Consider the following 72,089-nt stretch of genomic DNA (forward strand, 5'->3'; position numbering starts at 1 on the left):
AGATAACATTTCATTATTTTGATGACATCATCATACTTCAAAGAGTTCATGGAAAATGGAATTAAAAGATAAGTTATTTTGGTGCAGAAAGTTTTGATATATGTGCATAATTTTTTCATAGGAAAGTTCATGGAAAATTCACATTTTGAAAAACTACAAGGCCACTTCCAAAAGTGTGTGGAAAAATGAGATTAACAGGGGCTGGCGCTGTTGTGTAGCGGGTTAACGCCCTGGCCTGAAGCACTAGCATCCCATATGGGCGCCGGTTTGAGACTTGGCTGCTCCTGGCTCCTGGCTTCGGATTGGTGCAGCTCCAGCTGTTGCAGCCAATTGGGGAGTGAACGAGCAGATGGAAGACCTCTCTCTCTCTCTCTCTCTGCTTCTCCTCTCTCTGTGTAACTCTGACTTTCAAATAAATAAATAAATCTTTAAAAAAAAGAAAAATGATATTAACAGAAATACATTTATATTGGTACAAAAAATTTTGAAATCCCTGTAAAGTCTTTTAACAGTATAGTTTCCATGAACTTTTAAAAATATTTATTTACTTGCTTACTCAAAAGGCAGAGTGACAGGCAGAAAGTGGGAGAGAAAAAAAGAGAGGTCTTTCCATCTGCTGATTCACTTTCCAAATGGCCACAGCAGCCAGGTCTGCACCAGGTGGAAGCCAGGAGCCTAGAACTCCAGTCAGGTCTTCTACATGGAGAGAAGGGCCCAAGTACTTGGGCCATCTTCTGCTGCCTTCATAAGTACATTAGTATGAAGCTGGGTTGTCATCAGAGCAGCTACAACTCGAACCAGGGCACTCCAATATAGGGTACCTATGTTTCAAACAGTGGGCTAACACATTTGTCACAACACCAGCTCCTCCATGAACTTTTTGAAAATACCTTTTATGCATGGATTTCAAAAAATGTTGTGCCAAAATAAAGTTATTTATTTACTTATTATTTATTTTAGAGCCAGACAGATGGAGACAGAGGGAGACCTTTGGCACACTTGCCAAATGTTGATGACTCCAAGAGCTGGGAACTCCATCAAGGTCACCCACATGGGTGGCAGGAACCCAATCATTTGAGTCATCACTATTGCCTCCAAAGGTGAGCATTAGTAGGAAGCCGGAGTCAGGAACAAGAGCAGGGCATTGGAACCCAGGAACTTCATTAAGGCAGGCAAGCAGCTATCTTAAACACTAGGTCAAACGCCTGCCCCAAACTTAACTTTTAAAAAAATTTATTTATTTATTTAAAAGTCAGAAATACATAGAGAGAAGGAAAGACATGGAGAGAGAGAGAGAGAGGGAGAGAGAGAGAGAGAGCGAGCGAGCTTATGAACTGGGGCAGGCCAAAGCAAAGAACCAGCAGCTTCTTCTTGGTCTTCCATGTGGGTGCAGGGGCCCAAGCACTTGGGCCATCTCCCGCTGCTTTTTCCAGGCCATTATAAGGGAGCTGGATTGGAAATGGAGTAACTGGGACTCGAACAGGTGCTCATGTCAGGTGTTTGCGTTGCAGAGGGTGGCTTTGCCCTCTATGTCACAATGCGGGCCCTTCAAAGTTATTTTTCTTTTGTTTGTTCCTTTTGCTTGTTCTTTTCTTGTTATTTTTTTCATGAACTGTTGGAAGCTCTTCTTACTTATTCAATCTCTCACCTCAGTACATAGATTATTGATATGTGTCCCCTGACTCTCTCATCTAGTGTCCCTTTAGATTTTCCTTAGCCTCTCATTTTTGGCATTTCAGTATATGCTGTCTTGTTTCTCCTTTAAGATCAAGGTGGTGCCTTATAATTTAATTCTGTCCTGAATAGCAAATACCTTAAAATTAGATTTCACTCTTTTACTTTTGTGAGTTAATCCCTGTTACTTGAAAGGTTTATGTGCGCTCACAGTAGGAAAGCCTTTTAAAGTTTATGATGATTCAAACGCTTACCTAAGAATATAACAATTTGGTATTTTTTTTGTACCTCAGCTCAAAAATATGAATAGAATGTGCTATGATACACTTACTGTAGAGTTATAAATATTACCATTTTCCTCCCACTTCACGTAAGTATGCCATTTAGCTTGCTCAGAATCATAAAAGGGATGTGAAGATAGCTCAGAGTGAACATGTGAGAGAGGACATGCACAAACATTTATAAATTAAGCTTTTTATTATTCTGACATTACATGAGTAACACCATCAAAATCTCTGTTGCACCCTAAAATTGAGTTAGCAGTTGTTAACTAGTACTGTGCCAGTACTTTGTATTATGACTACTTTTTATTATGTTAAGCACAGTCTTCTAGTTAAAGTATTCAAGAGCATTATCACTAGTACATTTTACAACAGTCATATATATTAAAAGGGTAACTGTCACTTGATTCATTATTTTAATGGCATGAGATGCATTTACAGCAGCCACTTCTTACAACACCACACTCTGCGTATGAATCCGGGGCAGCTTCTTCCTGAATTCCAGATTATGATATGTGCTCTGGCAGAGACTGTCAGTGTGGAATCCCCAAGCACACTTCACCTGACAAGAAAGGTCTGGTATAGATACACCGGTACTTCAGAAAGTTTGTGGAAAATGGAAAAAAAGATACTTATTATGGTGCAAAAAATTTTGAAATCCATGCATAGTTTTTCCATAATATGTACTTTCCATGAGCTTTTTAGAAAACTACTTGTATTCATGGAGATTGATTTTTTTTTTGCACTACAATAAACTCACCATGGATTCCATTTATCATGAACTTAATTTTTTTTTTTTAATTTGAAAGACAAAGAATGAGAATGAGAGTGAGAGAGATCTTATCTGCTAGTTCATTAACCTAATGTCTACAAAACTCAGGGCCTGGCCAGCCAAAGCCAGGGCCAAGAATTCAATCAGGGTTTCCCCCTTGGGTTTGATCACTTACTGCCTCCCAGACACAAATTATCAAGGACCTGGAATCGAGAGATGGAGCTGGGAGTCTAACCCCAGCAATCCAGGGATGCAGGTATTCCAAGTGATAGCTGACTTGCTTGCATTAAATGCTTGCCTTTGCACAAACTTTTGGAAATATTTTTATATATCACAAAATCTCTTGCTTGGTCTTGATTAAAAGGAAATACGCACAAGAAGTACTACACAGAGAGAAAGCAGTTTGCTAATCTCTTATATGTTTAGATGCCACATTTGTAAAATATTTCTTTTTTCCAATGATAAAAAATACCAAATAGGGGCTGGTGCTGTGGTGCAGCAGGTCAAGCTGCCACCTGGAGTGCCGGCATACCATATGGGCACTTGTCCTAGCTGCTCCACTTCCAATCCAGTTCCCTGCTAATGACCTGAGAAAGCATCGAACCACTTGAACCACTGCCTGCATATGGGAGACCAGGAGGAAGCTCCTGGTTGTTGGCTTCTGATCTGCCCACCTCCAGCCATTGTGGCCATTTGAGGAGAGAACCAGCAGGACCTCTTATGTCTTAGCTGCAAGGCTAAACCCCACTGTCTTCATTATTGTTGAAACGTAAGTCTTTGGTGCCTGCAGTGCTTCCTCAGGTAAAGCAATCTGATCCGCCTCGGCACTGCACTCTTCTCTGGAGTAGAAGTCGATCGGATGTGCCCAGCCCTGTGGCTGCTGCTAGGAGGTGAGGCTGCTCTCACAGCTGTTGTGGAGGACTGCCCAGAAAAGAGACAGCTGGTCTCCAAGCCAGACCGTGCTATTTGAGCATCAAAAGGAATACCTACTTTTATACAGGTTATTATGTATTCTTAATGACATTAAAATGAAGAAAATTATAAGTACAATATGGGAAAAGCATATGTAATTTTGAAATCATACTTATGGAAAATGCTATATATTTCTCAATGAACACCCTTTGTGTTTTGAATGAAGTTTGGGCAAAAATAGAGAGTAAAATATTAAATATTAAGTAACAATCTCTCTCTTTTTTAGATTTTATTTGTTTATTTGAAAGAGTTACAGAAAAGAGAGAGGGAGGGAGAGAGAAGGAGCTTCCATCCAGCGGCTGGGCTAGGCTGAAGCCAGGAACTTCTTTCAGGTCTCCCACAAGGGTAGCAGGGGTCCAAGCAAGCGCTTGAGCCATCTTCCACTGCTTTTCCCAGGCCATCAATAGGGACCTGGATAGGAAGTGGTGCCCACAAGGGATGCCGGCATTACAGGTGGCAGCTTTACCCGCTATGACACAATGCTGGCCCCAAGTAACAATCTTGCAGACTAGATGTAAGTGTCAACAAAATTCCATGAATATAAGAAGAAAAATCTCTAAAAGAAATTATTTTAAAAGCTGTGTAAGAAGTCATAATTACACAGAAAAAAACGATTAGAAAAAATTAACACAAGTTCTGGCAATAATGGCCATGAAGTTTATGTGTAGTTTTTTTTTCATAAAATGTATATTCCATGTACTTATTGAAGTTTCAAAAATCTTTTTGCATCTTCCTGCCTCAGAATCAACCCTTGGGACATTCAGATCTGGCTAAAAGGTCCATGAGAGTCTCACAGGCATGGAAAGCCATGACACAATGGCAAAAAACAATCTAAATGAAAGACCCTGGTGAACAAGACCCCAGCAGAAGGAACAGGCCATCAAGGAGAGAGGCACCTTTCTCTGAAGGGAGGAAGGAACCTCCACTGTGACACGGCCTTCACTAAACAAGTTCAGAGTTGGTGAACTCAAGGGACTTCCATAGCCTAGGCAGCTCATAGCAAGAGTCTCGGGTGATTGCTGACGTCACAAATAAGTGTGCTAATTGTTAAATCAACAACGGGAGTCACTGGGTACATGCTCCCCACGTAGGATCTCTGTCCTTAATGTGTTTTACTATGAAACTTAAAAACACTACTAGTCGAACAATACCCTATACCTTGTGCGGTTGTGTGAATGCAGCCTGTTGAAATCCTTGCTTAGTACATACTAAGTTGATCTTCAGTATATGAAGGTAATTGAAAATGAAACTTGATAAAGGGCGGGATGGGAGAAGGAGAGGGGAGGGCCACGGGAGGGAGGGAGGTTGGGGGGGGGAGCCACAACAATACAAAAGTTGCACTTTGTAAATTCACATTTATGAAATAAAAAAAAATAAAGATATTTGAAAAAAAATCTTGATGAAGAATGGGATGGGAGAGGGAGTAGGAGATGGGATGGTTGCGGGTGGGAGGGATGTTATGGTGGAATAGCTGCTAAAATCCAAAAGTTGTACTTTGGAAATTTATATTTATTAAATAAAAAAATTTCATCTAAAAAATCTTTTTGCATCAAAATATACTTATCTTTTAATTCCAATTTCTATCAATCTTTTGAAGTATCCGTGTATTGCTGTAAGAAGGAGTCTGATTCCATAAATTCTACAAAATGATTTAATTTTTCTTAGAAGTTCTCCTAGGTTTTTATGCTACCATTCTGTCCCACAAATTCATAATTGAATCAAGACTCTAAATTTCCAACAGGAATTCCTGAATCAATACTGAAAGCTAACGTGAAACAAGACTTCTACTCATCTTTTCCGAGAAAATAGCCTTTTTATCCAAGAAGGTACAAATACGTAGGTATGGAAATAGAGATGATTTAAACAAAATTTATGCTCATATTATCAACAATTTTGGGAAAATGTAGTGATAGATTTTTTTGAATACTTATGCCTTTTAAAATTCTGTCTTCTTTTAAAAATGTTTGATTTTAAAAATGGAAATTGGCAGCTGCTGTCTCCACCTGTGTAACTCCCCCAAGCATTGCAGTTAAAGACTTCTGTAAAACTTGCTCTTGCCCCTCGTTTCCTGGGCCTGATGGAACTGCTAAGCCTAGATAAACTATTGCACCAGTTCAGTTTTTCAAGGTTTGTGATGGACAAGGTCTCTTCGTAGAGTAATGCTGGGCAAGGACTCAAGAGTGAAGAGGCCTTGGTTTTTCCTGATTGCTCCTTCCCTGGGCCCCCTATTTGACACTTTGCATATGAGATCATTGGCCATCCATGATTGGCAAGCAGTTCCAACACTTTTCAATATTCTTGACAAAGCAGTTAAGCAGACCTATGGCTAAAAACTCAATAATTAACAGAACACGGTTTGATCACAGATGCTCGCTTTATTTTGATAAGAACTGGTGGATTTAATCTCGGAGAATTCCCTAACTTGGAAACACTGCGTTCTTGGGGGTTCTGGTTGACTTCAAAGATTTGACCTGCCGAAGCGCTCAAACCGACGCCTCCTGTGGATGCCTAGAGTGGCGGGCAGTTGGGCGCCTGTGGTTTGCGGTGGAGAGCTGCGGCTTCTCCAGCTTTAAGCGCCGCCCTGCCCTGGGGAGAACACTGCCCTCGGAACCCGGGGTCCCGGCTGAAGAAAGTAAACTCCGCACCTTTCCGCCTGCTCCCAGATTGAAAATTGGCGCAGCTTTCTCCCATCCAGACCTGGAAGCTGCCTGTTCTGTTCACCCCGCCGGTCCGGTGAAGCCGTGAACTGAGAGAGACTCACAGAGCTGGGCGAGCGAGAGCCTCAGCCCCACGAGAACCGGTGGTGCGACGCGGGGGACACGGAGACGGGGGATACGAGTGCGGGGTCCCGCGCCCCGGGCGGTGTTCGGAGGGAGCCCCGACGACCAGGCTGAGCCAGAGGCTCTGTCCGAGGGTCCCCTGTGCCGGGACACGCCCTTTCCCCCCGGGGACTACCCGTGGTCCCCGGGCGCCCCGCCTCCGTCCCCGCCCCGCGCCCCCGGGGCGCACATGCTCCGGCACGCACCGAGCTAAGTCCTAGTGCGTCCCCAGCCAGACGTGCTCCGGACGCAGGCGGGCAGGGAGGACTCCCTTCAGCCAGGTGGCGGAGATCTCGTTCCCGCCACCACTCTCCTGGGTGGCAGACTGTGCGGTCCCAGCCTCGGGATCCTCCCGGAACCTCCGGCGCTCTCGCTCCTCCACACGCGGACATGCGGCCGGCTAAGCCAGGCGCCCCGCTACCCGCGCTCCTCCTTCTGACTCTGGCTTTGTCCCCACACGGGACGCAGGGAAGGCCCCAGGGGCGCCGGGGAGCGCGTGTGGCGGGCGAGGAGCCAAAGACGTTGCTTTTTGTTCCCGCGGCCGGGGCCGGCCCCGCTCCCAGCGCCTCCCGGAGCGCAGGTAAGAGGGACGTCCTCTGCCCAGCACTTGGGTCTTACTGGGTTACTCTTGAAACCGGGCAGGGCGCTTGTTTTGGGAAGCCTGAATTAAGCACGCAGAGAACAAACTCTCTCTGCAGATATCCAGCTCCTAGACGAAGAGATAATGGGCTTATTCGATTTACCGTGGTTGACACTTAAGTAACGAAATCCAGCTGGAAAAAGAATCAACTTGAAATGCCTCCTTGCTAGGTGTGAGAGAGGCCTGTTTTGTAAATAATTGGCCGAGCAGCTGAAAGACCTGGGCTTCCATCACCGGCCAAGGGGGTAGTGGGCAGGTTATTGTGCACCTGTGAGCGCCTCATTTCTTGGCCTGGTGGGGTTTTGAGAATTAGCCAAGACTACTGCCCCCAGACATCTGAACGTGCCCAGATAGGCTCCTCTCCTCCATGCCTTCAAGCTGGCCCCAGGGAGTGGTTGGCTGGCCACCTACTGCTCTGACTTAGGTCAGTGTACAAGGGTCCCAAATGCTGCTGGCTGCTCCCAAATCAACTCTGCTCCTTAGATGCTTGAGGAGGAGGGGGTGACAAGGAGGGAGAGAAAGTGGACACTATAGACACGATGGAGGGTCCTGAGACACCCAAAGGGGAAGAAGTGGTGTGCATGAGGAGGAAAGGGGGGCAGAGGGGATGATTGCGCTGTTGGATGGAGGGGAGGGGCAGGAAGGCAGGCTGTAGGGAAACAAAAATTGCAGCTCCAACATGATTGTGTTTAGACCCTGCAAAAATAGAGCAAGGTGGAGCTGCTGGCCCTGGCTGGGAGCAGAAGGACCCCTCTTTCAGCACCTCAGCTTGCCTGGCAGCTTCCACCTGGCCAATGTGCCACTGTTCCTAAGGCCCCTTTGGCCACTTGTTTCCCTTTTAACAAAGCAAAGAAGGATTTCTTCCTACCGTTTTCTCTTCCATCATAGTTATGAATATACAAACAATATTTCCTCCAGAAATGTCCATCAAGTCCCTGTTACATGCCGTCATGTAGAGGGCTGAGGCTCCCCAGAGGAGCAGGTGACAGGTGTCTGCTGTGCCCCAGCACATTCTAGGTGTGAAAGTGGGTGGGGAAGGCTGGTGTGCACAGAGAATGAATGAGTGGGATGTTGAGGGGGGAGTGAGAAGGCCTGGAAAGCTGGTGTGTGGAGGACCTGGGCAGAGCCTGTCACTCTGCCAGTGGAGAGCCCTTGGGACTAGAACAGGTGTGAGTCCAAATATTTATTTCAGAGACCAAGATGTCACTTAATCCAGACCATTTGTTTTGTTAAGTCAAGTAGATATTTTCTCCTTGGTTGAAAGAGAAGTTGAGTTAGTTAAGAGAGAAAATGGAGAATTTTATTAAAAGTGGCAACCATGAAAGTTTACAGAAAACAATGGAGCCTGGCAGAAACTGACCTGTGGGTCACCTTCAAAGCCCACTTCTTTTTTCCTTTAAGATTTAATTTATTGTGAAATAGCGGGTAAAGCCCCTGTCTGCAGTGCTAGCTTCCCATATGGCTGCTGGTTTGAGACCTGGCTGCTCCACTTCTGATCCAGTTTTCTGCTGTGGCCTGGGAAAGCAGTAGAAGATGATCCAAGATCTTGGGCCCCTGTACCTGTGTGGGAGACCCAGAATAAGCTCCTGGCTTCTGGCTTCAGATCAGCTCAGCTCCGGCCACTATGGACTTTATAAAATTTATTTATTTACTTGAAGATAGCATCAAGGGGAGAGAGAGAGAGTGTTGCTGGTTCATTCCCCTAAATGACTGCAACAACAGGTACTGGGCTAACCTGGAGCCAGGAGCTCCATCAGGGTTTCCCATGGGGGTGGCAGAGCATAATCACTTGGGCCATTACCACTGCCTTCCCAAATGTATTAGGGAGCTGTATTGGAAGTGGAGCAGCCTGGACTCCTGCTGGCACTCACTCCACTATTGGAATGCCATCACTGCAAATGGTGGCTTAACCTGCTGTGCCACAACACTGGCTCTATCCATTGCTTTCTGTAACTGCTCATGATGGCCTTCTCTTTGGATCACTGTACTTTATTGATGAGGGGAGAAAAAGGATGGCTTATTACAACCCTATCTCTGTGTATGGAACACTTGGATGTGAATCAGATACAAGCAGGATGGGAGAAAAGGACAAAGGACCCCTCTGGACACACTCAGAGTGTGGCAGCACTCATAGCTCTTTCATTAGGGGGCATCTTCTAGCTCCTGGAGGCTGAGGAATCTCATCCCTAACAGATGCTGCTGCAGTTCTGTCCCCATTACTCTGTAGTGTCATCAACTAGGCCTAACGTAGGTGCCCAGGACTTTGAAATTCTTGCTGCATTTTCTTTTCAGTAGGTTCCACCTCTTCCCTGGACACACATGTGAGGCTGAAGGTTCCAAGGATCAGGGGCAGTGCATGTGCAAGCAAAGGTGGCCATGAAGATTCCTTGAGGGTTGTAGAGAGCTGGGGAGTGGGTGGAGACGTTTGTGAGTCACTATCCTTGGCTCTCCTCCTTCTCTGCAGCCTGAGTGTTGTTCAGATGTGCATCCCTCCATGCCTTTAGTCCCTCTACCACACTCCTGAGGTTACCATGATGGCTTCCGAATGCAAAGCTACCCAATGCTGTTGAGCACTATTCTTCAGGGGCTCCATTCCTCCATAAATCCTGCCTCAAAAGTCTCTTGAACCTGGCTCTTGCTTTTGGCCATTGTTGCCACAAGCCAAATTCAAGCCCTCACAAGAGTGTCAACGCTGATCTTCACTAACACTTTGCTTGTGCCCCTGCCAGGCTGCCTGACTGGAGTCAGAACTGTCTCCAGTTTTTGTGATATGTACGCCTGCCCTCTTGGACCTGTTCTCTCCTGATGTCCCTGGTAGTCACACCAGCAGAGAGGAGCAGACACACAGTTCTGCCTCAGACTTTGCCCATAGAAGGGGGCATCAGAGTTCTTACACACTGAAGTAGAGCCAAAGTTAAAAGAAGGGTGGGTGGGGAATTGGTGGTGGTGGGAGTAGATAAGGGGTTTGGCGAAACTTGAGACAGAAGAAATTGGTGTGAATTGTGACGAAGGGGAAGGGGACTGCTGTCTTCTTGTGCATTATGTTCCTTGTGCCACCTTCGCCTTTTCAAGAAGTCTCATCAACAGCTGCATGATTTCTGTAGACTCCCTAGAGGCAGGTTGGTGGCATTGTTTTATGTAGAACCTGGCTGACATGGAGCTTAGGAAGGGAATGTGAAGTGGTTTTGGTGAGGTGGTTCGGAACAACTGCAAGTGAACATTCTAACTGAGTCGTGTGGTGCCGGGCACTATCTAGTCACGAATCTGGTGTTGTTGTTTTTTTTTTTTTTTTCCATGACAGACACACTGTGACTGGGCAGAAAGCCATTCCTGTAGGTGAGCTCTGGCTGCTGACAGTACTTCTGGTCATGGTCACTAGCCTAGCTATTCTGCTGAACACACTTCTGGTCACAACACCTACCATACATACCTGGGGAAAAATCACATATAAACTTGTTCTTACTTATTTTTAAAAAAGATGTATTTATTTGAAAGGCAGAGTTGGGGGGGGGGAGGAGAGAGAGAGAGAGAGAGAGAGAGAGAGAGAGAGAGAGAGAGAAATTTTCCATTAACTGGTTCATTCCCAAAATGGCCACAACAGCTGGAGCTGGGCCAGGCTGAAACCAGGGGCTTCGTCTGGGTCTCCCAGGTGGATGTGGATGCCCAAGCAGTTAGGCCATCTTGTGCTGTCTTCCAAGTGCATTAGTAGGGAACTGGATCAGAAGTGAAGCAGCCAGGACTTGAACCGATGCCCATATGAGATTGCATTGCAGGTGGTGGCTTAACCAGCTATTCCACAACACCCACTCACACACATAACCTTTTTACCTTTATCTCTTTCCATGCTAACAGCTTTCAAGGAAGCAAATAGCTTTACTTAATTTTGCAAATAAAACATTTTAAAATATTAAAATGAAAGGTGATAGATATGTTCATTTATCTGACTGTAGCAATCATTTTCCTATGTATTACATTTCAAAATGTCATGTTGCATACCTTAAACCTGTATAGAAATCAATTTTAAAAAATTGCCCATTTATATTCCCCTCTGCTATGGTAAAGTAGAAAAAGTTATTTTGTTGTTGTTATTTACATGAAAGAAATTGTTACAGGGTGTGACAGTCTATGTGGGCAGATAGAACACACTTAAGATAGAGGGAATTTGGAGTATACAAACAAAATTCCATTATTATAAAAGTCTCAGCAGAATGCAAGTATATCTGGGGTTCCTTAAGACTATCAGAACTGTGGGAAGATCTGTAAAGATAGTTTAGGGTTCTATTTCTGAACATGGAAATAACTGTGAAGATATCAAAAAGGAAGAGGACTGTGATATTGTAAGATACCGGCTTAGTCATCTTCCCTTTCCCTGGCATACAGCTCCTAAAACCCTTGTGAATCTTGGAAGTGATGGCATCTTTTGTAAGCTAAAGAGTTGACTGATTCAGGATGGGGCTGGTGCCTAAAGTGCCATGGCAGGATTACAGGGGTGAGGATGGGGCAGCAGGCAGAAGGTTAAGTTAGTCATCAATGACCAACCATTTAATCAATCTTGCTTTTGTGATGAAGCCCCCTAAAGACCTGAAAGGAGAAATGAAGACTTCTTGGAAGATCAAGAGAAGCCACGACAGATAGGCACAAACTCTCTGTGGGAGCCCAGTGATGAAGCTGCTGAGCAGGGATTTCTATGCAAGAAGTTGACAGAAATCACCCAGGGTGACTTCTGCCTGCCTGGAATGGCATAAACCTAGGAAGCCACTCTCTAATCCTGGGCTGGCTAAGAAAGCTAGGATTTTTAAAATTACTTTTTAATGTTAGACTTTCCCCTTTGTCCTTCAGCTTTATTGCTGGAAATGAAGTGTTTAAGAGCAGATTTCCATTTCTTGTTGCTGTGTAGGAAAGGATAGAAAGTTGTGGCCAGGAGCTGTTTCCCTCCTGCATCTTCAACAAAGCACGGCAGCAGTGGGAGATCAGTGTGCCCCCTTATCCATGGTTTCACATCCCACAAGTGCCAAAAATACCAAATAGAAAGTTCCAGAAAGAAGCAATTCATAAGCTTTTCAGTGGATGCTGGTCTGAGCAGTGTGATGAGATTTTGTTACTCTTGTCCTTTTGCTGAGCACATCCACTCGGTGTGCACAACCAGCCTATCAGTCACATATCTATCTTGGTTATCAAATTGCCTGTCACAGGATTGCAGTGCTTGTGTTCAAATAACCCTTGTTTTACTTGATGAGTGTCCTAAAGGACCAGAGTAGCGATGCTGGCCATTTGGAAATGCCAAAATGAAGCTGTAAAATTTTTCCTTTAGTTAAAAAAGATTTTTTTTTGGGGGGAGATCACATCAATTTTTATTAGAGTATGTTGTTATAATGGTTCTATTTTATAATTATTGACAGTCCCTTAATGTTTCTAATTTATAAATTAAACTTTATCAAAGATGTGTCTATCTAGGAAAAAAAAGTATAGTATTTGGTACTATTTGTGGTTTCAGGCATCCATTGGGGGTTTGGAACTTGATAAGGAAGGCTACTTAGTGTGTTCTGGAGTTTTGACATTGTTTATAACTCTAATTCTATATCTGTCAACACAAATTGAGGGAGGAGCCCTGAAGACCTAAGCACCTCTTACCAGGCCCTGCCTCTTTCACTGGGCTCTGCCTTCTAAAGCTACCACCTCCTCAACACTTCCCTACTGGAGGCCAAACCCAGGAACCTTTGGGGGACAAACTGTAAACCATAGCATTTATATTTATAGCATTCAGCTTTTGCGTCCCTTAATACCTACCAAAGCAGTGTTTTTTTGAAAGATTTATTTATTTATTTGAAAGGCAGAATTACAAACAGAGATGTAACAGAGAAATGTAAAGGCAGATCTTTTGCCTGGTTCACTCTCCAAATGGCTACAGTGGCTGGGACTGGACTGGTCTGAACTAGGAGTCTGGAAATCTATCTTGGTATCCCATGTGGTTGGCGGGGGTCCAAGCAATTGGGCTATCTTCCGCTTTCCCAGGTGCATTAGCAGAAGCTGGAATGGAAATGGAGCAGCTGGGACTTCAACCAGCACCCAGTGGAATGCTGATATCACAAGCTGCGGCTCAACCTGCTGCTCCACAATGCCAATCCTAAAGATATGATTTTTTTTTTTTATTTGACAGGTAGAGATATAGACAGAGAGAGAGACAGAGAGAAAGGTCTTTCTTCCATTGGTTCACTCCCCAAATGGCCGCTATGGCTGGCGCTGTGCCGATCCGAAGCCAGGAGCTAGGTGCTTCTTGCTGGTCTCCCATGCGGGTGCAGGAACCCAAGCACTTGGGCCATCCTCCACTGCCATCCCAGGCCACAGCAGAGAGCTGTCCTGGAAGAGGGGCAACCGGGACAGAATCCGGCGCACATATGGGATGCTGGCGCCACAGGCGGAGGATTAACCAAGTGAGCCATGGCGCCTGCCCAAAAATATGATTCTTAAAATGAGAATCCTGGTGACTATTTGCCCCAGAACCAATGGGAAGGCAAATTTCAAGTGTAGTTTTTGGACTTTCCTCTGAGCCTAGTAAATCTCTGAGTACAGCTTTTGAGTCTGCCTTTCATTAAGCAATTTGAGAATTTTCATGTACATTGAATTTTTGCAGCCAACAGAGTTTTTAACTGGGGAGTGTAAAGAAGAGAAAGGTAGTGTATTAGAATCTTCTGGAAAACTTCCTCCAGATAGACACAGTTTCTGACTGCCCTCCCAACCCAACCACATTTCCGATTCTGCTCTCTCTTTATCCCTGTGCACCCACAGCTCTGTAGCCACATATTCCAATGTGTCTGGAAAGATAATCTGTGAAGAAAAGCTTTCTTGGTCTACTAGCTTCAGGAACGTGGCCAGTAAGCCCCTTCTTAGAGAATCCTCAAACAAGCACTATGAAGTCCTGCTGAAAAGGAAATTATGTAAATCGGTATCATCCATATCCCTTTGTTTCATTTAGCATTTATTTGCATCTCAAAGGACCAGATTTTGAAAGAGTCCACATTGAAAACATGATTTCAGCCACTGCATGCAGGCCAGCCCTTCCTCAGTACCTGGGGACTTTGGGAAGACAAGGCTGAGCTGGAGTGAAGTAATAAAGAAGAGAGGGATAGGTGAATGGGAGGAGGCGGGGAGGTGGGCCAGGGAAACAAACAGCAACAGGGTCACCAAGACAGGATGACATGCCAGCTGCCAGTTGCAATAGCAGTGTATACAACAACGGAAAAGAAAATATCTAGAGAAATGCCCGAGAAAGAATGGAAGTTACTCATCTAAAATGCAATTGCTCTTCTTAGAGTGTGTGCTTATTGAGAAAATTTTTTACTTTGGTAAATATTTTAATTATTTTAATTTTATTTGAAAGGTAGAAAGAGATCTTTCATCCACTAGTTCAACTCCCCTAAATGCCCACAGCAGCTGGGGCTGTGCCAGGCCAGAGCCAAGAACCTGGAACTCAATCTGGATCTCCCAGTGGGTGGCAGGGATCCATGTACTTGTCATCACTACTGTCTCTCAGGGTGTGCCTTAACAGGAAGTTTTACTGGACACAGAGGTGGGCGTCAAACCCAGGCACTCCAATATGGGATGCGGGCATCCCAAGTAGTATCTTAACCTTAGCACAAAGCACATGCCCCTTGGTAGAGAATATTATGTCTAACTTTGCTTACAACCCCAGAATCCATAATTACTATTCAGTTTATTCAAGCTGCCTATCTATTCAAATTATGGTCTCTCTGGACGTAAGACAAATGATGTGAGCCAACTATTTAAATGTCTTATTTTTATTATGCAGTAATTTGTTTTAGGAAAATAAAAATACTAAGTTTTAAGCCACAAAAGGTAATTATTTCCAAGTGATAGTTTTGTAAAAAGTTTATTGATTACATCAACTTGACCCATGACATGGGTCCCCTGTAGAGACAGCACTGGTTCTAGACTAGCTGACTGTAGCCCTGGACAGAGTATATCTCTGAGCTCCAGGAATCTGTGCCATGAAGAAGAGCACATCTCAAGGGTTCTTGTGAAGAGGGTACAACTGAGGAGGCATGTGAAGTACCTGCCAGGGCTCCTGTCCAGAAGGCAGCAGGTGTGTGGCTTCTTGCTCTCTTGAAGAGAGTCTGAGTTTCTGAGCAATGGTGATCTGAAAAGATGACTGTCATCATGGCTGCTTTGAAGCTTGGCTGTATTTATTTATAGGAAATTTTCTGTTGTCAAAAGATGTGGGGTTGCTAAGAAAGGGAAAACACAACTGACATCTCAGATTTGGAATATCCATTTGTGTAAGTCTTTCCTGCAATTGTCCCCTGGTTTCCTCCACAAATGTAAAAACAGCAGCTTGTTTAAATAGGGCAAGATAATATAGTTCAAATTTTAAGTGAAAAGAATAACAATTATTTTATTAAAGAATTATTCACACTACTGCATTGATTGATGAAGTGTTAAAATAGCTACTCCTTAAAAATTTCTTCATAGAGTGAAAATAAAGATAGGTTTATGGATTAGTGGTTAAGCCCCCCTGTGTCCTACACTGGGGTACCTGGCTTCTATTCCTGGCTTTGGCTCCTGACTCCAGCTTCCTGCCAGTGCAGATCTTGGGAGGCAGTGGTGGTGGCTTAAGGAAATGGGTTCCTGCCACCCACATAAGAGACCTAGATTGAGTTCCCACTACCAACTTGGCCTCATGCCCAGCCCTGGTCGTTGCAGGCATTTAGGGAATAAAGCAGGGTTTGGCAGCTTTGTCTTGTCTTGGAAACAACATATGAGGGTACTCCAAAAGTTCATAGAATATGAAATTAAAAGGCATTTCTTTTTCTTTCTTTTTAAAGATTTATTTATTTATTTGAAAGTCAGAGTTACAGAGAGAAGGAGAGGGAGGCAGAGACAGAAAGAGAGAGAGATTGTCCATCTGCTCATATATTCCCTAGCTGGCCACAATGCCTGGGGCTGGGCTAGGTTGCAGCCAGGAGCCTCTCCTGGATCTCCAATGTGGTTGGCAGGGACACAAGTACTTGGGCCATCTTCTGCTGCATTTTCTAGGCCATTAGCAGGAAGCTGGATTGGAAGTAAAGTAGCCAGGACTCAAACCAGTACCCATATGGGATGATGGTGTTGCAGGCAGTGGCTTTATGTGCTATGCCACAATATAGCTATGCCCCTAAGATTTTTAAATCAAGAACAGGCATTTAGCATAGTGGTTAAGATGCCACTTGAGATGCCCACATCCCATATCAGAGTGCATAGGTTCAGGTCCTGCCTCTGTTCTTGGTTTCAGCATCCTACAAAAGTGCACCCTGGGTGGTAGCAGGTGATGGCTCAAGTACTTGAGTCTCTGCCACCCATGTGAGAGATGTGGATTGAGTTCTGGTCTCCTGGATTTGGCCTGTCCCAGCCCTGGTTGTTGTAAGCATTTGGAGAATGAACCAGTGAATAGGAGATTTCTGTCTGTGTCCTCCCTCTTCTCTCTCTCTACCGCTTTCACCCTCCCCATTTCTGTCTTTTAAGCAAATTAAATAAATAAATTATTTTTGAAAATTTTGAAATCCATGCATAAAAGGGATCTTCAAAAAGTTCAAGGAAAAGGAGCAGATGTTGCGGCATAGCAGGTTAAGCCACCACTTGCGATGCCAGCCTCCCATATGGGTACCAGTTCATGTCCCAGTTACTCCACTTTCAATCCAGCTCTCTGCTAATGTGCCTGGGAAGGTAGTGGAAGATGGCCCAAGTCCTTGGGACCCTGCCAGCCATGTGGGAGACCCAGGTGATGCTTCTGGCTCCTGATTCTGGCCTGGTACAGCCATGGTACCAGCAGATGGAAGATTCTCTCTCATCCTCTCTCTGTAACTGTACCTTTCAAATGAACATATAAATGTTTAACAAACAAAAGCTCAAGGAAAATACGTATTATGAAAAAATGCATGGATTTTTTTTTTGTATCAAAATAAGCTTATTCTTTCACTCTATTTTTTAAGAACTTTTTGAGGTCTGTTCGTGGTTGGAGCTAGTTTTTAGTTGTTATAGATTACAAGGAGAGAGATCAGATTTCTTGGAATATTTCCCTGCATTGTTTCCAGAGGCTGTCTAACTCGCGATTGGGTGGCCATCCCCCTAGCGTCTACCACTACTCACATTTTTTTTAACTTTTATTTAATGAATAAAATTTCCAAAGTACAGCTTATGGATTACAATGGCTTCCCCCCACCCCCATAACTTCCCTCCCACCCGCAACCCTCCCCTTTCCTACTCCCTCTCCCCTTCCATTCACATCAAGATTCATTTTCAATTCTCTTTATATACAGAAGATCAGTTTAGTATATATTAAGTAAAGATTTCAACAGTTTGCCCCCACATAGCAACACAAAGTGAAAAAATACTGTTGGAGTACTAGTTATGGCATTAAATAAGAGTGTACAGCACATTAAAGACAGAGATCCTATATGATATTTTTTAAAAATTAATTTTCTATGCAATTTCCAATTTAACACCAGGTTTTGTTTTGTTTTTTTCATTTTCAATTATCTTTATATACAGAAGATCGATTCAGTATATACTAAGTAAAGATTTCATCAGTTTGCACCCACACAGAAACACAAAGTGTAAAAATACTGTTTCAGTACTAGTTATAGCATCACTTCACATTAGACAACACATTAAGGACAGATCCCACATGAGATGTAAGTACACAGTGACTCCTGTTGTTGACTTAACAATTTGACACTCTTGTTTATGGCGTCAGTAATCTCCCTAAGCTCTAGTCATGAGTTGCCGAGGCTATGGAAGCCTTTAGGGTTCGCCGACTTCGATCTTATTCCGATAGGGTCATAGTCAAAGTGGAAGTTCTCTCCTCTCTTCAAAGAAAGGTACCTCCTTCTTTGATGGCCCCATTCTTTCCACTGGGATCTCACAGAGATCTTTCAGTTAGGTATTTTTTTTTTCCAGGGTGTCTTGGCTTTCCATGCCTACAATACTCTCATGGGCTCTTCAGCCATATCCGAATGCCTAAAGGGCTGATTCTGAGGCCAGAGTGCTATTTAGGAGATCTGCCATTCTATGAGTCTGCTGTGTATCCCACTTCCCATGTTGGATCTTTCTCTCCCTTTTTGATTCTATCATTTAGTATTAGCAGACACTAGTCTTGTTTGTGTGATCCCTTTGACTCTTAGACCTATCAGAGTCATCAATTGTGAACTGAAATTGATCACTTGGACTAGTGAGATGGCATTGGTACATGCCACCTTGATGGGATTGTATTGGAATCCCCTGGCACGTTTCTAACTCCACCATTTGGGGCAAGTCTGATTGCACCACTCACATTTTAAAAGGTGGCTGGTGAGGAAAGCCAAGACACTGTGGAAAAAAAAATAACTTACATGAAAGATCTCTGTGAGTGAGATCCGAGTGGAAAGAATGGGCCATCAAAGAAGGAGGTACCTTTCTCTGAAGAGAGGAGAGAACCTCCACTTTGACTATGACCTTGTCTAAATAAGATCAGAGTTGGTGAACTCAAGAGGCTTCCATAGCCTTGGCAGCTCATTGACAAGAGCCTCGGGAGATTACTGACATCATAAATAAGAGTGTCAATTGTTAAATCAACAACAGGAGTCACTGTGCACTTACTCCCCATGTAGGATCTCTGTCCTTAATATGTTGTATTATGTGAATTAACGGTATAACTGGTACTCAAACAGTACTTTATACTTTGTGTCTCTGTGTGGGTGCAAACTGCTGAAAACTTTACTTAGTATATACTAACTTGATCATCTGTATATAAAGATAATTGAAAATGAATGTTGTTGAAGAATGGGATGCAAGAGGGAATGGGAAATGGGATGGTTGCGGTTGGGAAGGTGGTTATGGGGGCAAAAAGCCACTGTAATCCAAAAGTTGTACTTTGGAAATTTATTTAATAAAAGTTAAAAAAAATGTGACTGGTGTTGTTTCAATCAGGTGTGGGGAGACATGGAAGTAACTGTCATGAAGGAAAAAGGTTATTATGTTTATAGGCCCCGGAAAGAGGAGGTATGGGGCATTATGCAAGCCCACAAGCGGATTCTCTGGGGCCAGTTGTGAGCAAGAGCTTTCATTGTAATGTAGTTTCCCAGGAAAGCCAAGGCAAAGCTAGGTAAGCAGGCTTGGGATTCACTGGTTTGGATTACTTCAGTAGGCTCTGGGACAAATGGGCTGCCCCTAGTTGTCTGGTCCCTGGCCCTGGTTATTAGGATGTGGGAATTGGCCCTGAGTGTGAGACCTTGATAGAGGGTGTGATTTGTGTATGGATTCAGGTTGGTTGGTTTGCATATAAAATGTTGACTCCTTTTTTATCTCTAGGAGTCCCTCCAGGGTCAGCAAGGCCCAAAGTGTCAAAGCAACTATTGAAATTAAAAAAAAAAAAGATTAATACAACCTTCAGGACAAAATCTAACCTCTTTTGCTGATTTTGCTGCCTGTATACCTGTGCTTCCTTCCCTGTCCTCTCTATAGCACTGAACTCATGACTTTAGCTGATTCTTGGAGGCCAGTGGTCAACCTTTATCTTTCTCAGCCTCTTGGTTGCTTTTGCTGCTATTGACCTCTCCCCATCCTGTTTATCTTTGTAAAGATGTATTTATTTGAGAGAGATAGGCCTACCGTCTGTTGATCCACTCCCCAAATGGCTATAGTAACCAGGTCTGAACCAGACAAAAGCTAGAACCCAGGAACTCCATGTGGCTCTCCCACATGAGTGGCAGGAGCTCAAATACTTGACCATCATCCACTGCTTCTCAGATGCATCATCAGGGAGTGAAATTGGAAGAGAGCAGCCAGGACTCTAACCCACGCTCCAGTAAGGGATGCCAGTGTCTCAAGCGGTGACTTAACCCAATGCACCACAATGCCAGACCCTCTCCCCATCCTCTGTAAGTGATTCCTGTGTACTCACAGCTCTTCTCACTTGTTCTCCTTATTCTGTGACCATTCTGAGCTTCTATCTGTCCCTGAACACCTCCTTACTTGTAAGTACACCCCAGGGTTCCATGCTTAGGGATGAGTGTTCCCCAGGACCATCCTGTGTAAGCTTTTCTAGTTTCAATATTGCCTCTCTGATGGATTCCAGAGCATTCTTGCCTTCTCTTTTCTTTTCCTTGTCCTTTAAATTCACATACCAACTGCCTGCTGGATATCTCCACACAGGAATCCCAGGCTTTGATCTTTTCCCCTAACAAGAACCTACACTTCAGCCTTCAAACCTGGCCTCTGTCCTTTATTTCTCGTCAGAGGAAAGGTGAGGTTTTGCTTCTTGGAGACTGTGTTTCCAGGGTGGTGTGAATTGGCTACTGGATCAAAAGCTAGTTCTCTGGATTAACGATTTCCCCATGGCTCAGTTTGTTGATGGCATTCTAGCTGCCTGATCCAACAAGAACCTCATGAGGGCTGGAGCCTGTTTTCTGCTAGTGCTAATCCACTGTCATTTGGTTGTCATTCTCAATAACTGATTGCACATAAAAATGTTATCACAGTGTAAAATGCCGTACAACTATTTGTTTTTGAAATGTTTTAGCATTTTTGTAAGATTCTAATTTGTCTTTTTAAGAGTTTATGGGAATGAGAATTTTAAATCTGGGAGGTGGGATTAACCAGATTAAACCAGAAACTATATAAATTATTTTATGAGATCATTCTTTGAAATGAAATGGCTAAAGTTTAAATTAAACATACATTGGCCTGTGGTTTAAAACCAGATGGAAATCTCCTTTGCAATACAGTTTTGTATTTTTTAAAGTTCTCTGGACTCGTTTAATATTTTGTTCTTTGGTAAACATACAACATAATGTTAGAACTTGTCATAATATTTTGTAACACAGGACGTGGGAAGGACTTTAGAGATTATGTAGTTTGTCTACTGTAATTAATAAAAGAAGAAACCCATGGCATCTTTGGAAGTATCTGGCTTGATACAGGATTTTACTTTGGTTGAGAAAGCCAAGTATGAATGTTAGGTCTTTGGTGGTGGAAGGGGAGGTGTGTGGAGGGGCACAGTGAACAGTTGGGTATGGAGGATGACTCAATGTGACTATGTTTAAATTCAGATCACTTAAAATCATTTTGATGTGACCTTTGCAATGTCACCAGTGAAATATTACAGATTCTGTGCATTTTTTTTAAGATTTATTTATTTGAGAAGCAGAATCAGAGAGAGAGAGAGAGAGAGACAGAGAGAGAGAGAGATTCCATCCGCTGGTTCACTCCCCACATGGCCAGGACTGGGCCAGGCCAGAGCCAGGAGCTTCTTCTGGGTCTTCCACATAGGTGCAGGGGCCCAAGCACCTGGATCTTCTTCCACTACTTTCCCAGGCACATTAGCAGGGAGCTGGATCTGAAGTGGAGTAGCCAAAACATGAACTGGTGCCCATATGGGATCCCGGCGCTAGAGGTGGAGGCTTAACCTACCATGCTACAGCACCAGCCCTGATACTGTACATTTCACAAATGTATTCTATCAAGCCCCAGATTATAATTTTAGGATTAATTTAAATTTAAATTTGGGGTATATCAAAAAGTAGGTCACACACAGCACTCACATTTCCTTGTTTTGTTAGTAGAGGGCTTAGAAGCAGAGCACACTAGGCTTCCAGGACTTGGTTTCCAAACGCATTTTCCAATAAAGGAGACCAGGACTCCTTAGAGGAATCTTTGGGACTAGGACTAAAACAAGAAAGAATACATGATGAGCCCATGGGGCATTTGCGCTCCAGAAAGTAGAAAATACAAAACAACAGCAGCAGTCACCCCAAAAGTGATAGGGGTATGTCAGAGAGACAGTGGAGCCAATTAAATGGCCAAAGCTAGAGCTATATAAACAACTAGTCATTTTAGATTATAACTCAAATTATCAAATAAATATCCATGAGTCTACACTGGTAAAAATAGATGATTGAACAAATAGATGACCTGTGGAGAAGAGACAGACATCACATGTAGAAGAATTCTAAATAACCCATGTAGACACTTCTGCCTCGAGGAGAGGAAGCACAGCTTCCTACTCCTTAATCCTGGGCCAAGCATACCTACCCTTAAAGAGGGTAGTGCAGGTGGGGGAGAGCCCCACACAGTGGAGAAACCCATGTGACACTGCATCAGCAAGGTGTTGGTCAAGGTCAACAAGCATAAATCATGTTGATGGAATGGACCCCTGATATGATGGGATAAAAAAGGCATGTTTCATCTGTGGATTTTCTTCCCCAAATCCCTGAGATGGATAAATCCTGAAAGAGAGGCATTCCATAAAACACCTGACCTGCACTCCGCAAAGCTGTTTTATTTTTTAAGTATTTATTTATTTATTTAAAAGGCAGAGTTACAGAGAGGCAGAGGCAGAGAGGACAGAGAGAGAGAGAGAAAGTTTTACATCTGCTGGTTCACTCCCCAAATAGCCACAATGGTTAGAACTGGGATGATCTGAAGCCAGGATCCAGGAGCAGGAGCCCAAGGGCTTGGGCCATCCTCCATGGCTTTCCCAGGCCATAGCAGAGAGATGAATTGGAATTGGAGCAGCCAGGACAGGAACCAGTTTCCCTATGGGATGTGGTGCTGCAGGCAGCAGATTTACTTGCTCTGCCACAGCACTGGCCTCTCAAAGCTGTTAAAGTCTTCAAAAACTAGCAGAGTTTGAGAAACCGTCATGGCCAAGATGAGCCTAAGGAGACTTGATGACTAAATGTAATGTGGAATCCTTGGACAGAAAATCGTCATTAGGCAAGAGCTAAGGCAATCGGGATGAACTGTGGACCGGAGGGAGTAGTAATGAACCAATGTTGGCTCCTTAACTGCAAGAAGTGTGCTACACTAATGTAAGATGTTAAGGTGCTCTACAACCAGTTTTGGGTGTGGAGTACTTGGGAATGCTCCAAATCACATAATTTTTCTTTTTTTAAAAAAGATTTGTTTGTTTGAAAGGCAGAGTGACAGGGAGACAGAGAGATATGTTCTATTCTCTGGTTTACTTCCCAAATGACCTCAACAGCTAGGGCTGGGCCAGGCCAAAGCCAGGAACCAGGAACTCCAGCCAGGTCTCCCATATGGATGGTAGGGGCCCAATACTTGGGACAACTTCCACTGCCTTCCCAGATGCATTAGCAGGAAGCTGGATCAGAAGCAGGGCAGCCAGGATTTGAACTGACACTCTGATATAGGATGGCAGACTCAGGATTTGTGCTGACACTCTGATATGGAATTCCAGAAACTCAAGAACAACTTAGTGCATTGTGCCACAATGTTGGCTTCCACACATGATTTTATTGGCCAATATTAAATTTAGTATTATTTATTAAGTAATAAAAAGTTCATTTAAAAATCATATCACTTTTGAAAGCAGTTGAAATCCTCCAAAATATCTCTTTTCAATATTAAGATGTGAATTCTTATGTTTTTTTTTAAACATTAATTTATTTATTTGAAATTCAGAGTTACAGAGGAGGAGAGGCAGAGGAAGAGATAGAGAGCGTCTATCCACTGGTTCAGTCTCCAAGTGGCTGCAATGGCGGGAACCAGGCTGAAGTTAGGAGCTTCATCTGGGTCTCCCATGTAAGTACAGGGACCCAGACTTGGGTCATCCCCTGCTGCTTTCCCAGGGGCATTAGCAAGGAGCTGGACCAGAGTGAAGCAGCTGGGCTTGAACCTGTGCCCATATAGGATGCTGGTGCCGTAGGCCACGGCTTTACCCGCTACACCTCAGTGCTGGGCCTGAATCCTTATGTTTTGAAGTTATTTGTGAAAGAGAAAAGAATAAATTAAATGATAATCTTTTGTTTTTCAGAAGTCATTTAGGAAATTAGAAAAATCTAAATAATGTTACTATATCAGTTTTAACTCATTTAAATAACTTGGAGTGACTGATGTTTTAAAAATGTTTCTTATTTTAAGAAGTTTTTAGAGTTTTAGGTGGGATTTTCTTTGTAGCATGGTCTTTACAACTTATATTGGCAAAATTGACCAACTGATTTCTTTTACAAGGAACTGTTACAGAACCTCACATTACCTAATTTTAAAAGTTATCCACGGGACCCGCATTGTGGTGTAGTGGGTAGAGCCACCACCTGTGTTGCTGGCATTGAATACGGGCACTGGTTCATGTCTCTGCTGTTCTGCTTCCTATCCAGCTCTCTGCTAATGTCCTGGGAAAAGCAGCAGAGGATGGCCCAGGTACTTGGGCCCCAGACATCCACATGGGAGACCCGGAAGAAGTTCCTGGCTCCTGGCCCAGCCCCAGTCCCAGCTGTTGTTGCCATCTGGGAAGGAGGGAGGTGAACGAGCAGATGGAAGATCTCTCTGTCTCTCTGACTTTCAAATAAATAAATAATTAAATCTTTATTTTTAAAAGTTAATTTACACATTGAAGTTTGTAAATAAGTTAGACTTTCCATACATTGGTTAAATAATTTAAAAATAATTTTCAACAAATTTTTGTGAAGAAACTTTCTTAATGCCAATAATCAATTCCAATGTATTTGTTTGCTAAACTCAGATTTCTGGTTGAATTAAATGTCCCCTAAAATGATACATTGATGGTCTAGGGCTCCAGTGCCTCAAAATGTGACCTCACTAGGAAATAGGGTCATTGCAGGTGTGATTATATATGTCAAGATCATAGAGCAGTGGAGCAGGCCCTTGATTTATTATGACTGCTCTCCTTGCAAGAAGACAGCCAAGCTAAGGCACAGAGATCATCGAGGAGGGCCAGCAACCCCCAGAGGCTGCAAGAGGCAAGGGAGGCTCCTTTTAGAGGAGCATGGCCCTGACTGCTGGCCTCCAGAGCTGTGAGGCAGCTGTGATATAATCAGGGGAACTTTGTTATGGCAGGAAACAAATCCATGGTATGTTGTATTTTCTTAAGCCAGAACACATCTGAATGTAAAGGATGAGAAAGAACCTACAACTATTCAAGTTGGCCATTATGGCCCAAAGCAGCCAGAGACTGTCTGTATACAAATTAGAGTATGCCCGTATATTGTGTTCCAATTAAAAAAAGTCTGACTGCACAGGTCTGGATCTGGTTTGTATTTCTACCAAGCTCCTAGAAGATGCTGTTGCTGCTGATCTGTGGAGTATACTTGAATAACAAACATTTGGAAGATGAGAAGCAACCTATTTAAATTGATTTAATTATTCTTTGTGTAATTTGTAGCCTAAATAGCATTAGGCATCATAAAAAGTGTTGCTCACATACATTCCTTACTTAAATATATTTCTTTTTTTCTCTTTTTTTTCTTTTGACAGGCAGAGTGGACAGAGAGAGAGACAGAGAGAAAGGTCTTCCTTTTTGCCGTTGGTTCACCCTCCAATGGTCGCCGTGGCCGGCACGCTGCGGCCAGCGTATCGCACTGATCTGAAGGCAGGAGCCAGGTGCTTATCCTGGTCTCCCCTGGGGTGCAGGGCCCAAGGACTTGGGCCATCCTCCACTGCATTCCCGGGCCATAGCAGAGAGCTGGCCTGGAAGAGGGGCAACTGGGACAGAATCCGGCGCCCCTACCGGGACTAGAACCTGGTGTGCCGGCGCCGCTAGGCGGAGGATTAGCCTGTTGAGCCACGGCACCGGCCTACTAAAGTATATTTAACTCTAACTTGATTTACAAATATAGTATCAGGCTGAGCTTGGCTTAGGAGTGGTCATTTTCGAACCCCTGCAATAGCTGGCATTATTCAACAGAAATGCAGCTACTCCTTTGTAAACCTTTTCACTAGTCTTTTCTCCATCTATTCTTGCCCTGCTGCACTAGGCATAATTATCTTTTAAGAAATTATTTAAAAACATGGAAAGCCAAGACACTGTGGCAAAAAAAAATGATCTACATGAGGGATCCCTGTGAGTGAAATCTCAGTGGAAAGAAGGGGCTTTGACAGAAGGAGGTACCTTTCTCTGAAGGGAGGCAGAACTTCCACTTTGCTTATGGCCCTGTCTAAATATTGATGGAGTTTGTGGACTCAAAAGACTTCCATAGCCTTAGCAGCTTATGTCAAGAGCCTCGGATGATCACTGACATCATAATTAAAGTGTCAATTGTTTAATCAACAACAGAAGTCACTGAGCTCCCCATGTAGGACCTCTGTCCTAAATGACTTGTACTATGAGAATTAACTGTAAAACTTGTTTTCAAACAGTATACTTTGTGTTTCTGTGTGGGTGCAAATTGTGGAAATTTTTACTTAGTATAGAGTTGATCTTCTGCTTATAAAATTAATTAAGGGGCCAGCACTGTGGTGCAGTAGGTTAATCCTCCGCTTACAGCGCCGGCATCCCATATGGGCGCCTATTCTAGTCCCGGCTGCTCCTCTTCTGATTCAACTCTCTGCTGTGGCCTGGGGAAGTGATGGAAGATGGCCCAAATGCTTGGTCCCTGCAGGCACATGGGAGACCTGGAAGAAGCTCCTGGCTCTGGCTTCAGATCGGCTCAGCTGCAGCCATTGTGGCCATTTGGGGAGTGAACCAGCAGATGAAAGACCTCTCTCTCTCTCTCTTTGGCTCTCTTTCATTGTCTGTAAATCTGCCTCTCAAATAAGTAAATAAATACAATCTTAAAAAAATTTATTTGTTAAAAAAATAAAGTTAATTGAAAGCAAATCATAATGAAGATGGAATGGGAGAGGGAGTAGGAGTTGAGATGGGAGTGGGGGTGGGAGGGGGAAGGCGGGGGATGGGTATGGGGAGAAGAACCACTATATTCCTAAAGCTGTTCGTATGAAATTTGTATTCATTAAATAAAAGTTTTCTTTAAAAATGTATGATAAAATTTATAATAATACAAAATTAAAAACAAATTATTAAAATCTTCTAGAATAGCATACATTATTTTCTTTGTACCTTACTAAGTTCATGGAAAATGAAATTTAAGGATAAGTTTTAGTTCATAAGATTTTGAAGTTTATGCAGTTTTATCATAATACTTATTTCTATGAAATTTTAGACCACCCCTTGTTTGCATAGATTTTGAAATATTTTTGTACCACATTTATCTTTTAAAATTCCATATTCCATAAATTCTTTGAAACATACATATTTAAAGTACACAGCATAATGTTTTGGAATACATAGGGCAATGGTTGGTAGTGTCAAGCAAATTAGCCTATCTATCACCTCACAGTTATCCTCCCTGCTGTTTTTGTGGTAGACAGAACACCCAATTTTACTTCCTAGTAATTGCCCTGAATATGATATGATAGTGTTAAATATAGGAGTTAAATTTCATTTTGTACATTAGACTTGTTCCTCCTACATCTCTGCACCTGATACCCCTTGACTGATATCTCCCTATTCCCTCCCTTCCCTTCTCCCCAATAAAGATATTTTAAAAAATTTTTATTTATTTGAAAATCAGAGTTCAGAGAGAGAGAGAGAAAGAGAAAGAGAGAGGGGGGTCTCCTATCCACTGGTTCACTCCCCAAATGGCTGCAATGACTGGGTCAGGAACTTCTTCTGGGTCTCCCGTGAGGTGCAGGGGCCCAAGTTCTTAGGCCATCTTCTGATGCTTTCCCAGGCACGTTAGCAGGGAGCTGGATTGGAAGCATAGCAGCCGAAACTCTATCCGGTGCTTATATGTGATGCTAGTGCTGCATGCAATGGCTTAACCTGATACACCATAATGCAGACCCAGATTTATTTTATTATTATTACTTTTTAAAGAAGCTTGACAACATCATTCTTTTGCCTAACTTTTGGCTTCTCATCTCCTATAGAATGAAGTACACAGTTTGTAAAGGACTACACAGCCTCTCCACACCTGCGGCCTCATCACTCATTCCTTTCTGTGGGTCACTATACTCAAGCACACTGCCTCCTTCCCTCTCCTGATTATTCTTTTTTTTTTTTTTAACAGATTTATTTATTTATTTGAAAAAGTTACACAGAGAGAGGAGAGGCAGAGAGAGAGGTCTTCCATCTGCTGGTTCACTCCCCAAATGGCTACAATGCCCGGAGCTGCGCCAATCCAAAGCCAGGAGCCAGGAGCCAGGAGCTTCTTCTGAGAATCCCATGTGGGTGCAGGGGCCCAAGGACTTGAGCTTGCTTTCCCAGGCCATGGCAGAGAGCTGGACTGGAAGTGGAGCAGCTGGGTTGAACTGGTGCCCATATGGGATGCTGGCACTGTAGGCGGTGATTTTACCCGCTACGCCATAGCACCGCCCACCCTGATTATTCTTATCTAGTTATCCCTTGCTCATGACTTTGGGAATCAAGTTCAACACCATTTCTCTGTTTCAGTTGCATCAGTTGTTATATATATTCCTGCACGCCTCTGTGATTGTACTTTGAAACTGAAACTCAAATGAATTAAAACTGGTTTCCTTGGAGCCATATCCTGAGTGCAGGTGAGGCACTGAGTATTTTCACGGAAAAAGTAATAACCCTGGTAGGTTTCATTTCCTTGAGTGTGTGCATGGTGCCCTCTGTTAGCAAAGCATTGTTGAGCATCCTGCAGGGGGTGTGCAGTGAACAAGACAGCACCCATTTCTTCAAGAAGCCCATAATATTGTAGTGGACACAAGCATATGCACCCTGTAGTCACAGGCTAATCACAAGGTAACATCTACTTTGATTAAAGTTACACATATGGGCCGGCGCCGCGGCTTAACAGGCTAATCCTCCGCCTTGCGGCGCCGGCACACCGGGTTTTAGTCCCGATCGGGGCACCGATCCTGTCCCAGTTGCCCCTCTTCCAGGCCAGCTCTCTGCTATGGCCCGGGAATGCAGTGGAGGATGGCCCAAGTCCTTGGGCCCTGCACCCCATGGGAGACCAGGAGAAGCACCTGGCTCCTGGCTTTGGATCAGCGCGGTGCGCAGGCCGCAGCGTGCCGGCCGCGGAAACCATTGGAGGGTGAACCAACGGCAAAAGGAAGACCTTTCTCTCTGTCTCTCTCTCACTGTCCACTCTGCCTGTCAAAAAAATAAAATAAAGTTACACATATGTTATGTGGGTGAAGAGGGGGCCCTTTACTTAAAATGTGTAATTCTTTACAAACCTGATCATGACATAGTCTGCACATTACAATTAGTCTAAAGTGCTTTTGGAAACAGAATTATTTGTAAGCCTTTGAGCACCCCGTAGCCATAGTGCTTCTACTACACTCTCCTGGATCATCTCAGGAAGTGCTGATGCCACAGGGGCTTCCTTGCTGTGTTTGGTGTCAGACAGGAATGGGGCTGGAATATTACTGAGAACACCCAAAGATTCACATGAAACAAGACTCATCCTCACTGCTGCTGCTTTTCTTTCTGGGTCAGTTTGAGTTGTTTGGGAAGTGCAGGTGTTTGTTTTCCAGGGGGAGGGGAGCTCGGTTCTCCGTGTTCCTGCTGCCTGCTCCCCATCTTGCTCTGAGCTCCTGCAGAGCTGTCAGAAGCTGGGGAACTGCCTGTGCAGGGAAGGGCTCTCACAGTCCTTATTAGGTTCCAGGATGTCGAGAGCTGTTAGGATTCCTGTGTCTGCATTTTCCAAGGCTCAGTCACTGCTGCTTTGTCTCAATGAAGTCTCCCCTGCCAATGCACTGGGGAGGTGAAAAACTTTCACTTCCTCATATTCGTGTTGTGTTTGACACAGACAGAAGTCGGTCTGAGAATGGATTTTCAAAATGTTCATAGAAAATGCATGTTATAAGAAAACTGCTTTGCTTTTCATCTTTTGTTTTTTTTTTTGCACCCAAATTAACTTATTTTTTAATTCTAGTTTTCTACAAGCTTTTGGAAGCATCCTTGCATATAAAAATGTGAGAAGTTTAAATGTGTAGTGAGGCTCAAGTGTTGTTAAAGTGTAAGTTTTCCCTTCCCTTAAAGTTGCACATACTCCTGGTTGTTTTTAAGAATTGCGTTTTCCAGGTGCCATATTTTTTAATGAGCACAGGATGAAGTCTGAGATGTAGTTTGATTTTGAAAGCTTGTTTTATTTTAAGGGAAAAACCTTTCCAGTGGCAGAGTCTCATGACCTGAAGTGCAATTCAATTCATTGCTCTGGCGGCATCAGAGGAGAAGGATCACAGGGAGGAGGAGACTGGTCCAGAGGCTGCTGCCAAAGTACAGTCACAGAAATATGATGGCTTGGACCGGCCTCATGTTAATGGAAGGAGTCATGAGGACACAGGCCTGGGATAAGGTGTTGGAGGTGGAAAATACAAAAGTGAACTCGTGGCCAGGTTGTCATGGTTAGGGAATGAGGAAGTCAGGGTAGCTTCTTTATTTTGGGCTCAAGCAAGAAGCAAAGAGTGATGTCATTTACTGAAGCTGGGGAACACGGGAGGGCCCGGAGGGAGGAATAAATCTGAGGCAGAGGGAAAATCAAAACATTCAGTCCCAGCTGTGCCCTTAGGAGAAGTCCGTTGAGGAGCTCTGATGTAGAGCAGAGAGCACTACTGGAGTGTGCAGTCCCAGGGAATGGTCAGAGGTGGGACTGCACAAGTGAGAGCAGTGACATAAACCGCCATGAGTTTGTGGGTTTAGTGCTTGAAATTGTAGCACATTATTTTTTATTTTATTTTATTTGAAAGGTAGAGACGGAGATTCCTCCATCCATTGGTTCACTCTCCACATACCCCAATAGTGGGGCTGGGCAAGGCCATATCCAAGAACCGTGGGTGGCAGGAAACCAAACTCTCGAGCCATAACCTGCTGCCTCTCTGGGTGTGCGTTAGCAGGGAGCTGGGACTCAAACCCAGGATGGACTATAATATACAGTGTGAGCATTCCATGTGGTGGGTTAACCATTGTCAAATGTCTGTCCCAAGCATATTTTTTTTTAATTGTAGCAATGCATTCAGACATTCTAATTTTTTTTCTTTGCAGAAATATTTCCAAGAGATTTGAACTTAAAAGACAAATTCATCAAGCATTTCACAGGTAAGCATATAATTTATTAACGATTTCATTAAATAAAAAGATTGTACTTAGAGACATAGAGGACTATGTTAGGCATGAGGATATGAAGATAAGTAAGAGTCCAACTGGAGATATGGACCAGTGCTATAAACTGTTATGTGAACCAGATCTTGACAAGTAGTAGAATTACCCAAAGTTTTAGAGATGTATAGGAGGTGAATAATTTAGCCAAGAACTACCAGGAGAGCCTTGCAGTGGACATAAATACTTAGGTTGGGCTTTAGGAGGAGACTAAGTTTGCTAAGGATGAGAAGGGCATTTGGTCAAGAGGAGGCCATTGAGCCAAGCTTGAAAGCTTGTGGTGTGACTTGGGGGCACAGGTGTGGAATGATGTAAGTGAGGCAAAGCAGAGCTCTGATTGGCCACTGGGCAAACATACAGCTGGAGGTGTAGGCTGTAGTTTCGTTCTGAGAGCCTTAAATGGCATGCTGAGAAATCTAGACAGCATTCCCCAGCCAGTGGAGACAATAGAAGTGTTTTTCAGCAGAGGGGAGAGAGACAGAGACAGAGACAGAGATAAAGATAAATAGATATTGAGATTCTTAGGCCATATCTCCTGCACGGATGAAATACTCTCTCATGACACTGTTCTGTTCTTCCTATCAACCCTGTGAATCATTTACTAGCCCCAGGTTCTGACAGATAACTAAATCAGTTTGAACAGTACATCCCCCGCCTCCTATTGTCACTGTTTTCTGATTATCCTGGCCACTTGGTGGTGTTTTTACATCTCAGGCCTGTAATGTGGGAAAGACTCAGGGGTTACACTTGGTTATCTCCAAGGGCCCTATTTGTTACATAACTTCAAAAACAATGGTTGTGAGGGCCAAGGGGCAATCTCCGTGTCACACATGATGTTGAATGTTTTCAGGCATGCCATTAGGGGCCTGCCTGTGCATCCTGCTTCTCCCACTTTCAGAGGGTGGGGAGAAAGATCCAGCTGGGTCCTCCTTCATTTTATGGGTAGAGATAAGGGCATCTTCAGGCCTTGCACACTTTACAATAGTCCATGATGCAAAGAAGACACAAATAACTTGAGTGAGAAAACAGAAAATGTCTTTGCACATAAACATTCATTCCTATTTAAAAAAAAACTTGGGGAACAGAAAGTAGAAGTCAAAGGTGTTTATTTTTTATGCTTCATATCCACTTGATTTTATTTTTCTCTCTAGAGTGTTTCCCTCCTAACCATTCTAAAGAGCTCTATTGGAAGCTAAGGTTCCATTATGTGAGATGTTGAGAATGTGGAATGAATTTAGATTATTTTTCACAGATCACAGTACCTCCCACAGAGTCTGGGTGAGGGGAAGAGCTCTCCAGCAAGTTCTTTTAAGGGCATGGTAGGATGTAAACCACAGTTATATTATATCTCCACCCATAAAGTGCTAGCAAATTTGTTTGGGAAACATGCCTATGTTTATCATAAGAATTCTTTTCCTGTCCTCCAGGGCCAGTCACATTTTCAGCAGAATGTAGCAAACATTTCCATCGACTGTATCACAATACCAGGGATTGTTCAACACCAGCTTGTGAGTAGCTTGGCATTATTACTTTTAAAATTTTTTATCTAGAAATAAATGTATGTGATTTTAAACTTGAACTGTCTGTGGGTGGGAAGTGATAGACTAAACATTGTATGAGATGCTATTTATAACATTGACAGTGCTTAAGGTTTGTGTGTGCTTTTGAAGAGATAAGGGGTGAAATTGCATTCTTGTTGGGACTATGTCCAGATCTGAAAATAGCCAGATTTCCTTAAAGAACAAAGTGTTGTCAAGATGTAAGCCTTTTGTCATTATTCAAATTCCTTGGCACAAATAAGATGCTCTCTCATAAAATGAGGAACATAAGATGACCATGAAGCGTAAGTCAAAATTTCCTCCTAAGTTATTTTAAAGTAAATATGTTTTATGTCACCTCATTTATACAATGGGTGCTAGATTTTTCTGAGTAATGATAGAATGAGTTTGAAAAGTTGCTCTCTCTAATGAATTCTTTTGCATACTTAAGTTGTTGAAGTTACTAATAATTCTAAACATAACATTTAAGGGCTATCATTTAAAGTGACCAAATTATGATTATGTGTAGTAAGTCAATTTGCTGTTTTTAAATTCCTTTCTAAGGCTAAACTTTCCTTTTGAAGAAAAGGAATTTGAAGCATTTTGTTTCTTTTAAATTATGCTGCTCATTTTGAGTTATATTTAATTTTATTCAGGATGTTGAGTCAGATTTGTTACAGCTTTTTGGGTTCAAAAACAACTTGTATTTAATGATAAGGGAAATTTAATCACATTGGATTTAGGGCAAATGACTAAACATTAACACATATGGTGGATTGAGTGTAGGCTTTGGGATCAAACTGCTTATTCACTCTGAGATAATTAACATCCTGAGGCTCTTTTGTCATTTCTAAAGTGAAGATAATAGCAATAATATCTTCTTGATAGTATTCTTAGGAGAACTAATGAGAAAATCTATGTTAAGCTCTTGATATATTAGGTGCTTATTAAATTATGTGTATTGTTTTATGAATTAGTGACCGTGGCTAACATGATTGCTTCCATATTTGTATTACCTACATGCATGACTTACCTTTAAATATTTTTTCCTAGATTATAAACGATGTGCTCGGTTATTAACAAGGTTGGCAGTGAGTCCACTGTGCTCACAGACCTAGGAGACCCTTCTGTGAGTATGCAGTTGTTTATGTTTCTTACCATGTTCAATAGTTTAATTTTCTTAAGAAAATTTTGAGCTATACAAAAATCCAAGCAGCTGATCTTACCAGGACCAACTGAACTTAATCTGTGGATGTTGCTGTTAGTGTTAAAACTTGCTCTAAATACATTAAGCCCTTTATTGTGTTAATTTAAAATATCATTATAGATATTGAATATAGATAAATAAATTTTTGGCAGTCTTACCATTCCTGAGTAATTTTTTTAAAAAATTACTGAATGTTTCCTGTTATTTTATTATTACATAGAAACATTATTTAGATAAACATTAGTTGAACAATCTATTTACAGGTCTATCTTCCCTTAATTGAACAAAAGCTATAATAGAAAATGCAACCAAATCTTAAAATTTTGATTTACATAGTGTAAGTAAGGAACAGCTGGAAGGTATTAGCAGTGTATATTTGATTCTTTACTTTAAAAGAATAAAAAATAATGAACATGTAATCCTCTGCTCTAACCTGTTTACAAGAGTGAAATAGTAGGTCAGAATTGTCTTTCTGACTGGATTATCCTAGGAGTCCTAAGTACAGAAATAGGTATTTGTAAAATCTTAAATAAACTTAATATAAATTATAACATTTATATATAAAAGTATAATCTATTAAAATATTTGAAGATATTAATTTCTTTGCACATATTTTTCTAAAGAGTTGTTCTTTCCTGGCATAATACAAAGTCAACATGTTTTGGTCAGCATTTCAGTACCACGGACAAGTCCCTTTAAGGGCACTGGTTCCCCAGGTTGTGAAGGTGGGAGTGAGAGTCTTGGGTGGAGTACCTGTAGTCTAGAAATATCTGTGACTATCTTGAACCCACAAGTATAACTCAATCTATATCAAATAACTTCATGGGGGACTTAATCCATATCATAGATTTCTTGTGACAATTACTGAGACTATCTTGATCTGTTGTTTTTGTGGCCATTCTTATTTTTTATTTAAAGCTATTATTGCAAATTAATGATAATTAGCATTGTTAATTCTGCATATTTACAGTTTTTAAGATTTTCCCTTGTTTTAGATTAAGATAATGAGTTTGGGGTGGGTATTGTGTCATAAGAGGGTAAGCCATCACTTTTTGACACCTGTGTCCCATATTGGAGAGCCAGTGTGAATCCTGGCAACTTGGCTTACAATACAAATTCCTGCTAATTCTGGCTAATGTGCCTGGGATGGGGCAGATAATGGCTCAAGTGCTTGGGCCCCTGCTATTCTTGTGGGAGACCTAAATGGATCTCCTGGCTTTTGCTTAGTCCATCTTTGGCTGTTGCAGGCATCTGGGGCATGAACCAGTGGATGGAAAGTCTTTCTGTCACTCTGACTTTTAGGTAGATGAAAATTAATTTAAAAAAATTAGAAAGATAATGTGCTAAATTATTTCAATATTCAATAGTAGGTTACTTGAATCAATTACTCTTAGCCTATCTCAAAGATTTTTGAATAATGAAAATCATGAATAAATCAATAAAAATTAATTTGACTATTGAAATGACTTAAATCAAGCTATAACTATCCATTTTTGTATTTAATATATTTATGCAAATAAAAAACTAGTAACTGGAAAAGTTCACACACCAAGAAAGTACTTCTTACACAACTTACACTCTCCTGGGACCAAATCCATAGAAGACAGAGCTGACAAATATGTTTTTTTTAAAATTGTAGAGTTATAGGCTAATCCTCCACCTGTGGCGCTGGCACACCGGGTTCTAGTCTCAATCCGGGCACCGGATTCTGTCCCGGTCGCTCCTCTTTCAGTCCAGCTTTCTGCTGTGGCCCGGGAGTGCAGTGGAGGATGGCCCCAGTGCTTGGGCCCTGCACCCGCATGGGAGACCAGGAGAAGCACCTGGCTCCTGGCTTTGGATCAGCGTAGTGCGCTGGCTGCAGCACTCCAGCCGCAGTGGCCATTGGGGAGTGAACCAATGGAAAAGGAAGACCTTTCTCTCTGCTCTCTGTGTATCTCTCTCACTGTCTACTCTGCCTGTCAAAAAAAATTGTAGAGTTTAGACATTTAGTGATTTTTCTCTGTAGGAATTTTCTATGATATTGTTGATTTTAACTATTTATTTAACAAGATATAACAATAAATGTTATAGATTAGTAATATTAGGGGTATATTATATACAATTTTGAGGACTATACATTTAATTATTTATTAAAATAAACTTATATTCTATTTCCATGAAATTTTTTTTAAAAAGGACTTATTTCTTTAAAAGGCAAAGAGACACAGAGGGAGAGACAGAGATCTTCCATCTCCTGGTTCATCCCACAAGTGACGACAATATTCAGGTCTGGGCCAGGCTGAAGCCAGGAGCCATGTCTTCCACATGGATGGCAGGGGCCCAAGTACTTTGGGCATCTTCCACTACCTTCTGAGGCACATTGGCAGTGAGCTGGAGCAAAAGCATCACAGCTTGGACTAGCACTGGTACTTTGATATGTGTTGTCATTCTCCCAAGTAGTGGAGGCTTAACCTGCACCACAATGCTGGCCTTTCAGGTTTATTCTTTTGGTATGTCTAGATATAAAACTTTAATAGGGAAATCATCATTTTACACCTCTAAAAGTACTCATTATTCCTTTCCCCCTCCACAAATACTCTAGACTACAGTGTTAAGATTAGATTGTAAATTAAGAATCCACAGAATTTATTTTAAAGATTTATGCATTTACTTGAAAGGCAGAGTTAAAGAGAGATCTTTAATCCCATAGACCATTCTCTCTCTCTCTCTCTCTCTCTTTTTTTTTTTTTTTTGACAGGCAGAGTGGATAGTGAGAGAGAGAGACAGAGAGAAAGGTTTTCCTTTTTGCCGTTGGTTCACCCTCCAATGGCCGCTGCGGCCAGCGCATTGCGCTGATCCGAAGCCAGGAGCCAGGTGCTTCTCCTGGTCTCCCATGGGGTGCAGGGCCCAAGCACTTGGGCCATCCTCCACTGCCTTCCGGGGCCATAGCAGAGAGCTGGCCTGGAAGAGGGGCAACCGGGATAGAATCCAGCGCCCCAACTGGGACTAGAACCTGGTGTGCCGGCGCCGCAAGGCGGAGGATTAGCCTGTTAAGCCACAGCGCCGGCCTAGACCATTCTCTTTTTTTAAACTTTTATTTAGTAAATATAAATTTCCAAAGTACAGTTTATGGATTACAATGGCTTCCTCCCTCCCCATAACTTCCCTCCCACTCACAACCCTCCCATCTCCTGCTCCCTCTCCCATTCCATTCACATCAAGATTCATTTTCAATTATCTTTATATACAGAAGATCTATTTAGTATATATTAAGTAAAGATTTCAACAGTTTGCACCCACACAGAATATAAAGTGTAAAATACTGTTTGAGTACTAGTTATAGCTGTAATTCACACTGGACAACACATTAAGGACAGAGATCCCACATGAGGAGTAAGTACACAGTGACTCCTATTGTTGACTTGACAATTTGACACTTTTGTTTATGGCATCAGTAATCTCCCTAGGCTCTAGTCATGAGTTGCCAAGGCTATGGAAGCCTCTTGAGTTCACTGACTTCGATCTCATTCAGATAAGGTCATAGTCAAAGTGGAAGTTCTCTTCTCCCTTCAGAGTAAGGTACCTCTTTCTTTGATGGCTCTGTTCTTTCCACTGGGATCTCACTCACAGAGACCTTTCATTTAGGTACTCTTTTTTTTTTTTTTTTTTGCCAGAGTGTCTTGGCTTTCCATGCCTAAAATACTCTCATGGGCTCTTCAGCCAGATCCGAGTGTCTTAAGGGCTGATTCTGAGGCCAGAGTGCTTTTTAGGACATCTGCCATTCTATGAGTCTGCTGTGTCTCCTGCTTCCCATGTTGGATCGTTCGCTCCCTTTTTTATTCTATCAGTTAGTATTTTCAGACACTAGTCTTGTATATGTGATCCCTTTGAGTCTTAATCCTATCATTATGATCAATTGTGAACTGAAATTGATCACTTGGACTAGTGAGATGGCATTGGTACATGCAACCAATAGATCATTCTCTAAAAGGCTTCAATGAAGCCAAGAACCAGGAATTCCATCTGGGTCTCCCATGTGGGTTGCAAGGGCCCAAGCTCTTGGGCCATCTTTTGCTGCTTTCCCAGGCACATTAGCAGGGAGCTGGATCAGAAGTGGAGCAGTTGAGACTTGAACTGGCATCACAGTCGCTTAACCAGTTATGCTACAATGCTGACCCCATCCACATATTATTTAAGCAAAATAAAGTAAATGTAACTATTAAAATTCTATTTTGGGGTCTGGTGTTGTGGAGCAGCAGATTGCCACTGCCTACAGTGCCCTGGCAGTTGTGGCTACTTAGGGAGTGAACCAGCAGATGGAAGATCTCTCTCTCTCTCTCTCTCTCTCTCTGTCTCCGTCTCTCCTTTTCTTTAACTGTGCCTTTCAAGTAAATTAATAAATCCTAAAAAAGAAAACTGTATGTATTTTTAAATATGTTAAAAACCAAACTGTAAATATTTTTCTTTTTTTCCTTCTACAGGCATTTCTTAACAGTGTAATTCTAATATGAAGAAAAAAGTGCCTGGAATCATTTTAAATGTAAAAACAGATGAAACTTTTAATTTTGTGGATATTAACATGAGTTAAGTAGAGACTCTCCAGAGTAACAGATTGTGTATACTATAATTTATAATTTTTTAAGAGTTTAAATCACATATTGCAAATAGAATATTTTAAGTTATGCTATTCTACTTTATTTTTGCTAGGCATATAATTTTATTATATGGTTAACATTCCATATTAAACATTTAATTATGTAAACATTTAATTATGTTTCAGAGTACCTGTGAAAAATGATGTGTTTTGTGTTTAGTCTTAGTACTATGTTCGTCAAACCATCATGTATGAAGTCCACTTTTATAATTCCTATTTAATAATATTTAAATAATTTTATTCAGAATTTATTGTCTTTATTTGCATTAATTTTAAATGTGAATTTTATTAAAGCAAAAAATATGAAAAAACTGTTTTTTCTTTGAATGAAAAATATTTGTGGCAGAAGTTATACTATTAAAATATCACCAAATATAATTGTGTATATATATAAGTTTATATACATAATTTCAAAATGTTTTTGTACTAAAAGTTATTTTTAATTCCATTTTTTTCCATGAATTCTTTGGTGTACCTCACGTTTTCTGAACTGATAACTAGAATCCTGAGACAGCTTCTGTCTTTTGAAGTTAGAGTATGTGGTATTGCTGTCTTAGATAAAAGGAAGTCTGGCTGTTGTTGGGCTGGGGAGATGTTTGTGAAAGAGTGAGAAGAAAGTATGGATTGCCTGTATGCTTTGGTTAGAATGTAACGAATCACCTTATTATATTCAGTTCGTTTCATTTTGAAAAACAATGGGAAGTCAGAAATCTATAATGAAAAACCACTCATCCTTTTTTTTTTTTTTCAAGATTCATTTATTTATTTGAAAGGCATAGTTACAGAGAGAGAGAGAGAGAGAGAGAGAGAGAAGAGAGATGGAAAAATCCTCCGTCTGTTGGCTCACCCCTCAAATGTTGCAACCATGGGGCTGGGCCAGACTGAATCCAGGAGCTAGGAGCCTTGACCCTCTTCCTGGTCTCCTACATGACTGCAGGGGCCCAAATACCTGAGCCACCCTCCACTGCCTTCCCAGGGGCACCAGCAGGGAGCTGAATTAGAAGTGGAACAGGTGGGACTTGAACTGGTGCACATATGGGTTGGTAGCATCGTAGGCAGTGGCCTCAGCTGTGCCACAACACTGGCCCCAACCTCCATCCTTTTAAGGAGTAGACAAAGCACAAGTTACTTAACTGACTTTTTATCACTTTGGTTCCAGATTTATATTGGTATCATGAAGACATTTGCATCTCTGTTGTATGGAAGCCATCATCCCAATTTTAGCATCTTTGATCTCTTCCATAACTGAGTGCATTGCAGTTATTGATGTATGTAAACATCCATTCTCCTTTGTCCATTAGAAAGCCAAGCTCAAAGATGCCTGATGGCTTCAGGAATTCTATGAAATGATATTCTAAATTATCCTTTTATTTGTTGTGGCCTATGGGCCAAGATCTATAATTATTTTCAGAAAACCTGAAAGGGGGTTGGCATTGAAATTTGGCAATAATTCTGTTTAATAAAGAATGAGAAGAATGCTGTATTTTTAGTTGGTTTTGTTTATTTTGGTAATTATAATATTTACCACATTTAGAAAAATGAATTTTATGCTTATAACTGTCTAGAGAGCTGAGAGCCTTTTTTTAAAAAATAAAAGTGAAGAGGTTATTGAATAATGACAAATAGGAGCTTATGGTGAAATGTATTCGGCTAAAATACTAAAAATAGACCAAAGGGCACTCATGATTAGTATAGTTTCAGTAAAGTAAGTTATTTCAGATGCAATTCTGTGAAATTAAATTTTAAGCATTCTCATAGATGACTAATGTGCCTCAAAATGTATTCTATGATGTATATTTCTATAAAGTCCACAGAATAAAAGCATTGCATTACAATAATGTTTACTACATGACACTCATTTGCTCATTGAATTAATTTCAACATAGAGAAGTTGAGAGGATAATGAATCGAAGACTTTCAATTTGTCCCAACAGAGAACATTTTCTCACCCAGGGTCGTGGGTGTTTCAAGGTGAACAGGGTGAAACATTCAGTGGTTCTTTAGCAAAGTAACACCTGCACACCAGAGAAATGCTCCCGTCTGAGAGAAAGGGAGGAGGTTAGCAATGCTTTCTCCAGCCAGTAAAGCTGCATAACTCCTTACCCTTCCTTTTCACTTTCTACTGAATGTTACCTCTTTTGCCTTGAAAGGCAAGATGCATTTCCTAAAACTAGTCCTTGAGAGCTTCTAGAAGTTAGGAAATGTGTTTCCATTTGGGGGCCCTGATACATGTTTTTGTCTTATTGCTTTCTACATGGTACCAATTGATTACTTGATTGGAAAATCCAACCCTATCTAGAGTAGCTTTCCCTGGCGTCTCCTTGCTTAATTCGTTTCATATTGTGTATCAGTCTATGCGATATAATAGTTTCTTATGTATTGTTATGCATTTGGCCATAAAGATCTGCCCTCCTGGTCCGGACCTCTTGTCTCAGTACAGAAATAGAGTGGAGTCCAACAGATTGTGAAGCAAAAGCAAGTTTGTTTGTTGTGGAGAAAAGCAGAACAGACTCCTCTGGGAGACAAGGGACTCCAGAGCTGTGTGTCCCTGATCATTCCCCCTTTCTCCCCTCTTGCCCTTGTCTCTCTTACTTCTCATCTCCAGCGTTCATTCTCAGATTGGGCCTTCCTCTGATCATGCACCAGGAAGGCTTGGTGCAATTGGGTGTGATTGGGTCCCTTGCCTGGGTGGGAGTGCCGTGAAGTGATTGTGATTTGCCTTTCTGAGGTTCCTGTGCTACCATGCTGACCCTGCCTAATGTAGCCTCATAGTTGGGCCAATCGGTTTTCCTCAGCCTGCCAGCTCTTTTAGTGCTGCCTGGATTCCCCTTTCCCTGAATATTTCTCCACAGTAAATAAGGTGTACCAGACAGAATGTCTTCTGAAGGATTTCTAGCTGCTAGAACTGTGTCTGGCTCATACTACTATAAAAAGTAAACAGTAAGAGTCACTTGAGGTAGTTTCATCATTGCACCAAACTCACAGGGTGGACATGCAAAAACTGAAATGGCTACACTGGGGTGGCATTGTGGCACCATGGGTTAAGCCACCATTTGCGATGCCTCATCCCATATTGGAGTGCTGGCTCAAGTCCCAGCTGCTTTGCTTCTGATTCAGTTCCCAGCAAACACCATCTGGGAAGGAGATAGAACACGGACTGTGATAGGGGCTTCCTGAGATAAAGAAGCAGGACCTGTCCTGGGAAAAGAACCTGGCAGTGTCAACTTGCTTGTGACAGCTTCAACATCTGCCTGTCAGCACAGTGCTGTAGTGTTAGCCAGTTCAGGTATAGTTTGCTATATATGGGGGGAAGTTCTAGATGTAAGGGAAACTGCTTAACATTATCAATAATATTGTGACTTAGCATGCTCAGCTGTTGCCTATGGTTCCAGCATCTATAAGGGCCCTGGTTCATGTCGTGGCTGCTCCACTTAAGATCCAGCTCCCTGCTAATGCACCTGGGAATGCAGTAGAGGAGGGCTTGGGCCCCTGCACCCAGGTTGGGGACCTAGAAGAACCTTCTAGCTCCTGGCTTCAGACTGGCCCAGCTACTGCCATTGTGGTCATTCAGGGAGTAAACTAGTGAATGGAAGATCTTGCTCTCTGTAACTATTCCTTTCAAATAAATAAAATGAATCTTTTAAAAAATTTAAAACATCAGTAACTATGTATACATACAGGACCTTTTAGCAATCCCTATAGCTGTCATGTAGCATTAAAGCATCCACTTGGAATGTATGCAGCCATATAAAGGAGACAAAGGAGCTAAAAGGTATGTAAGGAAATGCCTCTCTGTGTTTAGGGCTCAGTCTTCTGGGCGTGAATCCACTGGCCTCATGCCAGCATGAATAAAGCTGCTTCCTGCTAAAAGCCCAAGTGTCTTGTCTTTCTGATTTAAAAGCTTCCTGCTATAGGACCAAGTGCTTGGGTCTCTACCATCCATGTGGGAGACATGGATCTCCTGGCTTCAGCCTGGCCCAAACCTGGCTGTGGCAGCCTTTTGGGAAATGAACCAGCAGCTGGAAGATTCTCTCTCTCTCTCTCTCTCTCTCTCTCTCTCTCTCTCTCTCTCCCTCCCTCCCTCCCTCCCTCCCTCTCCTTTCTCCTCCTTTCTCTCCCTACTTCCTATCTCTCTCCCTCCCCATCTCCCTTCCTCCCTCCCTGTGTCACTCAAATACATACATACATACCAGTTTTAAAAATTGCAACAATATCACTGAACAGTAAAATCTTACAGTACCAACACCATTTATGCTGTCCACAGTTGGACTGAAATGTCATCATGCTGTGCATGACTGTATCACATAAGCCAATGAATGAGATAAAGAACACATTGTAACTCACAATAAAAGCATAGTATCTAGGGATCACTGTTGAGAAATTGTTCAGTTACTCACCAAAACTCTTCTATGTTTTATATGAATCCACTGTGTTCATTCATCAGGATAAGCCGTCTGCTTCATTCCTTCCCTGCAAGTACTTCCGTTTACCCAGTCACAGATATTGAAACTGCTAGAGCCATTTAACCTTAGAGGTGGAAATACAAATGCCTACAGGCCCAGTGATTAACACAAAGGATTAGACTGAGCCGCAGCTCCCACAGCGTGTAGGTGGGGACAGGTTTCAGCCCTGGCCCAACTGCAGGTTACAATTCTGGCTTCTCTGGGAGATTTGGAATCTGTGTATATGGGAAATATCTCAGTTTCCATGTCATTTCATTGGAAAAATGTTAGTATGAGTATACCATGCCAGTCCAATAGAAAACTTCAGCCCTGTTTGAGTCATAAACTGCCATCATTTGACATCTGATGGGCATTTTAACTTGGGGATTTTTGTAGATTGGTTTCCTGTCATCTCCCTTGAAGAATAGGATCCCTCTTCTGTCAGGTTCCTATGGCAGTTTGGAGATGAGTTGGTATTTTTGCCTTGGCTTTGACCTTGCAGACCCCTAAAGTCTTGCTCCTGGAAATTCCTCCTGGGCATCATCTGTGCTTATGGTTGTGGGCAAGGAAAACCCCATCTTTCCACCTTTCACAGGACATGGAGTTGCCCCTTGATTCTACAGGTTTTACCAGTAGTGAGTGGGGAGGTCCATGAAGAGGGGGCGGAGAGAGAGGAAGGGAGAGCATGAGGTACAGAGACTATTTGCCTATCTCAAGTCTATCAAGCACATCCTAGGGGCTTGGTATAAAAGATATATATTTGAGGGAGTGGTCAGTTAATAAATACTGGGAAAAATGTTTCTCAACTTAGTGGAGGAGCTGTTTTTTTTTTTTTTTTTTCAACCAATTACAGCTATGCTTGGGGGCAGGCATTTGGTATAGCAGTTAAGCAGCTGGGTGGAAAGACTTCATCTAGTATCAGAGTACTTGTGTTCAAATCCCTGCTCTGTTCCTGATTCCAGCTTCCTGTTAATGTTAACACTATGAGGTAGTGATGACTCAAGTAACTGGGTCCTGCCGCCCATGTAGGTGACGCTTGAGTTGAGTTCCAGGCTTCTGCCTTCAGTGTGGCCCAGCCCTGGCTATGATTGGCATTTGGGAAGCCACATGGAATCATTCTCTCTCTCCTTCTCAAATAAAATAATTGTAGTCGGGAGGTGTTGTGGTTGATTTCTTCTGAGATGACTCATTCTGAGAGGATTCGTTCTGAGAGGAGGAGTATGGTGGGGGCAATAGGCGTGGAGTCACCACACAGACCCCGGGAGTCAGGTGAAAGCAGGGCAGAGGCGAGCAGCCTGCAGACTCGTTTATTTCAGTTGCTATAGCTGCTTATATAGCCAAAGCAGCCAATCCGGTCAAGGGATGGTCTATGCCCTAACCAATCACAGCCTGTTGCCAGGCAGTTTCCAAAGCCATCCAATCACAGCCTGTTGTCAGTCAGGCTTTGTTGCCAGGCAGTTTCTGTTGTCATGTGGTTTCTGAAGCCATCCAATCATGGCCTGTTGCCAGGCAGTTTCTTTTCTTTTTTCTTTTTTTTTTTTTTTTTTACAGGCAGAGTGGATAGTGAGAGAGAGAGACAGAGAGGAAGGTCTTCCTTTTTGCCGTTGGTTCACCCTCCAATGGCCGCTGTGGCCGGCACATCGCGCTGATCCAAAGCCAGGAGCCAGGTGCTTCTCCTGGTCTCCCATGGGGTGCAGGGCCCAAGGACTTGGGCCATCCTCCACGCCAGGCAGTTTCTGTTGTCAGCGGCCATCTTGGCATGACCTTCTCACCTCAGCAGCCATCTTGGCATGACTTCTCACCTCAGCAGCCATCTTGGCATGACCTTTTCACCTTCTCATTCCACCACAGGGAGGTCACATAAAGATTGTTGGAGGATTAAATTTCAACAATGCAGCCAATCGCTTTAAATATGAGATCGTATCCATGCAGGTTTCTCCAGTTCTGCTACAAAGCAAAAGCAAAAATCAAAGGAAAACAAATGAAAGAAACTCATGAGTCTTGTAGTCATGATTAGCAGCTGCACACACATCAGAGAGCCGGTGTCTACTGGTACATTTGCTAAATGACGAGATCAAATTCAGAGACACCGATTTTTTGTAAAGCAGCCTCATCCGACCAATGCCACATGATAGAACTTCAGCTTTAGGCTCCAATCTCAGGAAAAACATGCTTTTGATATTTTTGTGCTATGGTGTTACAGAAGCCTAGAAAGAGAGATGAGGATTAGAAAGCAAAGTGAATTTATATGAGAACGTTTTGCCATTGGGGATGAAAGTAGATGATTATGAAGAAGCCTTTAGGGTCTAGAGGCGCTGTCTAGTCAGGCCAGTACTATGCCTGCAGCTGGCCCTGATCCCCTCTGAAACTTAACAGAACACACAGACACACATACAGACACACACACACAAGCAAATATGAGAGTACCTCAAAAAGTTTGCAAAAAATACAATTAAAAGATAAGTTTATTTGGATGCAGAAATATTTGAAATTTATGTGTAATTTTTTCATTTTACACATTCTCCTGGAACTTTCTGAAGACTATATGTGTGTGCATGGGTTTCAATTTTTTTTTGCACCCAAATCTTTTATTTAAAAAATATTTTAAAAATGTTTTGGAGAGGGGGCTGGCACTGTGGCATAACAGGTAAAGCTGCTACTTGAGTGCTAGCATCCCATATGGGTGCCGGTTTGACTTCTGATTCAGCTCTCTGGTATGGCCTGGGAAAGCCATAGAAGATGGACCGTGTTCTTGGGCCTCTGCACCCACATGGGAGACCTGGAAGAAGCTCCTGGCTCCTGGCTTCAGATCGGCTCAGCTCTGGCCATTGCGGCCATCTGGGGACTGAACCATAGGATGGAAGACCTCTCTCTCTTTCTCTCCCTCTCCCTCTGCCTCTCTTTAAAAAATGTATTAGAGAGATAGAGAAAGATACTTCATCCACTGTTTCACTTCTGTTCCACAAATGCCTACAACAGCCCAGGCTGGACCAAGCCAAAGATAAGAGCCCTGAACTGGATTTTGAGTGTAAATCACTGTGTATGAAGTTGAAATGGTCCAAGAGACATGAGAGTGAAGACAGAGTCAGGGAAGTGTAAGATCCCAAGAGTTTTTGCTAAGACTTTTGGCCCCCTTTAAATACTAATGAGAAAAGTGCCTATCAGGAGAGCAATTTCTGAGGGGTCAAGAGATGAGTTCTAGAACAAAGACAGAAGAACTGGAGAACATTATAGTGTTTAAATAAATCAAAGCAGGCCGGTGCCGTGGCTCACTTGGCTAATCCTCTGCCTGCAACTCTGGTACCCTGGGTTCTAGTCCCGGTCAGGGCGCCGGATTCTGTCCCGGTTGCTCCTCTTCCAGGCCAGCTCTCTGCTGTAGCCCGGGAGTGCAGTGGAGTCCAAGTCCTTGGGCCCTGCACCCACATGGGAGACCAGGAGGAAGCACTTGGCTCCTAGCTTCGGATTGGCACAGTGCGTCGGCCGTGGTGGCCATTTGGGGGGTGAGCTAATGGAGGAAGACCTTTCTCTCTGTCTCTCTCTCTCACTGTCTAACTCTGCCTGTCAAAAAAATAAATGAATAAATCAATAAATAAATAAGTCAAAACATCAAGGGGTTGGTGCTGTGGCGTAGTAGGCTGGGACTCCACCTGCAGAGCTGGCATCCCATATGGGCACTTGTTTGAATCCTGGCCACTCCTCTGATCCAGCTCCACTATGGCCTAGGAAAGCAATAGAAGGGCCAATGTGCTTGGCCCTTGCACATGCCTGAGAGACCTGGAAGAAACTCCTGGCTTCTGGCTTCAGATCCACCCAGCTCTGGCTGTTGCAGTCATTTGGGGAGTGAACCAGCTGATTGAAGACCTTTTTCTCTGTCTTTTCCCTCCCTGCGTGTAACTCTGCCTCTCAAATAAATAAATCTTTAAAAAATGAGAACATTAACACATTTGTTATATGAAAGTTCTTGTGTAATTTTTTGAATAAATGATTATCAGTTGTATGACCTGGGGTGAAATGTCAAACCTCTTTCCCTCTGTTTTCTCATCTGTATGAGGATAAAATGCCAACCTCATAAAGAAACAGATCAGTTAGTATCAAAGTGCTCAGAAGGGTGCCTTGGATAAAATAAGCACCACAAAATGTTAAATAAGTGCAGTAGCATTCCTGATGCCTAGTGTGCACTACACCTGCCAGTAAGGACTCAGGGAGCCTTGTTGCTAAAATACTGCAGTGATCTGACTAGTGCTTGGCCTGGGTTTGCCAGCTCCCCAGGACTCTACTGAGAACACAGCTGTTTCCACCACTTCCACTAGACAGTGCAGTGATGGGGTAGGAAGCAGCAGCACTCAACATAAGTCAGTTGGTTCATAACTGTTGTAGTCTTGTTACAAAATCTTTGTGTTACTTACCTGTTCAGAACTGAAGGATGCTCTTTGTCACTCTGCCTCTCAAATAACAACAACAATAAGAGGAATGGGTGCTGAGCCTGGTGGTTGAGATGCCTACATCCGACTTCAAAGTACCTGAGCTTGATTGTCTGCTGCGGCTCCAGACTCCAGCTTCCCGCTTATGTAGATCCTGGTAGACAGTGGTGATGGCTCAAAAGTAGTTGGGTCCTTGACACTCACATGGGACACCTGGACTGAGTTCCTGGCTTCAGCCTAGCTCAATTCCAGATGTTGAAGGCATCTGGGGGAGTAAAGCAGTGGATGGGAGTATCCTCTTTCCCCTTCTCTGTCCTTCCAGTATTCTGTTTTTCTGCTTCTATAATCATCATCATCATAAAAAAAGACTGACAGATGAACTATCTTTGATTATTATTGCTGTTTTTCCCCAATGAGGCATTTTATTTGTATGTATATATTATATCTTTACAAAGAGAATCCCAACATTTTCCCTCCTGTGGGTTTTTGTTTTGCTTCTTTTTGGTCCATTAGACTGAGGTTGTCAGTACAGTGAAACTACACTGATGGGATGGGAGCAGATCATTCTGGCATTTTTTTAAGATATTTGATTTGCACATCATGTCTGGGATTACTCACTCCACACTTGTGTAACCTGCCTTTGAAGTTGAAGAGAATTTCCCCAACTCTGTGATCATCAATGATTTGAGGCTTTCCAGTGTAACCATGTCTTATCATAGTTAGCAACTGGAGGATGACTTTGGAGCAGAGCTTATTAAGATGGTAGCATTTGCTTCTCCTTTTGGTGCTGTTGATGCCCTTGAGAGCATCAACCAGGATATTCATGAGCAACATTAAAGTATCATGGACAGAGGAAAGAGATCATTATTATTAACAAACCTATGTTGAAAGCAATGTGCACAATGGATCACTGTAGTAATCTGCCATTTTCCTTTGGAAAAAGCAAAAACACATTGAGCATCCCTAATCTGAAATTCTCCAAAATCTGATACATTTTGACAATTTGACATGATGCTATTCATGGAAATTTCCACAGCTGACCTCATAGGATAGTCATAACAAGATGCAGGCAGGATGGGCCTTGTGGCTCAGTGGATTAAGCTGCCACTTGCAGTGCCTGCATCCCATATTGGAGTGACTGGTTAAAGTTTCAGCTGTTCTGCTTCTGACACAGCTTGTTGTTAATGTATATCCTGGGAGGTAGCAGATGATGACTTGAATTCATGAGTCCCTGCCACCCATGTGGGAGAACTGAATGGAGTTCCAGGCTCCTGGCTTCAGTCTGGGCCAGTCCTGGATATTGTGGGCATTTGTGGAGTAAATCAGCAAATGGAAGAGCAATGTCTCCCTCCCACCCCCATCCTCCTTTCCCTGTTGCTCTGCCTTTCAAATAAATAAATAAATCCTTACAAAGATAAAAGTGTGCTAAAATATTTTATAAAATTGCCTTCAGGCTATGTCTGTAAGGTGTATATAAAACAATTAATTTAATATTTAGACTTGGTTCCTGTCCCCAAGATGCCTCATTATGTACAATTATATGCAAGTATTCTAAAATCCAAAAAAATTCAAAATTCTAAACACTTCTGCTCCCTGGCATTTCAGATAAGCGATACTCAACCTGTAATATAATTTGTTCCAAATGGCTGTCTAGACAAAAAAAGATCAGTTGGGAAACCCAAATAGACTCTTTATAGAACATGGACATTTGCAGAAAAATGAATTCCAGTCAGACCTGCTTAGTTTGTCTTCATCACGGAGCCAAGCTGACCTCAGGAGAGGCAGACATATGCGTTTCCTGAGTACACATTGGGCAGGGGCTCCAGATGCTTCTAGAGAGCTTCCAGAAGTCGTGTCATGTGTTTGGTAATCAAACATCCCACTCTAGAAAATCAAAGTAAATTTTCTTCAGAATCCATTCAAAGCTTATCTTAAAAATTTGTTTAATTTTAGTGAACATTTGCTTATTTTTTTCTTTATGAGCCTCAACCATTTCAGGTGTTGGCTGGCTCTGGCTTATCTTTCCTGGGGCAGATTTTACCTTCTCTGGGAAAGTTTCCCATTTTTCCTTCTATTTGCAGTCTTCACCATGAATAGAAGCTTCTATGGCAGACAAATGTGGCATGAAAATGTTGACCATTCACCAACAAAAATAAGTATACATGGAAGAAACAGTAAGACTATACAATCGTAGCTATTAATTTGAGCATATTTAAGGTTATTTTCTTTTAAAGATTTATTTACTTACTTGAAACTCAGAGTTACACACAGAGAGAAGGAGAGGCAGAGAGAGAGAGAGAGAGAGAGAGAGAGAGAGAGGTCTTCCATCTGCTGGTTCACTCCCCAGCTGGCCGCAACAGCTGGAGCTGCACTGATCCAAAGCCAGGAACCAGGAGTCAGGAGCTTCTTGTGGGCCTCACATGCAGGTGCAGGGACCCGAGGACTTGGGGCATCTTCCACTGCTTTCCCAGGCCATGGCAGAGAGCCGAGTCTCAAACAGGTGCCCATATGGGATGCTGGTGCTGCGGGTGGTGGCTTCAACCACTACACCACAGCGCTGGCCCCAGTGTCTTTATTTTTAATAAACCTGTTGAAGTGTAATACACTGGCAGGAAAGTATACAAAGCATGATGGTACTTTTTGCTCTATGAGCACATCAGGGTACCATGATCCAAATTCCAGAAGCTGTCTTGTTCTCCAGCTCATTCCCTACCTCATCCTTAGGATTAACCCTCTTCTAACACCATAGAGTAGTGTTTTCTCCTTTTGAACTTTGTATAGGCAATATCCAGTTATTCTGTTTTGTGTCTGTACTCCTTTTGCTCACTGTTATGTTTATGAGCTTTATCTGTAATATCATAAATCATTGTCATTATCAATTGCAAAATGCTGCTTCTGACAATGGTGAAAGGGAGATTCTTCTTAGAACGAACATTTTCTTGCTTGTTTATTAATCATATTTCATCTCTCACTGATTGTCTTTTTATGCCCTGGTTAGTATGCTGATGTGGTAGGTGTTTTTCATGGGAAAGACTGGGACATGGACACTTTTCTCCAGCTACAAAGAAGCTGTGTGGGGCAGTGGTTAGGAATACTGGCTCATGAAGCTAAATCTGAGTTCTGCCACTTTCCAACTAGGGAATCCTGAGAAGCCACCAAGTCTTTCTAGATTTCAGTTTTCCAATCTACAAATGGAATCATAATTGTCAGCTTGTAAGGTTTGTAAAAGGTCAGGTCAGCAACCACAGCCAGAGGCTCTCATGGCAAAGCCACGGACTCTTTCAACTTTAAAAATAAAGCTTGAAAATGTTTGAATCAGGCTCAAACTCTCAAGAATCAGTTTATCTCTCTTAAAATGTGATAATGAGCATTATATTTAATTGATATAAAACTAGCTGTTCACTTAAAATGCAGTATGGACTTAGTATAGAGTTTGTTTTTGTTTTGACAGGCAGAGTGGACAGTGAGAGAGAGAGAGATCTAGAGAGAAAGGTCTTCCTTTACTGTTGGTTCACCCTCCAATGGCCCCTGCGGCCTGCACACTGCACTGATCCAAAGCCAGGAGCCAGGTGCTTCTCCTGGTCTCCCATGCGGGTGCAGGGCCCAAGCACTTGGGCCATCCTCCACTGCACTCCTGGGCCACAGCAGAGAGCTGGCCTGGAAGAGGGGCAACCGGGATAGAATCTGGTGCCCCAACCGGGACTAGAACCTGGTGTGCCAGCGCTGCAGGTGGAGGATTAGCCTATTGAGCCGCAGCACCGGCCAGTATAGAGTTTTGCTTTTCATTGATTGGAGAAAATTCAGCGGAAATCTTTTCTGTCCCCTAGTGGATTTGAAATCCAACACACATGAAATAATTTCTAGCTTTTTGCTGCAAAATACCTCACATAAATATTTAGTTTTTCTATTATATCAAATATATTTATGTATGTGTTCAAAACTACCTGGATTTCAAGTAAATAGAAACAGCCTAATTTAGATTAAGCAACAGAGATCATCATTTATGGAGGGCATTGTTGTGGTGCAGGGAATTAAGCTGCCACTTTGGATGCCAGCATCTCATATTGAGTGATAGTTCAAGTCCCAGCTACTCTGCACTTCCAGTCCAGCTTCCCAATAATGTATCTGGAATGAAGAAAATGATGGTTCAACTACTGAGTCCTGATACTCATTATGGGAGACTAGGATGGAGCTCCTGGCTCCTGGCTATGGCCTGGCTCAGCTTTGGTTGTTGAGGCCACTTGGGAAGCTAACCAACAGATGGAAGATCTTTCTCTTTCTCTATGTCTCTTTCTCTCTCTGTGTCATTCTGCATTCCAAATAAATAAATGAATCTTTAAAAACCAAGAGATCAATTATGGGTGTGAGTTACTCGGATAACTCATAGATTCAAACTTCAGTCTTGAGAAGGATGGGATTCAGGAAGCTCCTGGACCCATAACAGTAAGAAAGTACGGAAATTCCTTGAGACTGCTTCCCTTGATCAAATTCAGCTCATGAAATACCTTGTTTTTTGTTTCAAGGTGAAAGTTCTTGGTGGTAGGATCTGACAATGACTCAGACTGGATCAGGTGCTGACATCGAAAGGTAAGCTTCTCATTGTCATCTGCTGGCAAATGTGCCTTGGGGAGGGCACACAGATGTGCAGTCTGTCAAAGATCCTGCTTCTGTGAAATAGTGAATGTCTCTTTAATTCGTTTGCTTGAGTTAAATGCCAAGAAGAGAAGACATAATAGGGGTAAAGAGGAAGAAGTTGACTTCTGTTTATTTTACTAATTCCTCTGCATTGCTGATTTATCATCCTTGTGCAAAAAGGCCTTCAGGGATTCCTGGAATGTACTCAGTTTGCTGTAAAGAACTAGAATCTCCCTCCATCATCGTGTGAAGTTCTGTTATCATTATTAAAATAGCAACTTCCAAATTTAGAATTTCAGTCCAGCAGCTTTAAAGCATTAGTGGAATGGCTTAAAATATGGAAGTATCAATAAGTGAAAGGATTTCTAAACTATGTTCTTATGGAAAGTATTTTATGTTTATTAAACAATATAGAGTGATTATTTGTTTTTAAATGTATATCATATTCAAAACATCAGATTAAACTGTTTCTTGTGCCATTCATCTCAAAAGGATTTTAGAAGGTAGATATTAGTGTTTAGCTTTATTTTTACAATAGGGCATGCAGCTGAGATTTGTAATAACTTCCTCAACTTTATATAAATAGCAAGTTTCACAGTTTTAGGATTTGATCCCAGGTTTACTGACTCCAAACCTGATATTCTTTGGACCTTATGATAATGTCTCAAACAGTACAGATTCTTTCAGTTGGGTCTAAGTGAGTCCGATGGATGTTTTGTCATTCCTGGGGTGCTGGACTGGTGCTGGTATCTGTAGGGCATATCTGAGTGAAAGAGGAGTTCTTAAGTCAGCCTGGGCAGAGAGGATGAGTTCCATTCAAAAGAAAACAAGTCAAATGCATAACCAGAAAAGGCAAAAGCATGCAGAAAATCTTAGTTGTGAGTCTAGGAAACAATAGAGACAAGAGTTTGGTATCTGGGAGAGTGAAGAGGGAGCAGAGAAGATTTGAAGAGGCTTTGTTTAAGAAATAGCCTGTGAATAGGAGTAGAGTGAATATACTGGGACATGGAGGGGAAGCATTGAGTGTCATTGATGGTGAAAGGAGTGACATGGAGGGACTGGAAACAGGAACTGGAGATGTGAGAAGCCAGGAGGCCACCACTTCCAACAGCAAAGAGGACACCTAGTATTTTCTCTGTATATTAACATTATGATTGGCACATCTAGTGTAGACCAAGCTGCAGGCATATTAACAACTGTAAGAAAAAAAACCCAAGCTTTTCTTGTCATAATTATTCAACTTAGACATCAATAATGCTAACCAATATTTCTACCTGATTTTTAAAAAAATGTTTATTTATTTTCATGAAAGGTAGAGAGAAAGACACACACACAAACACACACAGAGAAACAGAAGAGAGAGAGAGAGAGAGAGAGAGAGAGTCATCTGCTTGTTTATTCCACAATTCCCTTCAACAGCCAAAGTGCACAAAGCCAGGAGCCTGGAATTCCAATCAGGTCTCCCACATGAGTGTCAGGAACCCAAGTACCTGAGCCATCATCTGCTGCCTCCCAGGATGCATTAACATGAAGCTAGATTGGAAGTGGAGGAGCCAGGATTTGAACCAGTGACTCTGATATGGGATGCGGTGTCCCAAATAGTGGTTTAACCTACTATGCCACAATGTTTGCTGTGCTTCATGTCTTGGGATGACAATGGTACACTGGAACACTTTTTAACTCCAATCACTTTCCTCATGATGACATGTAATTGTTATTTAGAATTTTAGTTTAACCTTGGAATATTCCCAAATTAAGCATTATGATTGTTGAGCCAATTTTTTTTGATTTTTCACATGTTAATTGTTACATTTAGTCACCATGGTTCCGTGCAACCCACTCATTCTTCAGGGTTTGATTTTTTTTCTTCCTGAGACATGCCTTTTGAAGATTTTCTAGTTAGAATATGGGAGTAGTTATCTTCTTAGTCTTTGTTAGTTCAATTAAATCTTTGGTTTTGTATACAGGCTTGGCAAAGGTGCAGGGTTCTTTTCCCTCAGCACTCGTGATTTTATTTTGTTAGCTTTTGGCCTCTTTTGATGCCCTTGAGAGGTCTTTTGTATGTCTAATTGCTGTGTGTTGTAATTTAGTTTTTCTTCTTTAGGGTTACTTTTTAAAATTTTTTAAAAAGATTTATTTATTTATTTGAAAGTCAGAGTTACACAGAGAGAGGAGAGGCAGAGAGAGAGAGGTTTTCCACCTGATGGTTCACTCCCCAGTTGGCCGCGATGGCCCGAGCTGCACTGATCTGAAGCCAGGAGCCAGGAGCTTCTTCCAGGTCTCCCACGTGAATGCAGGGGCCAAAGCACTTGGGCCGTCTTCTAGTGCTTTCCCAGGCCATGGCAGAGAGCTGGATCAGAAGTGGAGCAGCTGGTTCTCGAACTGGCACCCATATGGGCCAGGGCGTTAACTCACTGCGCCACAGCGTCGGCCCCCTTTTGGGTTACTTTTAAGCTGGACAAAGTGGACAGATATTTATTAGTCACACACTACAGTATATTTTATAGAGTCACAATCACATGGTGGCAAAACCATGAAGACAAAAAAAGTCAAGATAATAGATAATCCCAGAAGGAAAGGAAGGAGACTTTGTTTGAAGAAAGTAGAAGCTTATTTAAGTTTTGCAAAGTTGTTTTTATTTGAAATGGGAGATTTTAAGTGGATGTTTATTGTTTTTTAAATCTTAATCATTTCACATTTGGACAAAATGAGGCTAGATCTAGCACAGTCTATCTGTGCTTAGCATTTTATGATTACAAAATGGATGATCTGAAAAATTTATAGGAGATACAGTCCTTGAATAGTGCATCTTTTGGAATGGTTTGATCAGTGATCCTTTTCTTGTGATATGGTTCACAATAAAACAATTTAAGGCAAATGATTGGCATTCCAGTATCACTAAGATAGAAGTTAGTTTATAGCTCCATTCACCATTTATGCTTGAGGGGCTCCCATGTGCTGCTAATAAGAGTAAAGAAATGGGTCTTGTCTTCACCAACCTCCCATTCTAAGGGCGAGAGACATAGTGCAGCTTCATCAGATCATGAATTCTAGCAGGACAGTGATCAGACAAAATAAAAACTCTCTTGCTGTAGCTAAAAATGCTGGAGACAGAATAGCCAAAATATGTTAAGACGTGTAGCTGGGTTTTTCAGAAAGAAAAGGAAACTCCAAGCTCATAGATTTGAAGAAAGAAATAAAAATGCTGATGCCTCCATGTGTTTCATATCTTCTGGTCTCCCTGGTGGGGGTTTTGGTGCAAGAGGAAGCTTTGGGTTCATGCAAGATGGGAAATTATTTGAATGCATTTACCCAACTCATTACTATCACCCCTGAAATCTTAAAACAGTGAAAGTAGACTCACAGAGAAATGCAATAAGGTACCAGATTGGAGCCAAGTGGCCAGATATGGCTGAGATAAGCTTATTTAACACCCCAATGCCAACTTGGAAGCTGTAGGGGCATAGTATTCAGGCAGCAGAGCTTTGGCAGAGTCTGATAAACCCCAATGCCACCGTAGGCTGCATTCTGTGCCCTTAAATCTTGATGTCATCTGTATCAGGAAAGGCAAGAAAACACTTCTCCTAGGTTCAAAATTGAAGAGTAAATGAAAATAGTAACCAAAGGCCCAATTAGCTTTCCCCCAAAATTAAAGTTAGTAAAATGTACATGTTTATGTAAAAGTCGTGTGTTAAAAGATATTGTTTATACTAATTAATTTAGGGTCAAAATGCCTTTCGTAAAATGTGAGCTGTTGGTTCACTTTCTCATAAGTAGATCTATTTCCTAACTGGCATTGCATGTAATAAACTCAGAGACTTAGAATCCAACTAAGAGTTTCATAGTTGACTGGATGCTAAAAATGGGTCCCTTAGGAGGAGAAAGTGAGGTGGCATTGAGAGCTTTCTCTTTTTCTCCTTGGAGCCCAGGATGTTCCTTGTAAGCTGGCCAGGGATGTGAGGAGAGCAGGAAGACTTGCTTGAGGCAGTCATCTCTCTCTCAACCCTGCAAATAAATCACACAAAATCTTTCATGTTGATAGTAACTATAAAAAATAATGGAGCGATTGGTGTTGTGGTGTGAAGGATTATGGTGTGGCTGGTGATGCTGGCATCCCATTTTAGCTCTGCCTAACCTGTTTTGGCAGGTGCAGGGAAAGAATGCCTCCTGAATGGCTTCCACTGTGTCTTTGAGCAACCTAGTCATGGACTTCAGCACATTCACTGGGGCACATATTAAACTTATATTATTTCTGTATTTACTTAGCATGCTCACACATTTCTAGAACATTGTGAACATCTGTCTCTACAGCAGGCTGATGTGGTTGATAATTTGTTTAGGGGAATAGAGAGAGCTCTTTTAGTGACAAAAGATTGGAGAACTAGAGTAAGAATTAAAACTTGGGGAATTCAAGTGATCTAGGTAGCAGACTTGATAGAGCTCAGCTGCTGGGATAACAGTGGGGCTTACTTTTTGTTCTGTTGAACGTTCAGGTTCTAGGGAGGCACTGGATTGTGCTGACCTTGGCCATGCATCCATCCCTGGCTAGGGGAGCCTCTGCAATTGAATTCCGTCTTAAGAGACACTACACAATAGGGAAGGTAATTCTCCAAAGCGATTGAGGTGCTTTGGTGAAATAACTTCAAATAATACTGGAAAGCCAAAGAGCCACAGGTAGAGTAGAAATGTTCATGATGACAACTTTCTGCTTTACTGAGACAACTAAAAAAATCTAGAAAAACAGAGGAGCAAACAAAATTTTTTTGTCTTGATGTACCAGTTATGGCTGAAGGTGAAATGACCAGAAAGGAACCCAAATTCTGTAATGAAATGATGAGAGTTTTTGTGCACTTCTGTGCTCAGAACTAAAGAATCAAATTTTTGTGTTTAGTAATCTAGTCATACCTTCAAATATTCAATCTGTTTTTCTCACCTTAATTATGAATAGTTAACACTACTCTATGATTTTTTTCTTGTTATCTTATCCTTTCTCAATTGCCAATTTAACTTCTCCAAGAGCAGAAATTTAAAAATAAACTTTATTGCAGAATAATTTTAGATTAGCACATAAGTTGCAAAGATGGTATAGCCTTCCCATACACTCCTCAGGCAGCCACTCCCATCATTAAAATCTTATAGTTCCATGGTCTGATTGTTAAAAACTAAGAACTTTACATTAATCCATCACTAAGAACTTAATTCCAGACTTTATATGGATTCCATTAGGTTTTCCATGAATGTCTTCCTGTTACTCCAGGATTGAATGCCTGGTACTAGACTATATTTAATATCCACAAGTCTTAGTCCCCTCTGTGATATTTTTTCAGTCTTCCATTGTCTTTCAGGACCTTGACAGGCTTGAGAAGTAGAGGCCAGGGACCCTTTAGAATGTACCACAAATCTGGGCTTGTCTGATATTTTCCTCATGGTTAGACTGGTTGTTATGAGGGGAATGAATACCACAGAATCAAAGCACCCTCCCCAACACATGAATACATCATCCTGTGGTGTCACCAGTGATGCACACCCTCATCACTCGGTGAAGGTGGTGTTTGCTACCTTTGACCGTTGCAGAGTTCCTGCTTTCCCCTACCCCTGCTGTATTATTTGGAAACCAGTTGCTAAAACTATCCAAACCCAAGAGCTGTGGTTTATTTATTTTTATCTTTTAAAATATTTATTTATTTATTTGAAAGGCAGAGTTACAGAGAGGGAGGGGAGGGAGGGATATATAGAGAGAAATAGAGAGAGAGAGAGAGAGAGGTCTTCCACCCACTGGTTCACTTCCCTAAATGGTTGCGATGACTGGAGTTGTGCTGATACAAAGTCAGGAACCAGGAGCTTCTTCTGAGTCTCCCACATGGATGCAGGGGCCATCTTCTGCTGCTTTCCCAGGCACATTAGCAGGGAGCTGGAATGGAAGTGGGGCAGCCAGGACTTGAACTAGTGCCCATATTGGATGCCGGCACTGTAGGTCGTGGCTTTACCTGCTAGTGCCAGCCCCTTAGAGATGTGGTTTAAGCTCTACCTATTGGACAAGGGAATCTCTACTTGTGTTATTTTGAATTTTCCTATAAGGAAGCTTTGTGATAGAAGAATTTTTCATTCCACTTGGACTGTTTTGGAAATGTGTGTTTGAAGAACATAGGGAATGGACCAGTAGCCTTTGTGATGTGGATATCTGACAAGTCCTAGAGTTACAGAAAACAAGGTCAGGCTGCTTGCCACTCAAAAGCCAATCCTCAAGAGAAAAGAGTTGACACAAGGGAATAAAGTTTATTCAAAATTCTGGCAGTCCTGGGAGATGGAGGACATAACTGTCATCAAGACCACCTCAGGTTCTCAGGGTAGTAGGAGAGTTTTAGAAGGGAGCAGAAAGGGAAGGCAAAGGGGAAGGAGGCTGGGAGCAAGAACAGTGAATAGGAGCAGCTGTATGGTAGCCTCTGGCAAGGTGATAAGGGGCTGGCTGAAGTCACAGTGTTTACTTTCATCTTGCCATTGTAAATCCAACCCTCTGGTCATGATGATTGGGGCCATATTACTTTGCCATTTCAGCCATCTTTCTCAGGGTCAATTTCTAGAATTCTCCAGCAAGCCTGTTGAAACCTAAATCTGGTTAGTGACAAAGTTAGCAATCAACTTTTATTAAGAAATGGAGTTATTGGACTTACCCCTAATGGTAGAGCTAGAAACATGCCAGGGGATTCCAATTCAATCCCACCAATGCCATCTTACTTGTTAAAGTGAGTTTAAGTTCATAATTGATCAAAAAGATGGGATTAAGTGTCAAAGGGATTACATAAATAAGACTAGTGTCTGCAAATAATGGATAGAATTAAAAAGGAGAGAATGATCCTACATGGGAAGCGGGATACACAGCAGACTCATAGAATGGCAAAAGCCCTGAACGGCACTCTGGCCTAAGAATCAGCCCTTAAGACATTCAGATCTGGCTAAAAAGCCCATGAGAGTTTCGCAGGCATGGAAAGCCAAGACATTGTGGCAAAAAAATGACCTAAATGAAAGATCTCTATGAGTGAGATCCCAACGGAAAGAACGGGCCATCAAAGAAGGAGGTATCTTTCTCTGAAGGGAGGAGAGAACTTCCACTTTGATATGGCCTTGTCTAAATAAGATCTGATTTGGTGAACTCAGGAGGCTTCCATGGCCTTGGAAGCTCATGATAAGAGCCTCGGGTAATTACTGATGTCATAAATAAGAGTGTCAATTATTAAATCAACAGCGGGAGTCACTGTGCACCTGCCTCCCATGTAGGACCTCTGCCCTTAGTGTATTGTACTATGTGAATTAATGGTGAAACTACTACTTAAACAGTGCTCTATACTTTGTGTGTCTTTGTGGGTGCAGTCTGTTGAAATCTTTACTTAATATATACTAAGTTGATCTTCTGTATGTAAAAATAATTGAAAATGAATCATGATGAAGAATGGGATGGGAGAGGGAGTGGGAGATGGGATGGTTGCAGGTGAGAGGGAGGTTACAGGGGAAAAGCTGCTATAATTCAAAAGTTGTACTTTGGAAATTTATATTTATTAAATTAAAGTTGAAAAGAAAAAAAAGAAATGGAGTTATTAGAGCTATTGCAACACTATGTCTTCGTCAAATGGATGCTCTAGCCTTCTTAAAGTGAGACCCTGACAAGCTGAAAAGAGAGAGTATTTGTCCTTAAAGTGACAATAGTAGGCTCCTATTTTTTCAGAGAGATAGAGAACCTTAAAGGGCTTCAAAGAGAACACCAAATAGGAGGGAAGCAGTGATGGGATCACTTCAAAGAAAATCTGCAGTTTTATCTGCCCATAAAAAGGAAGATGGTGTCTTATCCTCCTTCAGCTATGGAATTAGAATAATTTGGCTGAGAAACTTGGCTCTGCAAAATTAAGCAAATACCATTTTTAGCCTCTAAACTTGGCTTGTGGTGATATCTGTTGCTGCCACGAATTTTGTATTCCCCAAGGAAGCAAAGGCACATATTTGTTGATTAGTTTTTAAATACACACGGCACACATGCACACACACACACATGTTTGTGTTAACAAATTCACAAGGATGGAGTATCATTATAACAACCAGTTTATGTGGTCAACAGGGAGCTCCACCATACAGGATAGTGTTCCCAGAGGTTGATATTTGAGACAAGCAAACTATTTCTCAGTGGTTTAGGTGAACATCTTGTTCAGATGCTCCTCAATTTGCCATGAGGTTATGTCTTGCTATAAGTTGACAATATCCTAAGAGGAAAATGCATTGATTTCTCCTACTTCACTGCACATCTTTGCTCAGCAGTATGGTGCACTGTAGGGTGTGGGTTGTTCCTCTGGTGACCATGAGGCTCACTGGGAGCAGTGCTCACTGCCAGGGCTCAGCATCACTAGAGAGGATCAGACTGCACAGCATTAGCCCAAGACAAGATCAAATTCAATATCCAAATTGCAATTTCCATTGAATAGTATCCCTCTTGTAAAATGTAAAGTTGAAAATTTAAGTTGAACCATGTGTTTATTAGTACTTCATAAAGACCCATTGGAGATATACTCCTCTGCATGCTTCAGTGTTTACTAATATTTGTCAGTCACAATATTATGTTATTCTGTTATACTTCGTTTGCTCCACAGACTGTTTGATCAGAGACCATTCACCATTGCTTCTGTAGTACATAACAGCATTGTACCTGGCCTACAGAAGGTGCTTGATATATATTTGTTGAATGAATAAGCAAATTCTAAAAGGGAAATGTAGGGTTAAATTGTTTCTAGTTTTATCACTTTATGCAAATGAATAAAAATAAACTTAAGAAAATGTTTGCTATATCCTTATATCCTTAAATATGAAAATATATATATATATATATATATATATATATATTTGGAATTGGATGAGGCTTGTACAACCTCAACATTCGTTAAAAAGTATTTGTCAGGTAACAGATGGCTATAAAAGGATTTTAGGGAGCAGACGTTGTGGTGCAGCAGGTTAAGCTGCTGTTTGTGATGCACCTGGGAGGCAGTAGATGCTGGTTGAAATACCTGGGCATCTGCTGCACATGTGGGAGACCCAGATGGAGTTCCTGGATCCTGGCTTCAGCCTGGCCCAGTCCTGGCTGCTGTGAGTATTTAGGGGTGTGTGTCTCCCTCTTTATCTGTTACTCTGCTCTTCAAAGAAAGAAAGTGAAGAAGGAAGGAAGGAAGGAAAGAAGGAAGGAAGGAAGGAAGGAAGGAGGGAAGGAAGGAAGGAAGGAAGGAGGGAAGGAAGGAAGGAAGGAAGGAAGGAAGGAAGGAAGGAAGGAAGGAAGGAAGGAGGGAAGGAAGGAAGGAAAGACAGAAGGAAGGAAGGAAGGAAGGGAGGGAGGGAGGGAGGGAGGGAGGAAGGAGGGAAGGAAGGAAGGAAGGAAGGAAGGAAGGAAAGACAGAAGGAAGGAAGGAAGGAAGGGAGGGAGGGAGGGAGGGAGGAAGGAAAGGATGGAGGGAGGGAGGAAGGAAGGGATGGAGGGAGGAAGAGAATGAGAGAGGAAGGGAAAAGAGAAAGAAATCTTAAACTTTTTTTTTCAGTAGCCTCTAGGAAATCAGAAGAAACCAAGCTGCAGTATCATCCTGGCTAAGAAAATCATCCAGATGCTGCACCTATATGTTTGCTAATGCTACCTTAACACAAACCATGAACTGGGTGGCTTACATGGCAGAAATTTGTTTTCTCACAACTCTGGAAACTGGAAGTCCTAGATCAAGCTGTCGGCAGGGTTGGTGTCCGCTTGAGGTCTCTGCTTGGCTTACAGATGGCTGTCTTCTCCCTGTGTCTTGACATGGCCTTGCCTCTGTGCATGTGCAGACTTGGTTTCTCTTTTTCTGTGTCCAAATTTCTTCTCCTTTGAAGGACACCAGTCAGATCGGATTAATACCCACTCTAATGGCCTCATTTAACTTAATCACCTCTTTATCTCCAAGAACAGTCACATTCTGAGGCAGGTCCTGGTGGTAAGGGCTTCAACATATGAATTTTTGGGGGACATAATTTAGGCTATTACATTGTCTGTGCCCTGGACTAGAAGCTGTGGTTGGCACTGTTCCCAGAAACTATGCTTTCTGGCAACTGAACCTTTTGCCAGCACCACTTTCTCACACCCCAAGACAGAAACCCATTGTGATGGGTCCAGCCAAAGGAATGGCTGTGCTGAGTTTTGTTCCCGTTTGCCCCCATCTCAATCAACCTCACCTGATGAATCCATTGATAGAACCAAGTTCACACGAGTGAGAGTTCTGGTTCACAGGCAGGGAAGATGACATTCAAAGTGCTGGGAGGTCCCCCAATATAGAAGGCTCTTCAGAGTGTAATAAGCACTCTAGAGCCACAACACATGAACACATGCTGCCAAAATACAGTGCAAGACTGCAGAGGCTCTCTCACAACAGCCAAAAGGTGCAACAGCTCCTTACACAAGGACAAATACTGCACCATCTCCCTTACGTGAGGTACTTAGAGCAGTCAAACGCATAGAAACTCAGAGTTACTATGAAAACATCTGCAATGTTGGTTGCCAGGGGCTGCAGGTTGGGGAAAAAGGGAGTTATTTAGTGGATAGAATTTCACTTTGGGGGTGATTAAAAGTTTTGGCAATTGGGTGGGCTTTTGGTATAGAGGTTAAGCCCTTACTTGTGAGGTTTGCATCCCATATCACATCACTTGAGTTGAGTCCCAGCTCTGCTCCAGATCCCAACTGCCTTCTGATGCACACCCTGGGAGGTGGCAGGTGATGTTCAAGTACCTGAGTACCTGCTACCCAGATTGAATTCCTAATTTCTGGCTTTAACCATGGATGTCCTCTCTCTCTCTCTCTCTCTCTCTCTCTCTCTCTCTCAAGTAAACAAAAAGGAAAAAAAAAAGATCTGGAAGTGGATGGTAGTGATGGTTGCATAACATTATGAATGTAATTAATGCCACTGAATTGTATACTTTAAATATGGTTAAAATGGCAAACATTGCTATGCATATTTTACCACAATAAAAATGAGCAGAACACAAAAACAACCTCCTCCCCCTTCAAACAAACAAACCAAAGAACCAGAGAAGGAGTCAAAGGGGAAAGCCTGAAGGTGCAGGTCCAGCCCATGGGGGCCATAGCCCACAGCCCTGTGACCTGAAGCTGAGCAGGTGAAATGGTCTTGGTGCTTGCTCTTCCTTTCTGGCCCCTGAATATCTTCCAGTTATTCAGCTACCTTTGCTGTCTGTTCTGGTATCCAGAGAGGGTAGTGGTCAGGATTGCATTTAGCTTCAAGTTGCACAAAACCTGGAATTCAAAAAGTTCGCGAAGATACCACAAAGCCCACAAATGTCCGGAACAGGTGTACAGTTTGTGTTAGGTCTATTTCCAGAGAGGCAGAGCCCAAGTCAGCGGTTTTGGAGTTAAGTGGTCAATTGTGGGAGAGCTCCTAGAAATCTGCAAGGGACTGAGGAGAATGGGAAGAGTCTGGGCAAGAACAGAGGTCAGGGGGCCGGCGCTGTGGTGTAGTGAGTAAAGCCACTGCCTGCAGTGCCAGCATCCCATATGGACTCCGGTTGGAGACCCAGCTGCTCCATTGCTGATCCAGCTCTCTGCTATGGCCTGGGAAAGCAGTAGAAGATGGTCAAAGTCCTTGGGCCCCTGTACCTGCGTGGGAGACCTGGAAGAAACTCCTGGCTCCTGGCTTCGAATCAGCGCAGCTCCAGTAGTTGCGGCCAACTGGGGAGTGAACCAGCGGATAGAAGACCTCTCTCTCTCTCTTTCTCTCTCTCTGCCTCTCCTTCTCTCTCTGTGTAACTCTGACTTTCAATAAATAAATAAATAAATAAATAAATAAATAAATCTTAAAAAAAGAAGAACAGAGGTCAGCCTGGCCCGTGGGGTTCCAGGGTATGAACAGTGCCACAGAGGGACTCTTTCAATTCCTGCATGTGACAGTCTTTAGCTTTCAGCATCTCCAGAGCTGAGGACACCTCAAGGCCTCTGTGAGCAGCTGGCAGGCAACATTCTCAGTGGCTGGGGACCAGACAGCCTGGACTGGCAGAGGGGACCTGTGTGCCATGTCCACTGCCCACCATACTGCATGCTGATCTCGTGCACTAAGCTCATGTCCAGAGCTAGGAAAGAGAATTCAGTCTTTCTCTATGGTTTAGGCTTCTCTACTCTTAGCCACATGGATCCTCATCTGAGGGTGAATGCAGGATACTCCCAAGGTCCCAAGTTTACATTCCAGGGAGAAAGAAGGTGAAAAGGATGAGGGGGCTTGAAAGCAAAGTGCCAAGGAAGGCAGCAAGAATGGTCACTGCTCAATAATAGTGCATGTGTTGCTGTTACTGGAGGGTGGATCACGAATGTTCTCATTTTGGGAGACGTCAAGTGCTTCAGGAGATGGATGGGTTGGTTGGCCTGCTTTGGACATTCCCCATTGTATTAAAATCATAACATCAGTTTGTATGACCTATGTTTGTACAGCTACACACAGGCTCCTGGACTCACGATGGTGCCCACCCCCAGAATCCATGGTAAGTTAAAAATATTGTTAAGTCAAAAATGTCTGACTCCACCTAGCCCACCGCACAGCCCAGCCCAGCAGCACTGCCCACCACAGAACACAGGTTCTTCCTCTCGTGGCTGCAGGGCTGCCAGGGAGCTGCACTCACGGCCATTGCCTGGCATTGCCAGAGAGGATTGGACAGCACAGTGCTAGCCCAGGAGAAGCACCAAATCCAAAATCTGAAGTCCAGTTTCTATTGCATGCCCACGACTTTTGCATCATTGTAAACTTAAAAAAAATCATATATCACACTGTTAGCAGCTGGGAAAGCCTGCAATTTGCTAATTATAAATAAATAAGTAAATAAAACTTTTAAAGCTGTGGCACCTTCCTCTTGGATATCCCAGGCCAGAATCAGGTGATTCAATCACTACATTGTGGGGAGGGGTGTGTGTGTGTCTGTGTGTGTGTGTGTGTGTGATAAATTCTGTTTGACGAGTTTTCTTCAAGGGAAACAATTCAATGGAATATATTTTTATTATTCTACCTTATGTAAGCCTGATCATGGGGACCAGATTAAAGTTGACTTTCTTGCAAAATAATGAGAGAGGAGGCCTTCAGAGTTTAGGAGAAATGAGCCTTGCTGAGATTCATTAACCACATAAGCAAGGGACTCCATGCAGGAAATTAAGTGACAGAGTGGTGGCTTCCCTCACAAGGTATTTCATTTTTCAAATACATTTTAAAACATTTTAAATTACGGTAAAATATGCATAACAGAAAATTGACCACAGTAATCGTAAAATGCTGTGTACATTCACATGTTGTCCAATCATCCCCACCACCACTGTCCATCCAAAAGTTCTTTTCCTCTTGCAAAACTGAAACTCTGGGCCAATTAAACACTGATTCTTCCTTCCCCCAGAGCTCCCAGCACAACCACCGTATTACCTTCTCTCTCTACAGCTTTCACAGTTCCAGGTGCCTCAGTCAGTGGTTGTGACAGCCACCTTCCACTTACTGTAAGGTTGTCAGGGTTCATGTACAGACTGGGATGTGTTAGAACGTCCTTTCTTTCAAAGGCTGAATAACACTCCATTGTGTGCAGAAACCACACTCTGTTCATTGACTCCTGTTGATGGATATACCTGGGTTGCACAAAGCATTTCAGTCTGAACAAGCACTTGTTTTAGGAGCGACCTGACTTCTCACACCTCCCCTTACCTGTGTCTTGGCTTGATGGAGGTTCAGGAGTTGAGTGGGCAAGGCATGGCATGCTTGGGGTATACTCTGCCTGGGGACTGCTCTGAATCAGAAGCTCCTGGAAGGAATGAGACTGCTCAGTGATGTTCAGAAGTTGGGCAGCATCAGCACCATTGGGAGCTGGTTGGACACTACACTCTCCAGCCCTCTTCTCTGGGGGAGGGTCAGGAGGTTGTAAGCTCTGTCCTCTCCAGGTGATTCCTGTGCCCTTACGGCTGAGCCAGAGGAAGAGGGAGGCAAGCAGAGAGGGAGCCGGACAACTGACAGCTGGAGACTACTTCCTCTCAGAGTGCCTTGGGCAGAGGGACAGTGGAGAGCAACCTCCAGGTTTGCCCAGGATCGTGGGCTCCTAGGGCCATTCTCAGTATAGAGGGATGGTTGGTTGCCTTAGCTGTTGGGGTTTTTACAGCATGTGGGCTTATGAGTCTGTATTCTTGTGAACATGGGTATGTGTGTGAGTCTGTGTATTGTGAGTGGTTTGTGAGTTTGTGTGGACAGGTATATGTATTTTTGTAGTACTGTTGAGTGAGTGTGTGTGCTTTTTAGCCTGTGTGTTTTTGTGTGTTTGTGTATGCTTGTGAATATATGTGTTTACGGATGTGTATTTTGGAGTATGGCTGTGGGCTTATGAGTGTGTTTGTGAGTGACTGTTGCTGTATGCCTGTGAATGTGAATGTGTGTGTTGGGAGTCTGTGCCCTCATGGCCGGCAACCTTGGCACCAAGATTATTGGCTTCTGCCCTGGTGCCAGTTGCCTGCTGCACAGCACATAGTGGGCAGGATTTCTCTGCCTGGAGTCTTCCTCATGGGATGGCTCCCAGTGGTCCTTCCTAGTCAGGCTCAGGTACAGCCGGTTCAGGGTGTCTTGAGAGACAAACCTTTCCTAAAGGTGTTCTATGCACAGGTGTTGCTCCTGAACACACACCTCCTTCCCCACGATCTCTTTGAGGGCAGGGCTGCACCCACTGAGTTTCGTATTCCTGATCACTGTCATAGTACCTCAGTAAGGAAGTTCTTTCCTTCAAAATTTCACAGATTTGCCAGCAGAGGGCTCCTGGAAAAACTCAAAGGCTTTGTCTCTCACCTTGTGAAGGAGAGAAGTGAAATTCCTCAGGTTTATTTCACATGTTAAATGGCACAGAAGGCACTGTCAAATAAAAAGTGATGTTGAACCTCCCCTCTCTTCTATTTGTATAGGAACATTTTATTAATATAAGTGTTTCTGAAATTGTGTGAAGTTCATAGAAATGTGTGGGTAACCTCACTGTTCATAGTAAGTCTGGCATAATGTAAGCAGTTATAATTCCAGTTATTGTGTTAAGCAGTCATATGTCACAGAAATAGCTAAGTTTCCTTATCAAGTGAACTCTCATCATATCTTTAACTCTAGGCATTTAAAGTCTTTTGTCATTCACAGACAGTTTTTTTCCTGGATGCTTTCCTAAAAGCCTTTTGCTATAATCCCAGAGTGCTTCATCTTTAAAGAAATTCATGGAAATGACTCTGACAAGCATAGTTTTCAGCAAACTTTAAGTTCATACTATTAGCAGCAAGCATTTGGCCTAGCATATAGTTTGTCAGTTAAGACACCACATCCTGCGCTGGAGTACCTGGGTTTGATTCCTAGTTCCAGCTCCTGACCCCAGCTTCCCACCAGTGTAGACCCTGGGAGGCAGCAGATGGTAACTCAAGTAACTGATTTCCTGTCACCCCCCCAGGGAGACCTGGCTTGGGTTCCCAGCTCTTTACTTCAGCCCTGGCCCAGCCCCAGCCATTGCAGGAGCCGAAACTACCAGATGGCATCTATTTGTCTGTCTCTCTGCTTCTCAAATAAATACATTTGAAAAATAAATAAAAAATAGGGCTGGTGTTGTGGTGCAGCTGGCTAGGTGGCCACCTGTGATGCTAGCATCCTCTATGAGCACTGGTTCAAGCTCTGTCTGCTCCACTCCTGCTAATACAGCAAGGATGGCCCAAGTGCTATGGCCCCTGCCACATACATGGGAGACCAGGATGGAGTTCTAGCTTCTCGCTTCAGCCCCACCCAGCACCAACTATTGCAAGTATTTGGGGAGTGAACCAGCAGATGGAAAAGCTCTCTCTCGCTCTCTCCCTCTCTCCCTCTTCCTCTCTCCCTCTTTCCTTTTTCCCCTCTCTCCCTCTCCCTTTGGGTAAGTCTGCCTTTCCAATAAATAAATAAATAAATAAATATTTATTTATATAAAAAAGAACAAGCACGTTTGTTAAAAAAAATAAAATGTGCAAATGATCATACCATTGGACCAGGTAAGAATTTCCAGAACTCTAAGGAAGAAACTGATGGGTTCATGAGACTCAACTCACGATGAAGCAGAATGAGAATTAATCATACGATGTTATGGATTGAATAAGACTTGGTCCCAAGCCCAGGCAGATGTTTAAACTCTGAGGTTCTATGTCAAGGGCTGATGTTAAGGGTTGAGACTTGATCTGAGGATGGCCCCTGAGAGTGGGCTGGTGAGCAGTCTGCAGGTGGCTGAGGATGTGCTCTCGGATGGTGGTTCTTGCCAGAAGTTTGGTTATGTGTGAAGTGTCTTCAGCCTAGTTCTCTGCTTCCTGGTTTACCGTGAGATTATTCCTCTGCACCTGCTCTGCCATGCCAGCCTCCACGAGATGCCAGACTAATGAGGCTGCCTATTCCTGAATTGTGAACCTCCAGACTGTAAACCAAAGCAAACCTTTCCCTTCCCAACAAGCTCCTCTTTGGTATTTTATTTAAAGTAATGGAAAGCTTACTGATCAACATGGGAGTGAGCCAACTGACAAAGGGTGATCATGGATTTTTGGGAACATGGCTTGTCCTTTAGTATTTTATTTTCCAGATTTAAGAAACTCCTTTCCCTTTTCTCTTAAACTATTTATAGTTTATAACTATTTGGTGAAATATGCCTTTGTAGACAAAAACTTTTTTTTTCTATTTTGCCTGGTCTCACCAGCATTTGAAAATTATTTTCAGAATCTCTATTTTCTTGGCAAAATAGTTATTTACATAAATACTTATTTTTTTTAAAAAAGATTTATTTATTTATTTAAAAGACAGAGTTTCCAAGAAAGAAAGGAGAGACACACATATACACACACACACACACACAGAGAGAGAGGGATCTTCCATCTGCTAGTTCACTTGCCAAATAGCCACAACAGGCAGGGCTGGACCAGGCAAAAGCCAGGAGCCAATAGCTTCTTTTGGGTCTCCCGTGTGAGTGGCAGGGGCCCAAGCACTTGAACCATCCTCTGCTGTTTTCCCAGAACATTAGAAGGAGTTGTATTGGAAGTGGAGCAGCCGGGACTTGAACTGCCATCCATATGAGATGCAGGCCCTGCTGGCTGCAGCTTTAACTTGCTGGGACACAGGGACAGACCCAAAAACTTCTTCTTATAACCAGTGGAAACCTTGATTATTGTACTATTGATTATTGACTACATGGTCATATTTGGGAATGATGTGCATAGAGTCACATATGACCACACAGGTTTAAGGAACTAAGGTTGGGATGGAAGTCATGGCACAGTGGATTAAGCTGCCCCTTGAGACATCCACATCCCATATTGGAGAATCAGGTTGAGTCCCAGCTGCTCTACTTTGCACCTAGCTTCCTGCTGATACACCCTAGGAGGCAGACGATGATGGCCCAAATACTTGGTACACTGCCACCCATGTGGGAGACCAGGATAGAGTGCCCCCCTCCTATTGTTCTGCTTTTCAAGTAGATGCAAAGTAAATAAATAAATACTTAAATAGATAAATAAAGATGGACTTGACGGAGCCAATGCCTACAGAGTTCTCCTGAGGAAAAATTAGCCTGGGACCTGGCTTACTGTCCCCTATCATACAAATGAGAAAAGAAAGTCATTTCCTGGTTGGTCCAGAGAAACTTAAAACTTCTTAGGGACCCTTGGAAGAGAGGAATTCACCCAAATTTATGGGTATTGCCAATGAAGTTTGGTGATGAGTTCTTGTTTTGCTTGCCTAACTTCAAGAGGCTTTGAAAAGTCTAACATAGACTATTTCCTGTTGGTATAATAAAATACTTAAGAAATGTTTACAAAGAAGAGAGGTTTTTTTGGCTTAGGGTTAAGGAGGCTGGGAAGCCCAAGAGTGTGGTGCTGGTATCTGGTGAGGCCTTTTGGCTATAATATCATGCAACAGAGGGCTTGACATGGAGGGCAGGGCAAGTGTGTGAGCTTAGAGCTCTCCTCTTATAAAGTCACTAATGCCATCATGGGGCACCATCATGACTCCATCCAATCCCAATTACCTTCCAAAGACCCCGCCTCCAAATACTTCGGGTTAAGTTTCCAATGTGTAAACTGTGGGGGGGACACACTCCAGCCATTGCTAGCTTCCACAAAGCAAGCTAAGCCAGTCTTTGACTAACCACAAACCTTGTTCTTATATAAAAAATCAGGCCAAGGTTAATGAGACTAGAATTATCGTGCAAATTAGTCTTACTCTGATAGTAGTCAGGCTCCTCGATTTTTTTGTAAGCACCTCCTTGTACAACCTGGTTCTAAGAAGAACCCTGAAAAGTCATTTTGGTCAGAATCTCACACCATCAGTATCCAATAATTCTCTATTTCTTTTTTTTTTTTTATTTGACAGAGTTATAGACAGTGAGAGAGAGAGACAGAGAAAGGTCTTTCTTCTGTTGGTTCGCTTCCCCATATGGCCACTGCGGCTGGCGCTGTGCCAATCTGAAGCCAGGAGCCAGATGCTTCTTCCTGGTCTCCCATGTGGATGCAGGGGGCCAAACACTTGGGCCATCCTCCACTGCCTTCCCGGGCCACAGCAGAGAGCTGGACTGGAAGAGGAGCAACTGGAACTAGAACCAGGCACCCATATGGGATGCCAGCGCCTCAGGTGGAGGATTAACCAAGTGAGCCACGGCGCCGGCCCCCATTCTCTATTTCTAATTGGGCTTCTGAACCCTCCCAGTTCCCCAAGTGATGTCTGACTCCCTTGACCTGTCTTCAGCAAGAATCCTGTTAGGTCAGGTTAGCCAGCATCTCTCTTAATCCTGATTCTTCTTCTTAGTAATTTTCCCTCCACCCAGCTCTGGCCTGCTCTGGGCTATAAACCCCCACTTGCCTTTGTGTTTGAAGTTAAGCTCAATTTTCTCCCAGCACAAAATCTCATTGCAGTGATATGTACATGAACATGTATGTAAGATGTACATAAGATTGTCCTGAATAAATTCTGACTACTGTGCTTCAAAGTGTCATTGAACAGGCTTTATTTAACAATTAGTGACTTACAATAAAAAAAAGTACTTCTCCCAGGGTTAATTAAATAAGTTGAATTCAATATTCTTTGAAATTTACAGTTAAAAGCTTAAGGAAATAACATTTTGATAAAAATTGATTCAATTTGTTAATAAAATAATTTTTATGAACTAATTTATTTAATCAATATTGAATTATAATCTCATACAATTAAAGCGTGAATGAGTAGGTTAGGAGTTTCCATTCCTCTTCCAGAGATGATTTAAAATTTGTGAATGCTGGCCGGCGCGACGGCTCACTAGGCTAATCCTCCGCCTAGCGGCGCCAGCACACCGGGTTCTAGTCCCGTTCGGGGCACCGATCCTGTCCCGGTTGCCCCTCTTCCAGGCCAGCTCTCTGCTGTGGCCCGGGAGTGCAGTGGAGGATGGCCCAAGTCCTTGGGCCCTGCACCTGCATGGGAGACCAGGAGAAGCACCTGGCTCCTGCCTTCGGATCAGCGCAGTGCGCCGGCCGTGGCGACCATTGGAGGGTGAACCAACGGCAAAAGGAAGACCTTTCTCTATGTCTCTCTCTCTCACTGTCCACTCTGCCTGTCAAAAAAAAAAAAATTGTGAATGCTTGTGTTTTAGTGATTAAGAAGAAATTTCATTTTAAAACAAATTCTACTAGAGTTACAATAAATTTTCTGCTCAATCGTTACATGTGAATATTTACAATTTGCTTCTGTTAATTTTTTCAACTTCATTTTTTAGACAGCCAATGGTTGATCTTTATTTCAAGCTTTGGTTTTTCATTCTCAGTGATGCAAGTTGATATGTAGATCAATCTTCTGCAATGCTGACTGCACTTCTACTCTCTAATTAGCCAGGTCATTGGTCAAATAAATTTAAAAAATAAAGCTCAAAATATTTTCACCTTAGCCATTGTATGAATTTTTAACTCTTTACCACCTACTTGTAAATTGTATAAATGACTGAAATGTCAAGTTCATGTAAATAATGAGAAGAACAGATGTAGAGAGTTTTTTTTTTTTTAATGTCCTTAGCAACACATTGTTTTAGGAACAGAAACTCTTTTCCTCTGTAAGAGGAAAATAAAACAA

The 72,089-nt window shown here is 42.5% G+C and overlaps 1 protein-coding gene across 1 annotated transcript; it reads left to right on the plus strand.

Moving 5' to 3' along the window:
- The first annotated feature begins 6,908 nt into the window (after positions 1–6,908).
- On the plus strand, positions 6,909–38,329 carry ALKAL1 (ALK and LTK ligand 1). The gene is made up of 5 exons (XM_062189593.1): positions 6,909–7,098; positions 30,968–31,021; positions 32,509–32,589; positions 33,673–33,748; positions 38,287–38,329. Exons 1-4 carry the CDS (start codon positions 6,909–6,911, stop codon positions 33,735–33,737), a joined length of 390 nt encoding a protein of 129 aa, XP_062045577.1. The 3' UTR covers positions 33,738–33,748; positions 38,287–38,329.
- Positions 38,330–72,089: the final 33,760 nt, after the last annotated feature.

This window comes from Lepus europaeus, chromosome 4, assembly GCF_033115175.1.
Source record: "Lepus europaeus isolate LE1 chromosome 4, mLepTim1.pri, whole genome shotgun sequence".
In the NCBI taxonomy this organism is placed as follows: Eukaryota; Metazoa; Chordata; class Mammalia; order Lagomorpha; family Leporidae; genus Lepus; species Lepus europaeus.

Excerpts from the sequence above, each read along its gene's own strand:
- ALKAL1 (XM_062189593.1), top strand. The coding sequence starts at position 6,909 with ATGCGGCCGGCTAAGCCAGGCGCCCCGCTACCCGCGCTCCTCCTTCTG. Across the intron at positions 7,099-30,967 it reads CAGCGCCTCCCGGAGCGCAG|AAATATTTCCAAGAGATTTG; the intron begins GTAAGAGGGACG and ends TTTTCTTTGCAG. Across the intron at positions 31,022-32,508 it reads ATTCATCAAGCATTTCACAG|GGCCAGTCACATTTTCAGCA; the intron begins GTAAGCATATAA and ends CCTGTCCTCCAG.